This window comes from Phoenix dactylifera, unplaced genomic scaffold (assembly GCF_009389715.1).
Source record: "Phoenix dactylifera cultivar Barhee BC4 unplaced genomic scaffold, palm_55x_up_171113_PBpolish2nd_filt_p 000534F, whole genome shotgun sequence".
Taxonomy (NCBI): Eukaryota; Viridiplantae; Streptophyta; class Magnoliopsida; order Arecales; family Arecaceae; genus Phoenix; species Phoenix dactylifera.
Genome location: NW_024067943.1, coordinates 205,603 through 267,500, shown reverse-complemented (window position 1 = coordinate 267,500; position 61,898 = coordinate 205,603). Strand labels below are relative to the sequence as shown.

The 61,898-nt window shown below is 52.0% G+C and overlaps 3 protein-coding genes across 3 annotated transcripts; 2 read left to right on the top strand and 1 right to left on the bottom strand.

Annotated features, from left to right (window-relative positions):
* Nucleotides 1-1,241: 1,241 nt before the first annotated feature.
* LOC120106355 (spidroin-1-like) lies at nucleotides 1,242-12,266 on the top strand. The gene is made up of 2 exons (XM_039119355.1): nucleotides 1,242-1,850; nucleotides 12,219-12,266. The coding sequence occupies exons 1-2, from the start codon at nucleotides 1,242-1,244 to the stop codon at nucleotides 12,264-12,266; spliced, it is 657 nt and encodes a 218-aa protein (XP_038975283.1).
* Nucleotides 12,267-23,761: 11,495 nt separating this feature from the next.
* LOC120106354 lies at nucleotides 23,762-26,884 on the bottom strand. The gene is made up of 2 exons (XM_039119354.1): nucleotides 24,807-26,884; nucleotides 23,762-24,695 (listed from the first exon to the last, which is right to left on the bottom strand). Exons 1-2 carry the CDS (start codon nucleotides 26,882-26,884, stop codon nucleotides 23,762-23,764), a joined length of 3,012 nt encoding a protein of 1,003 aa, XP_038975282.1.
* A 12,772-nt stretch (nucleotides 26,885-39,656) lies between these two features.
* On the top strand, nucleotides 39,657-51,212 carry LOC120106353 (fibroin heavy chain-like). The gene is made up of 4 exons (XM_039119353.1): nucleotides 39,657-40,566; nucleotides 42,746-43,470; nucleotides 50,957-51,022; nucleotides 51,111-51,212. The coding sequence occupies exons 1-4, from the start codon at nucleotides 39,657-39,659 to the stop codon at nucleotides 51,210-51,212; spliced, it is 1,803 nt and encodes a 600-aa protein (XP_038975281.1).
* Nucleotides 51,213-61,898: the final 10,686 nt, after the last annotated feature.

Below are 61,898 nucleotides of genomic sequence, written 5' to 3'. Positions count from 1 at the left end.
AAGCGTTCCAAAGTACCGAGGAGCGTTGCAAACAGGAACGGCCCGGACACGCATCTCGGGAGGGCCGACGGATGAAGCCGAAGTGGCGCACGGCCGCCGCGCACGGACGGCCGGCGGCGGTGCCCGTGCGCGGAAAGTCGGCGGGCGCGCGCCGGCTCCGTCGGGGACGAACGGTGCCGGGCCCGACCGCCGCGCGCCCCCCCGAGCGCCCTCGCCGGGCGCCGTGCCGCGCGCGCACCAGAAAGAACGAACATGAGAGCGCCCACCCGGGCCAGGGTCTGGCGCGACGGCCGCGTGCCCGCCCGAGCGCCCCGCCGCGCGCGAGCCCCGCGCGCCGCTCGGCCGAGGGCGCCCGGCCATGCGCAGAACCGAACAACCACGCCGCGGCCGCGCGCGCGCCGAGGCGCGACAGCGGGACGGCGCGCGCGTCCGAGAGGCCGATCGGCCTAGCGCGCCCGTCCTTGCGCGGCCCGGGCAACGGCCGCCCGCCCGCACGGCCCGCCCGCCCGCGCGACGCGCCCATCCGCGTGGGCCGCATGCGCAGAACCGAGCGACCACGCCGCAGCCGCGCGCGCGCCAAGGCGCGGGAGCAGGACGAAGTGCGCGTCCGAGCGGCCGATCGGCCCAGTACGCCCGTCCTTGCGCAGCTCCGGCCAACGGCCCCGCGCACGCGTGCGCGCCGCCCGCGCGCGGCGCGACCTGATGGAGGGAGGCTTTCGGCCCTAAGCCTCCACACCACTCTTGCCACGAGCTCCGCGTGCGCTTCTTGATAAGTTGCTGATTTAGGCCGATTGGGGTAACGCCGGATAGAGTACGGACTCTTAGCACTCAAGGAAATCAAGGCAAGGGGAGGGCCTACTGGCTGCAGCTTGACCCGACCCTTGTCTTGAATGAAAGCAACTCAAGAACACAAGTGGATTTAGAGGAAAGCTTGAGATGAATTCTATTCCCAAAACAAGGTTACAAAACAATCTAGTGGAGACTATGATTGGTTTCCACTAGCCCAAGTCCAAGAGCAAGCTCAAGGACCGAATACAATAGGGCAAAGCCCTCCCAAGCCTAAGGCCGAAATACAAGAGAATTCCTATGACATAATATCTATGCCCCCAAATGTGCCTCTCCAAGGCTTATTTATAGGCATCCAAGTCCCCATATGGCTGCCCAAAGGAGTGGCCAAGACATGGCCTCATAGGGCCTTGGCATAGCCAAGGCCTAGGTGGCATGTGGCACAAGGCTGCAGCATGGCTGGCTGTGGCTGGGTTGCTGCAGTGGCTGGCAGGCCCCATGGCATGGCTGCAGGGCATGGCTGGCTGTGGCAAGGCTGTTGGCATGGCATGGCTGCTGCAGGGGCTGGCAGGGTGGAATGGCTGGGCTGCAGGCTGCTGGCAGGTGGAAGGGCTGGCTGCAGGCTGCTGGCAGGATGGCATGGTCTTTGGCAGGCAGGCCAGGGCATGGGTGTGGCTGTAGGCCCATGGACATGGCTGCAGCAGGCTGGACAGGCTGAGCAGGGTGCTGGCAGGGCAGGCATGGCCCTTGGCAGGCGGCAGGACAAGGCTGGGCATGGCTGCAGGCTGGCTGGCCATGGCCTGGCCTTGGCAGGGCGTGGCCACGGCCTGGCAGGGCTGGCAGGGGCGGGCTGGCCATGGCCTGGCGCTGGGCAGGCCAGGGCATGGCCTTGGCAGGCGCTGGGCAGATGGCCTGGCCGGCCTGGGCGCAGGGCATGGCGCTGGCAGGCTGCAGGCGGCAGGGCATGGGCGGCCAGGCTCTTGGCTGGAAGCTGGCAGGGGCCTGGCACTGGCTGGGCGCATGGTCTGCGCAGGGCGCTTGGGAGGGCGCGGCAGGCGCTGCAGGTGCGGCAGGCGGCGCGCGCAGGCGCGTGGCAGGGCGCTGGCGTGCGCAGGGCGCTTGGCAGGCGGCACGGCAGGGCGCTGGCGTGCGCAGGGGGCTTGGCAGGGCGCGGCACGCGCGTGCAGGGCACGGCAGGCCGCGCGGCAAGGCACCTGGGCGCGCGGCACGCGTGGCAGGCGCGGCAGGGCGCGGCATGGGTGCGCGCAGGCCCTCTGGCGCGCGCGGTATGGGCGCGCGGTACGGTGGCCACGTGCGCAGGCGGGCGCGCGCCGGGCGCGCGCGGGTGCGCGCGCAGGCGAGCGCGGGGCGCGCGCGGGCGGGCGCATGGCGGGCGCGCGCGGGCGGGCACCGGGTGGGCGCAAGGCACGCGGTCTGTGGCGAGGTTCGCTGGGCCGAACCTCGCCTGGCGCGCGGGCGGTCGCGGGCGCGCGCGCGGCCTGTGGCGCGCGCGGCCAGCGGGCGCCCGCGGCCGTGGCCTGGGTGTGCCCAGCCGTGGCCTGGGTGATGCTGCGGCCTGGGCTCGGCCAGCCATGGCCTGGGCGCGCCCCAGCAGTGGCCTGAGGTGTGCTTGGGCGTGCCTTGGGTGCGCTCATGCGTGGGCACGGGCGCGGGCTTGGTTGGGCACGGACACGGGTGAGCTTGGCCGAGTGGAGAAGAGCTTGGCCAAGGCTTAGCCAAGTATAAAGGAGCTTGGCCAAGGCTTGGCCAAGTGTGAAAATGCTTCGGCCAATGCTTTCCGAATAAAATAGTAAACTCATACCTTGGTTTTGCACTTGGCATGTCCTTTCGTGGTCCTCCTCCGGGCCGGTATTCCATTGGTTGAGGAATTCGATGGTGCGGCGGGCTTGGGTCCTCAACACGCCTGCCCGGCCGCCCGCGCGACGCGCCCATCCGCGCGGGCCGCATGCGCAGAACCGAGCGACCACGCCGCGGCCGCGCGCGCGCCAAGGCGCGGGAGCAGGACGAAGCGCGCGCCCGAGCGGCCGATCGGCCCAGCGCGCCCGTCCTTGCGCGGCTCCGGCCAACGGCCCCGCGCACGCGCGGCGCGCCCGCCCGCGCGGCGCGACCATCCGCGCGGGCCGACGGGCTCGGGCAGAAGGCCCGCCCAGGCCGGACACACCCCCTTACCTCCCCAGCGGGGCATCCTCCGAAGGCCCACCCCAAGGGCTCCAACGAATCGAGGGGCATTGCACACGGAAACGGCCCGGACGCGAGTCCCGGTCGCACGGGGTGCGCATCCCGAACGTCCGGCACGCGCTTCCCGGGAGGGCCGATGGAGGGAGCCGAAGTGGCGCACGGCCACCGGGCACGGACGGCCGAAGGCAGCGCCTGTGCGCCGGGAAGTCGGCAGGCGCGAGCCGGCTCCGTCGGGGACGAGATGTGCCGGGCAAGTCCGCCGCGAGGCAACGGTCCTGTGCGGAGTGGAGCGGAAGGCCCGCCGCGGCGGCAGCAGACCCCCCTCCCTACCACCCCGGCGGGGCATCCGCCCAAAGCCCACCCCAAGCGTTCCAAAGTACCGAGGAGCGTTGCAAACGGGAACGGCCCGGACACGCGACCCGGTCGCACGGGTCGCGCGTCCGGTCGCACGGGTCGCGCGTCCCGGGAGGGCCGACGGACGAAGCCGAAGTGGCGCACGGCCGCCGCGCACGGACGGCCGGCGGCGGCGCCCGTGCGCCGGAAAGTCGTCGGGAGCGCGACGGCTCCGTCGGGGACGAACGGTGCCGGGCACGACCGCCGCGGGGCAACGGACTTCTGCGGAGGGGGGCGGAAGGCCCGCCGCGGCGGCACCAGCCCCCCCTCCCTACCACCCCGACGGGGCATCCGCCCAAAGCCCACCCCAAGCGTTCCAAAGTACCGAGGAGCGTTGCAAACGGGAACCGCCCGGACACGCATCCCGGTCGCACGGGATGCGCGTCCCGGTCGCACGGGTCGCGCGTCCCGGGAGGGCCGACGGAGGAAGCCGGCGCACGGCCGCCGCGCGGACGGCCTGCGGCGGCGCCCATGCGCCGGGGCCTCGGCGGGCCGCGGGCCGGCTCCCTCGGGGACGAACGGTGCCGGGCACGCCCGCCGCGAGGCGACGGACTTGTGCGGAGTGGAGCGAAAGTCCCGCCGCGGCAGCAGCAGCCCCCCCTCCCTACCACCCCGGTGGGGCATCCGCCCAAAGCCCACCCCAAGCGTTCCAAAGTACCGAGGAGCGTTGCAAACGGGAACGGCCCGGACACGCGTCCCGGTCTCACGGGATGCACGTCCCGGTCGCACGGGTCGCGCATCCCGGGAGGGCCGACGGAGGAAGCCAGCGCACGGCCGCCACGCGGACGGCCGGCGGCGCCGCCCATGCGCCGGGGCCTCGGCGGGCGCGTGCCGGCTCCCTCGGGGACGAACGGTGCTGGGCACGCCCGCCGCGAGGCGACGGACTTGTGCGGAGTGGAGCGGAAGTCCCGCCGCGGCAGCAGCAGCCACCCCTCCCTACCACCCCGGCGGGGCATCCGCCCAAAGCCCACCCCAAGCGTTCCAAAGTACCGAGGAGCGTTGCAAATGGGAACGGCCCGGACACGCGTCCCGGTCGCACGGGTCGCGCGTCCCGGGAGGACAGACCGAGCAAGCCGAAGTACCGCTCACGGCCGCCGCGAGGGCCGTACGGCGCCGGCGCACGTGCCCCGTGGCACGGGCTAGAGCGTGCCCCCCTGCCACCCCATCGGGGCATCGGCGCAAAGCCCACCATGGGGTAGATAACCGAAGGCAACGAGGGACGGTGGATGCACATATCCGAGCAGTGGCGATAGGGCCGGAGGGAGCACCGACAGGGCCGTGAGATTTTAAAGTACCGAGGGAATTTGCAAACCGGGCCCGCCCCTCCCCCCGTCCATCGCACGCCGATCGGGGGTCCGGCGCCCCGCGGGGGGCTGCCGGCATGCGCTCCCGGTGCAGGCATCGACGAGCCGCCCGCGACCTCCACTCGGGTCCGAGCCCCCAAGCGCGGATGCCGAAATGCGCCGGCCGCGGCAGCCCCACCCCTGCCACCCCATCGGGGCATCGGCGCAAGGCCCACCCTGGGGTAGATAACCGAAGGCAACGAGGGACGGTGGATGCACATATCCGAGCAATAGCGATACGGTCGGAGCGAAGACCGAGGGGGTCGGGGGGTTTTAATGTTCCGAGGGAAGTTGGAAACGGGGCCCGCCCGGACGCCCGTCCCTCGCACGCCGATCGGGGGTCCCGCACCCCGCGTGGGGCTGCCGGCATGCGCCCCTAGTACAAGCATCGACGAGTCGCCCGCGACCTCCACTCGGATCCGGCGGCGCACGCGCGGATGGCGAAACGCGGCGGCCGCGGCTGCAGCCCCCCTACCACCCCGTTGGCGCGTCGGCGCAAAGCCCACCCCGGGGAGGATAACCGAAGGCAACGAGGGACGATGCATGCACATATCCAAGCAATACCGAGAGGGTCGGGGGAAAGACCGAGAGGCAAGGGGTGTTTAGAGTACCGAGGGAAGTTGCGAAAGGGGCCCGCTCGGACGCTCGCCGCTCGCACGCGGATCGGGGGTCCGGCGTTGCGCGCCGCCGGCCAGCGCGATCCGGCGAGGCGCACGGAGGGCGCCGCCCATCGCCGGAGCTTGCTCGGTCATCTCTGCCGCACGGACACGTGCGTGCCGCCGCGCAAGGTTCGGCCAGCGGGGCAGACGGTTCGCCGCCGCAGGCCTTTCCCGCAGCCAGAACGTGAGCCCGTCGCCGGGGCTTCGCTCGGTCATCTCGGCCGCACGGACACGTGCGTGCAGCCGTGGAAGGTTCGGCCGGCGGGGCGGACGGTTCGCCGACGCAGGCCTTTCCCGCGGCCGAAACGCGGGACCGGCGTTGCGCGCCGGCGGAAGGCGCGATCCGGCAGGGCGCACGGCGGGCGCCGCCCGGGCTTCGCTCGGTCATCCCGGCCGCACGGACACGTGCGCGCCGCCCATCGCCGGGGCTTCGCTCGGTCATCTCGGCCGCGCCGCCACGTGCGCGCCACCGTGGAAGGCTCGGGCCGGCCGGGCGGACGGTTCGCCGCCGCAGGCCTTTCCCGCAGCACGCGCCCCTTCGCCCGAACGACCGCGGGACTCCGGTACGGCCTAGCCGTCGGCCGCCCGGCGGCAAGCCGTCGGGGCCGCTCGATCCGCGTCGCGTGCCGGCCGCCGCTCGGGCCAGCCGGCCGGCGGCCGCACATAACCTCTGACCTCATCAGCGGTCGATCCGCACCGTGCTGGTTTTCGGTGCGGACCCGTCGGGGCCGTGCGGCGCCGGCCGTCGCATCCCGGTTCCGCGGGCGCCGCCCGGTTGCCTCCCGCCCTCGTGCGCTCGCGCCGGCCGGGCGACGCGGTGCCCGCGGGACTCGGGTACGGTTGAGCCGTCGGCCGCCCGGCGGCATGCCGCCGCCGCTCCGCACCGCGTGCCGGCTGCGCTCCTCCCCGGCCCGTCCGCGGGCGGGCCCGCCGCCGCTCGGCCTAGCCCCCCGGCTGCCGCACGTAACCTGCGACCTCGTCGGCGCTGGATGCGCGTCGTGACAGTTTTCGGTGGGGCGCCGCGGAGGCGCCGGGGGCCCGTGCGACGGGCCAGGGGGCGAACGGACAGCTCGGTCAGCCCGAACAGGGGACCGGCGACAAAGGAGAGCGGTCACGCAAAACTTCGTAAGGGACGGGACGACGGGCCGACCGATCCGAAGCGCCGTGCACGGCCGCCGCAAGGGCCGGCCGGAAGGCCCGCCGCCAAGGCCGCAAAACCGACAAAGGAACCCACGGGGACGCACCAGGGCGGGCAAAGCTTTCACCGAACGGGACGGGACCGAGCCCCCGCAACAGGTGAGGGCGACGGATCGGACCAAGTAAAGCCGATCCCGCTCCACGCACGCACGGGCCGCAGGAACTTCGTGAGGGACGGGACGACCGGCCGACCGAACCGAAGCGCCGCGCACGGCCGCCGCAAGGGCCGGCCGGAGGCATAGACCGAGCGCCGCGCCAGCGGAAGGAGCGTGCCGGCTCCGTCGGGGACCAACTGCGCACGGTCCGTCCGAGCGAGCCGACGGATCGGCGCGGAAGGCCCGGCGCCGAGCCCGCAAAACCGACAAAGGAACCCACAGGGACGCACCAAAGCGGCCAAAGATTTCACCGAACGGGACGGGACCGAGCCCACGCAACATGCGAGGGCGACGGATCGGACCAAGTAAGGCCGATCCAACTCCCGCGCGCGCGCGGCCGCGAGCACTTCGTGAGGGACAGGAGACCGGCCGACCGATACCGAAGCGCCGCGCACGGGCCGCCGCAAGGGCCGCTGGGAGGCGTAGACCGAGAGCCGCACCAGCGGAAGGAGCGTGCCGGCTCCGTCGTGGGCCAACTCCGCGGGCTCATCCGAGCGAGCCGACGGGCCGGCGCGGAAGGCCCGGCCGAACCCGCAAAACCGACAAAAGGAACCCACAGGGACGCACCAGAGCGGACAAAGATTTCACCGAACAGGACGGGACCGAGCCCACGGAACATGCGAGGGCGAAGGATCGGACCAAGTAAGGCCGATCCAACTCCGCGCGCGCGCGGCCGCGAACACTTCATGAGGGACGGGAAGACCGGCCGACCGATCCGAAGCACCGAGCACGCCGCACCCCCAGCGAAGGAGCGTGCCGGCTCCGTCGTGGGCCAACTCCGCGGGGCCCATCCGAGCGAGCCGACGGGCCGGCACGGAAGGCCCGGCCGAACCCGCAAAACCGACAAAGGAACCCACAGGGACGCACCAGAGCGGACAAAGATTTCACCGAACGGGACCGAGCCCACGCAACATGCGAGGGCGAAGGATCGGACCAAGTAAGGCCGATCCAACTCCGCGCGCTGCGCGGCCGCGAAAACTTCGTCAGGGACGGGACGACGGGCCGACCGATCCGAAGCGCCGTGCACGGCCGCCGCAACGGCCGGCCGGAGGCATAGACCGAGCGCCGCGCCAGCAGAAGGAGCGTGCCGGCTCCGTCGTGGGCCCGCTGCGCGTGGCCCATCCGAGCGAGCCGACGGGCCGAATCCCTCGAGGACGAACGGTGCCGGGCACGCCCGCAGCGAGTGCCCACGGCGGGCTTGTGCGGAGTGGAGCGGAAGGCCCGCCGCGGCGGCAGCAGCCCCCCCTCCCTACCACCCCAGCGGGGCATCCGCCCAAAGCCCACCCCAAGCGTTCCAAAGTACCGAGGAGCGTTGCAAACGGGAACGGCCCGGACACGCGTCCCGGTCGCACGGGTCGCGCGTCCCGAGAGGGCCGACGGAGGAAGCCGAAGTGCCGTGCGCGGCCGCCGCGACGGCCGGACGGCGGCGGCGCCCGTGCGCCGCGGCAAAGGCGGGAGCGGCCTGGCTCCGTCCGGGGCGCCGCGAGCTTCGGTCGAACCTTTGCCGTGACTCTTCGCAATAGGCCAAGCCCATTCACACTTGGCCAAGCCTAGGCCAAGCCAAGGCCTCCAATGCTTGGCCAAGTGCCTCCAAGGTCGGCCAAGACGGTGCCCAGCGTGCCAAAGCCATGGCATGCCCATGCGCGGCCCAAGCCGCGCCCATGAGCCCCAGCCGCACGCGGCCGCGCGCGCCCGCGCCCAGGCCACGGCCGCACGCGGCCGCGCGCGCCCGCGCCCAGCCCACGGTGATGGGGGCTCACGGTCCAAAGCCCCTCACCAAGCCTCTTTTCCTTGCGCTCCTCGCGTGCGCCTCCAAAATCCTTTGATGGTGGACCGATTGTAGGTAACGCCGGGGATTAACTCAATGAAAGAGATCAATAATGAAAGAAAACTTGATTTGTATTCCACTAACTTGAAGAACGAAGAACAATAAGAAAGAAAGCAAAAGAAATCTAGAAAGAGATTGAAGAGATCTCTTCCTAGCCCAATCTAGTGGAGATTGATGGATCTACCACTAGCCCAAGTCCTAGAACACAAGATCTAAGACCGAACTCGGCACAAACGCCGCCCAAGCCTTACGGCCGACATAACCATGACTCTCCAAGAACTCTTGATGCCCCCAATGGCCCCTTTACATCTCTTTTTTATACCCTAAGCCCTAGACAAAACATGGTACTATGGATCCAAGGCTTCTCCTCCGTTGATTGGCATGAGATGGATGGCTAAAGATCACCCAAGAAGGGCCCTCCCACGGCTGAACTTTGGCTTGCACTTTGGCCCTTGGATGAAAAGGGATGGAGGGTGGGATCGGCCAGGTTCCGCGGACCGGACGCACGGGACGCGAGTCCCGGTTGACCGGGTCGCGCGTCCCGGCTGGGCGTGTCCCAGTCCGGGCGGGACTGGGACTGGGCGCGCGCCAGGCGGGCGGGCCGCGCACGGGGCGCGCGCGTGGGCGCTGGCGCACGGGCGGGCGCGGTCGGCTGGCGCTGGCGCACGGGCGGGCGCGGTCGGCGGGTGCAGCGCGCGGCGGGCGCGGCGCGCGGTGCGCGGGCGGCGCGGCGCGGGCGCGCGGGCGCGCCGGCGGCCGGGTGCGGGCGATCGGCCTGCTGGGCGCTGGCGGGCAGGGGCGCGGCGGCGCGGCTGGGCGCGGGCCTGGGCGCGCAGGGGCCAGGGCGTGCGCGGGCACTGTGGGCACGGGCACGGGCACTCTACCGAACCTCGCCGCCTGTAGCTGGCTGCTGGCGGCCTGGCTGTGCGTGGGCACTGTAGCAGGCGAGGTTCTTGCCCAGAACCTCGCCGCACTGTAGCAAGCGAGGTTGGCCGCGGCAGAATTTGGCTGCGGCTTGGCTTCGGCGGGGCGGTGCGCGCGGCGGGTTCTGCCAAGGTTGGGCATGCTTCGCCAAGGCTTGGGCATACATGGGCACATGTTTGGCTCGGCCGAGGTTGGGCGTGCTCGGCCGCATGAAGAGGCTTGGCCAAGGCTTTCCAAGCAAAGTAGTTGGCCTTGGCTTGACCCTCGTTGGCCTCCTTGTGGTCCGATGGCCCTCTTTGGTTGGTGTTGCTGGAAATTGGACCCGGGGGCAATCTTCGGTCGAAGAGAGGGAGCGGATGTGAGTCCTCACGGCGGGGCGGTGGTCCGTCGGCGGGCGGCGTCCTCTGTCTGGGTGCCTGCACACGAACCGGTGGCCGGGTTTTCCGGCGCCGGCCCTCCGACGGTCAAGTCAGTGAGGGGGGCAAATAGTATGGAGAAGGAAGATAAACAGTGAATTTTTGGGGGTACCAATGTTCCTCTTCTTGAGAGGCCAAGGCTCCTTTTATATGCGGGGGTCGGTTTACCTGTGATGTAACAGGGAGAGGCCGTAGTATGGCTCGGCATGTTGTTCAGGTCGGTGCTCGGTCAGGCGAATCATTGCACTGATGTTGGCGGTATGGCCGAGATCAGAGACTTATCATAGTCGACTAGACCCTGCTGGGTCGATTTGCCGTGGAGAGCTGGGGATCCGTAGATGTCAGGAGCCACGCGCATTTATTATGGAGTAAGCCGGAGATCCGCATTAATGGTGGAGTAAGCCGGAGATCGCATTAATGGTGGAGTAAGCCGGAGATCCGCATTAATGGTGGAGTAAGCCGGAGATCCGCATTTATTGTTGAGTGTGCCGGAAGATTACAGCGGCCATGCGCAATAAATGCCGGAGGGATGTTAGAGTACGGTCCTCGGACATCGGGGTTTCTCTTAGGTCGGAGGTCTCGGGGTCGGTCGTCTCGTGGCCGAGCGTTCCGAGGTCGGACGCCGACTTCTGCTGTCCGGGGTCGGAGGTTGTACGGCTTCTCTGGGGCATTTATGTCATTTGGGGGGAAACTTTATTCCCCCCAACACTACCCCCCGACTTCCGAGTTCGAGCGGCTTGTGGGGCTCGGACGTGGGAAGTAAAATCTGTCACTAAGGTTGGGGGGAAGGTCTCGCCCGCCCCCTTGTGCTTTCCGGAGTCTTCATGGTGAGATATGCGCCCTCGTCTCGAGGCTGCTTTATTCGGTGAGCTAATGATGGGGCTCGTATCATCATGCTTCTTGAATCGCCAGGATCATTTTACGGCGGATTAATGAGGGGGGACCTCGAGCTCGTCGAGGCGATGTCTCGATTCCGTAATCGACGCTTCTGGCTCATTAATGAGTGTGCCGTTACGGGGTTTGAAACGGACACGCGGCGCGACCCGAGGTCGGACGCTTTCGATTTCATGTTACTGGATCATAATTCCGAAGAAGTGGAGGCCTCATCGGGGCTCCACGTGTCCCAGATCTTATTAAACGAGGGGAGCGGGGGTTACGTCCGCTCGTTCCTCAGGACGATTTGATTCTGTGGACCCATGATGAGGCCCCGAGATCCGATGGGACAACGCTTCGATTTCGTATCCGATTTATTAAACCGGAGTGAATACGGTGCCTCGGCTTCCGAGGTCGACACGTGGCGCAACTCGGTCGGGGGGATGAGAACCGACCCCGTCGATCTGGGCCGTCAGGGGGGTCCATATAAACCCCGAGTCTGCCCTAAAGGTCTTGCTTGGCTGCCTCTTATTTTCGTCGTCTTCCCCCCTGCTTCCTCCCTCAGCTGAATCTTGCTGGTGGTGCCCGGAGCGATTTCCGGCAATGTCCAGTAGGTTTCTTCCTGTTTTCACTAGGTTTCCTCTTTTTCCTCCTCGTCAACTTCCATTTTCTACTCTTAATTTTGCTCCACTCTTCCGTGAGAATGGGTTCCAGTCCCGAAGAGGTTGGGTCGAGTCTGTCGGAGAGGAGCTGGAGTTAATCCGCTCCCGCTTTCTTCTTCCAGCCCGGGTTTCGCCTTGAAACCGCAGGGCCGGAAGACAGGGTGACGCAGCCGCCCCCAGGTCGGATCGCGGTCTACCGCGAGACACTTTGGGCGGGCCTGCGTTTTCCTGCCCATGAGTTCGTGAGCGACTTACTGGCCGAGTACCAGCTCGTCCCGGCGCAGTTAGCTCCGAACTCATGGAGGCCCATAATCGGGTTTTTATCCCTGTGCCTCGGGCACGGGATCCCGATTTCGGTAGGCCTTTTTCGTCGGTGTTTTCTGTTAAAGAAAAACCCGGCGGACGTAGGGTGGTTGTACTTCGCCTTTCGGGGCGGTATGTCACTCTCCGGGGCGCCCCTTCCTCGATCCACGAGTGGAAGAGGAAGTTTTTCTTTCTGGCGTCTGTGGCGCCTTGGGGGTTTGAGCCGAGGTGGGGACACCCACGGCTGAAGGCCCTCAACAGACTCTCCGAGCCCACGGGGAGGGAGCTGAGGATCCTAGACTCTGTGCGAGCCCTCGGGAGGGACAACGACCTGACCGAGCTCCTGCGGGAGGACGCCCTGGCGAGCGTGGGTCTGAGCTCGGCGCCCCCGAGGGTAAGAGCGGCTACATTATTTTTCACTTTTTGTCTTTCGCCTTTACTGCCACTGGCCTGACACTTAACAAAATTTTTTGATTTCAGATATTCCCCGTATGCCGACCAGTGAACACGTCGCTTTTTCCCGCCTGAGGAGGCGGGAGGCCGAGGCCGGGGGGGCTAATCCCCAGCCTCGGAGGAGGGCGAGGACAGACGGCGCTTCCTCGTCGGCCGGGACAGAGTGGCCCCGAGGCGGGGGCCCCTGCGGCGCGACCCGAGGCGGGAGCGGGTGGTCAGTGGTGCGGGCCCCATCGGCCCTCCTTGCCCTGCCCCCCTTGCCCGGCGGGGGGAGTCGTCCGCGCGCCCGGCCGCAGCAGCCAGGACCCGGCCTGCCCGAGAGCCCCGAGGCGAGCGGCTCCGGGACCTCGGGTTCGATCGTGCCGAGCTCTTCCCGAGGCTTTCCGAGAAGAGTCGGGTTGAGCCGGACTCTTCCATTCCTGAGGGGAGCTCGGCCTTTCAGGACGCCGAGGTCGCACGCTCCAATGTTGCGGCGTGCAGTGCTTCCAGCGGACCGTGCCGTGTTCCGGGGAATTTCGTTGGAGGAGGTCGCCGGCAGTGCTTACTGCAGCACGCCGGTAAGTTTCCCTTCTTAATTTTCCGGAGTTATTAGCGTGCATACGTCCTTTGTCAACTCACCAATACCCTCGCCCTTTTTCTTTTTTTTTTTTTCAGGCATATTCTCGAGCTCGACACCATGGCGTTCCTCGCCCACGGTATCGGGAAGAAGTTCGGCAGCTCGGCCAGCAGCTGGAGCCGGCAAGAAAAGAATCGCCGAGCTAGAAGCGGTGTCGGCCGCGGCCGAGGCTCGGTGGGCGGCCAACCGAAGGCCGAGCGCCTTGCCGTGGCGGTGGGGGCGCTTGAGGAGGAGAAGGCGCTCACGCCATGACCAAGGCAACCATTGCGCGGCACGGAGGCGCGCTTGGGGGAGGTCCAGGCCAGGGTCACGGCCCTCGAGTATGAGGAGAGGGCCCTTCGCCTCCGACTCGAGCAACTTGAGGCCCGGGAGAGGAGGGCTCTCGAACGAGCCGAGCACGCCGTGGAGCTCTTCAAAGAGTCGCAAGAGTTCCGCGACATGTTGGAGGAGGAGACGGTCGACGGTTTCCTTCGAGGCTTCGAGAACTTCCGAGAGCGGGTGCGCCTGTACTGCCCTCAGTACGACTTCTCGACGGTCCGTCCGAGGGAGGACCGGGCTGGGGGTCCGACGTGCGAGCCCTTCCCACCATCCTGACATCCGAGGTGGGAATATATGAGCAAGACCCCGCCGAGCCTTCGACGGGGGTAGCCGAGGCGGACGGTGTCATGGAGGTGGCTCTGGCGGCCGAGACGGACGCTGTCCCGGAGGTGGTGCCCGAAGCTCCTGCTCCCGACCCCGAGCCTGTTCCGGAGGAAGGTCTTGAGGTCATCCAATGTGCCGGACGACCCCCCGAATGTGGCTCCCGCCGCTTAGGACTTAGCATATTTTTCTTTTCTTTTTCATTGTATCCGGGGTCGGCCCTTGAGCGGCCGACTTCCAATTTTGTAATTGGCCTTCCGGCCCTTTGTTAATGAAAAAGTATTTTTGCCATTCCGTGTTCATCTTTCCCTCTGTTGTCGTGACCGAGGCCAGGGCCTTAGCGAACCGCCTCGATGGCCTAGCTTTGCATTTTAATTTTCGGGCTGCTTAACGAAGTTGTCCTTCTTCCCGGGCTACGTCTTAGCCTTCTCGGGTTCCAGTCATCCCGACGAAGAGGAGCTCCGAGTCTTGAGTTTTTTAGAAAATTTCTCTAAGTCCTATAGCTCGGATTTGGGAGTCGTGGAGGTCATTGCGTTTAGCCTTTAGGGAAGTCCCAAGGCGTCGAGGTCGGGCCTTAGGCCTTTAACTAAGACCGGACTAGGTCTGTGCGTGCCGCTAATCGGGGAGTTTAGTCGGGTCTCCGAACTTAACTCCAAACCCCTCAGAGGGAGCGCGGGCCAATAGGCAGGTTATTACGACGGTTTTCGTAGTTATTGTTCTCGGACTCTGCCGAGGCTTCGGTGAGCAAGGCTGGGTTTCCAGAGATTGCCTTGGTACCCGCGTTTGGCTGGCACATTCGTGGCCGGGACCACTTTTTCAGCCGGACGTAGGAGTTTACGTCGAAGAGCCGAGTTGGGCACTAATTTATGAAATCCTCTGTACCAGTTTCGGAGGCTTGACGAACGGTGCATGCATAATGTAATTAGGAGGTCGATCCTAAGCCGACCCGTTAGAGAGGCCCGACTTTGGGGCGAGATAAGGCTCCAACATTAAGATTCCGCTCAGCAATATGTAAATAAAATTTGACAAGGAGGGCGTCCAGTTGAATGTACCTCTTTCATTCTCAGAGTTATGCTTCGCATGGTGGAGTAGGCTGCTTCCCTTCCACGTCGACCTGCGGAGTCATTTTTGACTTTAAGGGGGCTCGGGCTTCTCACGGACCCGACAGCACCCGCCGAGGTTGAGAGGGCTTGGGGAGACTTTATTGATTTGTAGCTCTTTGCGAGGTCGAGGGAGTTTGAGACCCTGTGGTCGGACCTCGGGGCACCTCAACTTTGGTCGAGGGGTCTTGTGTCAGGTCGGCGGGTCTGCGGACGCTTTGCTGACCTGTGGTACCTCCCGAAGTCGAGGGAGTCTGATTCTCTACGGTCGACCCTCGGGGCGTCCCGACCTTAGTCGAGGGGGCGCTACGGGGGGCCGCGAAGGTACTACCCCGTTGTTGGTGATGAGCGCCACGGGGGCCGCGAAGGTACTACCCCGTCTTCCCGAAGTGTCGAGGGGTCTGGGTACGCACTGTCGACACTCGGGGCATCTCGACCTTAGTCGAGGGATCGCTCGCTTCGGGGATCGGGGATCGTCGACCGCTCCTGGGGGTCCACTTCGTGGCGCCCCAGGTGGAGCCACCCTTTCCACCCCTCACGGCGCCTTCCCGAGGTCGAGGGAGTCTGGTTCTCTACGGTCGACCCTCGGGGCATCCCGACCTTAGTCGAGGGGGCGCTACGGGGGGCCGCGAAGGTACTACCCCGTTGTTGGTGATGAGCGCCACGGGGGGCCGCGAAGGTACTACCCCATCTTCCCGAAGTGTCGAGGGGTCTGGGTACGCACTGTCGACACTCGGGGCATCTCGACCTTAGTCGAGAGATCGCTCGCTTCGGGGATCGGGGATCGTCGACCGCTCCTGGGGGTCCACTTCGTGGCGCCCCAGGTGGAGCCACCCTTTCCACCCCTCACGGCGCCTTCCCGAGGTCGAGGAAGTCTGGTTCTCTACGGTCGACCCTCGGGGCATCCCGACCTTAGTCGAGGGGGCGCTACGGGGGGCCGCGAAGGTACTACCCCGTTGTTGGTGATGAGCGCCACGGGGGCCGCGAAGGTACTACCCCGTCTTCCCGAAGTGTCGAGGGGTCTGGGCACGCACTGTCGACACTCGGGGCATCTCGGCCTAAGTCGAGGAATCCTGCTCCATTCCACGTCTCATCGTCTTGCGATTCTTCCCGAGGTCGAGGGAGTTTGGGACTCTACGGTCGAGCCTCGAGGCATCCCGATTTTGGCCGGGGAATCTGAGGATCACAGACGACCCAATATTAAAAGAGGATTACAGTTATCAAGGTGAGAGAAATATTTGCAGAAAAAGGAGCTGAGTCCATTGTCCTGATTGTTTTGAACCCCTTAGGGTTTCATTGGTAATACATCCGTAGATTCTCGGAGTTCCAGCTTCGTGGGATCAGAGTCCCCTCCAGGGACTTCAATTTGTACGCCCCTGGTCGTTGTACCCGGGCGATTTGATACGGCCCTTCCCAATTTGGGGCGAGCTTTCCTTGCTCGGTCGGTTGAGAAGCCTCGGCTCTCCTGAGGACGAGGTCCCCTACTTTGAAGAGCTTGGGCTTGACTCTGGAGTTGTAGTATTGGGCCGTTCGCTGTTGGTATCTCGCCATGCGAACCCGGGCGATCTCTCTCGTTTCTTCGACAAGGTCCAAGTTGCTCCTTAGCTGGGAAGAGTTGGTGTCGGGGTCGTAATGCTCCACTCTGGGAGAAGGCAGGCCGATCTCCAACGGGATGACGGCCTCAGTGCCGTATGCTAGGTTGAAGGGGGTCTCTCCCGTGGGTAGTCGGAACGTGGTCCGGTACGCCCAAAGGACATTGTACAAGTCCTCGACCCACTGTCCTTTGGACCGATCAAGCCTAGCTTTAAGTCCCTGCAAAATAGTTCGGTTAGTTACCTCAGTTTCCCCGTTTGTCTGGAGGTGAGCGACCGAGGTGAAACGGTGATCAATGCCGAGTTCAGAGCAAAATTCCCTGAAATGAACATTGTCAAATTGTCGACCATTGTCAGATATAAGGATACGGGGAAGTCCGAATCTGCAGATTATGGACTTCCACACGAAGTCCCGCATCTTTTGCTCGGTGATCCGGGCAACGGGTTCGGCCTCGACCCATTTGGTGAAGTAGTCGATGGAGACGACCAGGAACTTTCTCTGTCCGGTGGCCAGGGGAAAGGGCCCCAGGATGTCGATCCCCCATTGGGCGAACGGCCAGGGGGCGATGATGGAGGTCAGCAGAGCTGAAGGTCGGCGCTGGATATTGGCGTTTCGTTGGCACCGATCGCACTTGCGGACGAAATCTGTTGCGTCCTTCTGGAGTGTGGGCCAGTAGTATCCCTGCCGCAGGATCTTATGGGCCAAGGCTCGACCCCCTAGGTGATTTCCGCAGATCCCTTCATGGACCTCTCGGAGGGCGTAGTCCGCCTCGGAGGGGCGGAGGCATCTGAGAAGGGGAGAAGTAAATGATTGTCGATAGAGTTTATTCTCGTACAAGACATACCGGGGAGCCTGGCGCTTGATTCGACGAGCCTCCGTCTCGTCATGAGGTAGGGTTCCGTCCTGAAGGTAGCAGATGAGCCCATCGATCCAACTTGGCTCGGAGTCGACGTACATGGTAGGCTCGGGTTCCTCCGTGCTGGGGGTCTGAAGATACTCGAGCGCTGTTCCCTTGGGAAGCTCGCTCATGCGGGAGGTGGCCAGTTTGGATAGCTGGTCTGCCCTGAGGTTTTCCGCTCTGGGAATGTACCGAATATTAAAAGAATTCAGGGCAGATGTGAGTTCCCGCACCTTTTGGAGATACTTTTGCATGGATGGCCCTTTAGCTTCAAAATCTCCTTGGACCTGGTTCACCACCAGCTGGGAGTCGCTGAAGGCCGTCAGATCTCCCACTTTTAGTTCTCTCGCCAGCTTGAGCCCGGCGATGAGAGCCTCATACTCGGCCTCATTGTTCGAGGCCGGGAACTCGAGGCGCAGAGCTTGCTCAGCCACCACTCCATCTGGACTGGTGAGGATAAGTCCGGCCCCGCTGCCCCCCGGGGTCGAAGACCCATCCGAGTGCAGGACCCATGGCTGCTTCGGGGTCTCCTCCACGGACTCAGATGGCAGCTCGGGGTCGTCCGGAAGGGTGCACTCCACGATGAAGTCGGCGAGTATCTGAGCTTTGATAGCCGGCCTGGGCCGATATTCGAGGTCGAATTCTCCGAGCTCGACCGCCCATTTGGCGACCCTCCCCGCACGATCCGACCTCTGCAATATTTGCTTCATGGGCTGGTCGGTCAATATAGCTATCGTGTGGGCTTGGAAGTAAGGCCTGAGTCTCCGAGCCGAGATGATGAGAGCGAAGATGGTCTTCTCAAGTTTAGAATATCGGGTCTCGGCATCCCTGAGAACCCGGCTGGTGTAATAGACCGGCTTTTGGAGCTTGTCCTCTTCCCGGATGAGAACTGAGCTCACTGCGGCTGGGGAGACGGCCAGATATAAGTAAAGGACCTCGCCTTTCCGGGGCTTGGTGAGCAGCGGGGGAGAAGCCAGAAGGCTCCGAAGCTCTTCAAAGGCCTGCTGGCATTCTTCTGTCCACCGGAAATCTTTCGGCCGTTTGAGGCTCTTGAAGAAGGGGAGGCAACGCTCGGCCGACCGAGAGACGAACCTTCCCAGGGCGGCCACCCGCCCCGCGAGCCGCTGCACCTCCTTAACTGTCTTTGGAGGCGACATCTCTTGCAGTGCCCGGATTTTCTCCGGGTTGGCCTCAATTCCGCGCTGGGTCACTATGAAACCCAGGAACTTGCCCGAGGTGACCCCAAACGCGCACTTCGCCGGATTGAGTTTCATTTGATATTTTCTGAGCTTGGCGAACGTCTCGTCGAGATCGGCTATGTGGTGTTCCGCCGCTCGGCTCTTCACCAACATGTCGTCCACGTAGACTTCCATGTTCCGGCCGATCTGGTCTTTAAAAATCTGGCTGACCAGCCTCTGATAGGTGGCCCCAGCATTTTTCAGGCCAAAGGGCATCACCTTATAGCAGTAGGTGCCCTTGTCGGTGATGAAGGCCGTCTTCTCCTCGTCTTCTGGCGCCATTCGGATTTGATTGTATCCTGAAAAGGCGTCCATAAAAGTTAGCAGTTGGTGTCCCGAGGTGGAGTCGACGAGCTGGTCGATGCTCGGGAGGGGGAAACTGTCTTTTGGGCAGGCCTTGTTCAGGTCAGTGTAGTCCACACACATACGCCATTTTCCGTTGGCCTTCTTTACGAGGACTATGTTGGCGAGCCAGTCCGGGTAGGAGACCTCCCGGATGAAGCCGGTTCCGAGGAGTTTGTCCACCTCCTCGGCCGCAGCTCGTTGTCGCTCGGGGGCGGAGCCTCTTTTCTTCTGCTTTACAGGCTTGCTGGTTGGTTTCACCTGAAGTCGGTGGACCATGACCTCAGGGTCAATTCCTGGCACGTCCGCGGGCGACCAGGCGAAGACGTCGGCATTATCCCGCAGGAAGCTGACGAGGCGATCCCTCTCATGGGCGCCGAGGCCGGAGCCGACCTGCACGGTTAGCTCGGGAAAATTTTCTCGTAGTGGGATTTGAATAAGGAGCTCACCGGGCTCTACTTGCTTCTTCTAGGGGGTGTCCCTCGCATCGAGGGTTTCTATGGGGAGTGAAGGGCGCGTCGGGCGGTCTGGCGCCTCAGCTGGTTGTTTCACTGTGTGGGCCGCCATGTAGCATTGCTTGGCGACCAGTTGGTCTCCGCGGACCTCGCCTACTCCTTGGTCGGTGGGGAACCGCATGAGTAAATGGCGAGTTGAAACCACGGCTCGAAGGGTGTTTAACCCTGGGCGCCCAAGGATGGCGTTGTAGACCGAGGGCAGACGGACCACCAGGAAGTCCATCCTCACAGTGCTCTCCCGGGGGGCGAGGCCAACTGTGACAAGGAAGCTAGCCTCACCTTCAACCGAGACCGCATCTCCGGTAAACCCGACTAGCGGGGCACTGATTCTCCGGAGATGTCCTTCTGTCAACCCCATTTTTTGGTAGGCGTGGTAGTACAAAATGTTAGCTGAACTTCCATTGTCAACTAGGACACGCTTTACATCAAACCTATTTACAATCATTGAGATGACCACAGCGTCATCGTGAGGGGTCTCGACCCCTTCTAAGTCCTCGTCCGAGAACGAGATGACTTCATCGGTACGTGGGCGCTTCGGGGGTGTTCCCTGGGCGGCCGTTCCTGCCGAGGCCCGCCCGATCCTGTTGATGGTGCCGGCGATGGGCCTGTTGTCGCCTGGATTTTCGGTTGGTGCGACATTCTCCGCCGGCCTTCTTTCCTCAGGTCGATTCCTCACGAACCGGTTGAGTACTCCCCGTCGGATGAGCGCTTCTATCTCGTCCCGGAGTTGGAAGCAGTCCTCCGTGTCGTGCCCACGGTCTCGGTGGAAGCGGCAATACTTCCTGGTATTTCGGGGAAATCCCGTGTCTCGCATAGGAGGCGGGGGTCGGAAGAAGTCCCGACCCTCAATTTCCATCAGGATCTCGGCCCGGGGAGCATTAACGGGTGTATAGTTCTCGTACCTCGCCTGGTACATCCGGGCCGTGGTGGAGACCTCGGACGAGGAGGTGTCCTCTGCTGAGGTCGCCCCTACTGACGGGGCGGACTCCTTAGTCTGGGGAGATTTTTCTCTCTGCGGGGCGACCGGCTCCTTTGTCGGCCGCGTTCCTCGCGGCGTTTCTTCTGTTTCTTCGAGGCGGGCTCAATTGCTCCCCGCCTGGAGGCGACTGCCTCCTCGGCCTTGGCGTACTTCCGGGCTCGGGCCAGCATTTCGGTGAAGTCGGCCGGGAAGCTCTTCTCGATGGAGAAGAGGAATCGGTAAGAGCGAACCCCAGTCTTCAAAGCCGACATGGCTATCGACTGGTCTAGCTCGTGAACCTCCCATGTGGCGGCGGTAAAGCGGTCCAGGTACTCTTTGAGGGACTCCCCCTCCTTCTGCTTGATGTCCAGGAGGGAGTCTGATGTCCGTCGCTGGCGCCGGCTGGCAGCAAAGTTGGTGGCGAACTGCATGCCGAGCTGCTCAAAAGAGGACACCGTGTTCGGCTTCAGTCCAGAAAACCAAAGCCGGGCGGTCCCTCGGAGGGTTGCTGGGAAGGCCTTGCAGAGTATGGCCTCCGAGGACCCTTGTAGGGCCATGAGGGCCCGATAACTCTCCAGGTGGTCAAGGGGGTCGGTGATTCCGCTGTAGGGCTCCACCTGAGGCATTTTGAACCTCGCGGGAACCGGCTCGTCCTCGATCTGGCGGGAGAAGGGGGACTTGGTAGTGAACTCAAAGTCCCCTTCCTGTCTTGCCTTCTTGCTGTGGAGTGCCGCGATCTGGCGCTCCAGATGCTCAACTTTTCGGTCAAGCTCCCCCACCCGTGGGATTGTCGCTGTGGTTTGCGCCAGCCCACGGCGGTCCGGGGCTGACTCCGCCTCAGAGAGTTGGGGTCTCCGGTCGAAACCTTCTCCCGGTGACTCTCTCTGGGGAGAAGCTCGTTCTCCATTGTTGGCTCTGGAGGAGCCATGCAAATTTTGGCTGGGGAGAACCGGGCCGTTGGGGAGACACTCCGGCGGGGCCTGGGCCTGCGGGGGAAGTGAGGGTAAAGCCTCCTCGCGCCGTAGACCTTGAACGACGGCGGCCAGGGCCTGGACTTGCTGCACCAGGGCGTTAAACTGTTCCGGCTGGACCTGAGGAACTGGATCAGCTGGAGTTGGAGAATTCTGGACGGAGTGTCCAGGACTTTGCGGGGGACGCCGGGAGATGTTAGAGGCTCCCTTACTTCTCAACTTCATGACTGCTACTCGGGCCCTTCCTCTAGCGCCAACTGTTGCTGGAAATTGGACCCGGGGGCAATCTTCGGTCGAAGAGAGGGAGCGGATGTGAGTCCTCACGGCGGGGCGGTGGTCCGTCGGCGGGCGGCGTCCTCTGTCTGGGTGCCTGCACACGAACCGGTGGCCGGGTTTTCCGGTGCCGGCCCTCCGACGGTCAAGTCAGTGAGGGGGGCAAATAGTATGGAGAAGGAAGATAAACAGTGAATTTTTGGGGGTACCAATGTTCCTCTCTTCTTGAGAGGCCAAGGCTCCCTTTTATATGCGGGGGTCGGTTTACCTGTGATGTAACAGGGAGAGGCCGTAGTATGGCTCGGCATGTTGTTCGGGTCGGTGCTCGGTCAGGCGAATCATTGCACTGATGTTGGCGGTATGGCCGAGATCAGAGACTTATCATAGTCGACTAGACCCTGCTGGGTCGATTTGCCGTGGAGAGCTGGGGATCCGTAGATGTCAGGAGCCACGCGCATTTATTATGGAGTAAGCCGGAGATCCGCATTAATGGTGGAGTAAGCCGGAGATCCGCATTAATGGTGGGGTAAGCCGGAGATCCGCATTAATGGTGGAGTAAGCCGGAGATCCGCATTTATTGTTGAGTGTGCCGGAAGATTACAGCGGCCATGCGCAATAAATGCCGGAGGGATGTTAGAGTACGGTCCTCGGACATCGGGGTTTCTCTTAGGTCGGAGGTCTCGGGGTCGGTCGTCTCGTGGCCGAGCGTTCCGAGGTCGGACGCTGACTTCTGCTGTCCGGGGTCGGAGGTTGTACGGCTTCTCTGGGGCATTTATGTCATTTGGGGGGAAACTTTATTCCCCCCAACAGTTGGCATGGCTACTTTGGCCCTCGGTTGGTGTGTGATTGTTGCTCCTCTTGCGGCGTGGCTTGCGGGGGTTCTCAACATTCCCCCTCCCTTGAAGAACATCCTTGCCCTCAAGGATGAAGTTAGGGTACCTCTGAGAGACCTCGTCATAGTCCTCCCATGTAGCATCTTCCTTGGGCAAGCCGCCCCACTGAATCAAGACTTGCCAGATTTTGCGTCGTTCTCGGCCTCGTCTCCATATGCGGTACTTGAGAGCTTCAACTGGTTGTAGAAGCAGCCGACCCTCTTCATTAAATGTGGGTAGGTCCGGTGCAATTAACGTCGGGTCACCAACCTTCTCCTTGAGCAACGACACATGGAAGACTGGATGCAGATGAGATGAGGCGGGTAACTCCAATCGGTAGGTGACCTCTCCGATGCGTTCTATGATTCTGAACGGCCCATAAAATTTTTGAGATTGCTTGTAGCTGAACTTATCTTTTAATGATTTTTGTTGGTAGGGCTTCAGCTTTAGGTAGACAAACTAGCCAGGGTTGAAGACAACTTCTCGGCGACCTTGGTCGTAGTACCTTTTCATCCTTTCTTGTGCCTTCCGAAGCTCTCTTTTTACATTTGCTAGGACTTCTTTTCTTGCCAATAATTCCTTTTCAACTTCCTCACTTCGGGCCGTGCCCCTCTCATATGTAGTCAATAGTGGAGGGGGTCTCCCATACACAAGTTCAAAAGGACTCATTTTAATGGATGAATGGTAGGAAGTATTATACCAGAATTCAGCCCAGGGTATGAAAGCTTCCCACCGTGATTGTTGCTCATGGCAGAAGCAGCGCAGGTATTGCCCCAAGGTCCTGTTGACTATCTCTGTCTGTCCGTCTGTCTGTGGGTGGTAAGAGGAACTGGCTTTTAGTTTGCTTCCTTGCAAGGTGAACAGCTCCTTCCAGAAAGTACTCATGAAGACTCGATCTCGGTCGGTGACGATGCTCCTTGGTACTCCATGGAGTCGAACAATGGTCTCCACGAATGCATGTGCAACTGACTTGGCTGTGTAAGGATGTTTAAGAGGTATGAAGTGTGCATACTTACTTAGCCGATCAACCACCACTAGGATCACCTCATAGCCCTTGCTTGTTGGTAGACCCTCGATGAAGTCCATGGTCAGATCCTCCCATATCATGTTCGAGATGGGAAGAGGTTGCAGCAGTCCGGTGGGTGCCCGTGGATCGTATTTGGTCGGGGACATAGACATTTCCCTTGTAAAAAATCAGACCATCGCGTACCTTAAATTCTGCAACACCCGTAGCCGCTGCATCTAGTTTTTCTTGGATTTCTTGTGCTCGGGCGTCAAGCTTTGATGCCTCACGAACTCGGTCCCAAATCCTCCAATCAACGCCACTGGTTGCTGAAAAATTCTGCGGCTCATTCATGTCTTCAGCCATCCACAACATCTGGTCGTTCTCCCTTCGCGATAATGCGTCAGCCACTTTGTTTTCTTTGCCGGGTTGATAGATGATGTCGTACTCAAAACCCAGCAACTTGACAAGAAATTTTTGCTGTTCGGGAGTCACGATCTTCTGTTGAAGTAGATGGCGAAGTGCTTGCTGGTCCGTGATGATGGTGAAGCGTCAGCCGAGAAGGTATGGTCTCCAAACTTTCACCGCATGTACAACTGCCAACAATTCTCTTGCGTAGGTGCTCCAAGCTTTCTTCCTTGGCCCTAATGCTTTGGAAATGAAGGCCAAGGGTCGTCGTTCCTGCACCAAAACAGCACCTATACCTTCGCCACTAGCGTCAGTGTAGACCTCGAACGGTTTGGAAAAGTCGAGCAAGGCAAGTACCGGTGTTTGTGTCATGGCTTCCTTGAGGTCTTCAAATGCCTTGCGTGCTTGAATGGTCCACATAAAACCTCCTTTCTTCAGCATGGTGGTCAGCGGCTTTGCAATCAGCCCGTAATCCTTTACGAATCGTCGGTAGTAGCCTGTTAGCCCCAAAAATCCTCTTAGGGCCGTGATATCTTTCGGCCATGGCCAATCGAGCATGGCCTGAATTTTTCGCTGATCTACACGAACTCCTTCGGCTGAAATTATGTGGCCTAAATACTCGAGCTCCGCTTGCACGAACGCACACTTTAAAGGCTTGATGTGAAAGTGGTGCTCCTCCAAGGTGCGTAGAACAATCTCCAAGTGCTCAAGGTGCTCGTCCATGGATCTGGAATATATCAAGATGTCATCAAAAAATACTAAGACAAACCTTCGCAAGTAGGGTCTGAAAATTTCGTTCATGGCCGCTTGGAATGTTGATGGCGCATTGCATAGACCGAATGGCATCACCAAGTACTCGTAGTGGCCGAAATGTGTCCTGAAGGCCGTCTTGTGTACATCCTCCTCTTTCATTCTGATTTGATAGTAGCCGGCTCGTAAGTCCAATTTGGTGAAGAACTTGGCACCATGCAATTCATCGAGCATCTCGTCCACCGTAGCGATCGGAAAACGGTCTTTGATGGTTGCTTCGTTAAGGGCTCGATAGTCGGTGCAGAATCTCCATGAGCCATCCTTCTTTCTTACCAATAGGACGGGTGAGGAGAAGGGACCCGAGCTATGTCGGATCAGCCCCTAGCTAAGCATTTCATCAACTTGGCGCTCAATTTCTCCATTTTGAAAGTGCGCGTACTTGTATGGTGGAACATTGACTGCAGCAGCTTCATCTTTCATCCGAATTGGATGATCAAAGTCTCGTTGTGGTGGGAGGGAAGTAGGCTTCTGGAGGACACTTTGATGAGCCTCTAACACCCTCCGGATTGGTGGTGGCAGCCCCTCAAGTGCTTGCTGCTGCTGCTGGATTTCTGCATCATCTTGGAGAGGTCCTTCTTGGTTCGGGCTAGCCATAACAACGGCAAAGCAGCTAGCCCCTCCTTTGCAAAGTTTTTCTATCATGTTGGCCTCGCAAGGCCGTACTTCCTTGCTGCTCAAGGCCGTCCATGTCCTCTTTCTGCCACCGAGTTTAAACTCCATGGTCATTGCGTCGAAGTCGGTCACCACCCGGCCTAGACTACGTAACCATGCATTTCCCAATACAATGTCTAAGCCGACTAATTGAAGTACATGTAGGTCGGCTTTAACTCTCACCCCTTGTACATTCATCTTTACATTATTAACAATTTCAGCACATAGCAATTTTTCACCACTAGCAATTTTGACTTCAAACGGTGAAACCGATGTACCTTTGAGTCCAACCTTTCGTACGATTGCTGAGTTGATGAAATTGTGAGAAGAATCGCTGTCCACTAACAAGGAGACCTCATGCTTGCCGATCCACGCCATGAGCCTCATTGTAGATGGTTTTGGTGCGCCACAAAGTGCATTGAGTGGCAATTCAGCATGCTGATTTTCTGCACATGGTTCGGTCTCTTCGAGGTGATCTTCCTCCTCGCTGCTGCTATCTGAATTTTCAGATGCAGCGGGCTCTTCGTCGCTTCTTGCATCAAGGACGTAGACTTGGCTGGTCTTACAACGATGCTCCCGGCTCCACTTTTCCCCGCACTTGAAATATTGACCCTTTTTTATGTAATCTTGCAGCTCATCACGTGACAATTTCTTTACCTCCCTTTGCTGATTTTTGGAACCTGTTGAAGTTATCTCTTTGGATCTGAAATTTACCTTGGATGGTTGTGGTTTGGTGGGCTTGCTGATGGCACCATCCTTGGTTGAACGTTGTTCCGGGTTGTAGCTTTGGTCTAGGATCTCCGCCATGCGCATCGCCTCTTGTAGCCGCGTCGGTTGTTTGAGTTTGATCTCCTTGGCTAGCCACGGTTTGAGGCCGTCGATGAAGGTACCAAGCAAGGCTTCGTCGGACCATCCGCTGACCATAGTTTGTAATTGCCGGAACTCATCGATGTAGGTCTGGACTTTGCCCTCTTGTTTAAGTTTTGCAAGTTGACCATGATGATTGACAACGGGGGATGGTCCCCATTGTTTCATGAATTCATCCATAAAGGCAGTCCACCCCAACCTTCTCCCTTCTTTCTCATACAAGGCCTGGATCCACCTCCACCATCGGCTAGCCCTACCCTCTAAGTAAAAACTGGCTAGGGTCACCCGATCAGCCCGTGGGATGTCATAAACGTCGAAGTACTGATCTGCCTTGTCAAGCCACTCATACGGGTCTCCTCCACCAAACTTTGGGAAGTCAATTTTGGGTTTCCTAAGCCCTTCTTCTCTAGGCCGTGGACCCCTATAGTCATCATCTCCAAAGTCATTATCCCGCATGTTTCTTCCTCTCCTTACCATGGGTTCTCTTCGGCCATGAGGCCTTTGAGCATGGAAGGGACGTTCTTCGGGTTCACTGTCGGCCTCATCATGATTGTTATGGCCATTACTAACCCGCTCATCATCAAGCCACCTCTCAAACACTAAGCCTTCGGCTTCTATCCTTCCTCCCATTCGCCCATGGTGCCTAATGCCATGATCTACATGATGTGTACCCTGAACACTCATGGCATCGCTCTCATACCTTGCCCGGCCCTGCCGTGCGGCATGCGACCTAGGCACTTCTTCTTGCACCCTCTTATGTTCCCTCTCTAGCATCCTCCTTTCCAACCTCTCCATGTTGGCATTGTTTTCTCTCCTTATTTCAGCCATATTTGCAACCATGGTATTGGACAAAGTTTCCAATGCCCGGTTAAGATTGGTCGAACTAACTTCAAGGGCTACTAACCTCCTATCTTGGTTGTTATTTTGGGGGGACTCCATCTCCTTTTAACCCTCTGTTTTAGGACTCTAAAACCCTGAGACAACAGCCCCTCTAACTCCCAAAAACCAGACCCAATCAAGCCCCAAAGACTTGCTGAACAAAAATTTTTGGATTGCAGAAAGTTGCTGCAGCAGTCTACTGACTTCAACCACCAATATCTCCCTCAAAACAGAACCAAATCAACACGTGAGGATGCCTTTTACAGTGACTAATAAACTCTGAAACTCTCCACCAAAACTCAAAATCAAAGCTTCAGAACCCTGTTCTTAACACCCCAAGCAAACACCTTGTTGCACAATTTTTCTGCAACACAGAAACTTCACAAACCAGTCCCCAAACCTCCTGCGGTTGTCACCCAATGGATGAACCAACCCACCTGACATGTACACCACTCAATCAGCCTCCGACAGGGGTTTTACAATAATAAAAACAGAAATTAAACATCCCCCAATCGAATACAAATTCAAGCCCAATATAGGATGCAAAATTTTTATGAACTTCCCCAACAACTATGATCTGAATTTTAACTTTAGATCAAACAGAATATGCAACATAAATTCAGATCTGGAAGATTGGTATTCAAGCGTTACCTCCTTGAAAGGATCTCTCAATGAAAGCACCAATTTGATGGGGGCTCACGGTCCAAAGCCCCTCACCAAGCCCCTTTCCTTGCGCTCCTTGCGTGTGCCTTTGAAAACGATGACGATGGACCGATTGTAGGCAACGCCCGGTGGAATAACTCAAGAAGAAGATCAATAATGAAAGCAAACTTGGTTTATATTCCACTAACTTGAAGAACGAAGAACAATAATAAAGAAAGCAAAAGAAATTTAGAAAGAGATTGAAGAGATCTCTCCCTAGCCCAATCTAGTGGAGATTGATGGATCTACCACTAGCCCAAGTCCTAGAACACAAGATCTAAGGACCGAATTCGGCACAAATGCCGCCCAAGCCTTACGGCCGACAAAACAACATGATGTTAGATGTATGCCCTAGAAGCCAATCTGGCAGACACATTATTTATTCTGGGACATAAATTTGTACTTGACTTTATTATTATTGAATAATAAATGGGCATCTTTTCATTCATATTGTTTATGTGTCTATGAATCGTCCAAAAAATTAATAAGATGATGATACATATTCTCAAGAGTTGAGAATTTGAGCCATGTATCATTGGTGATTAATTTCTAAATGCTCCTGATCAATAGATCATCACGAGGATGGTGATCGATCCGATCAGTGCACAGATCGCTTTCCTTATGGATGGACGAGACTCGAGTCCACAGTGTAGGGACACTGAAGTGAGAGTGCAGGTGCTTGTTAGAGAACAAGGGTACTGAGCGTGACCAAGACAAGAAGTCACTTGGATGTCTATCCACTCGTCAGTGACTTACTTGATGTTGCAGTAGCATGACTGGTCCTTTGACCTGCGGTGCTTCGGCTACTCACAGTGAGGTTATTGTAGTTTGACTGCACATATACATGGTCTCTAGTCATATGGGTCCTTGTTGCGTAGATTGGCTGCAGTAGGTTCACTGTAGGAGTAGGGTATGCACTTACATGAAATCTATCGACCTTGATAGAAGAGGAGTGATCCTATGTGATTTATTAGACAGAGTTCTAAGACCTTGGCCAGGGCAATAATATACAGTGGAGAAAGAGTTTTCCACTATCGAACTCAAGTTGAATAAATCTAGACATATGACAGACGATGGGGTTTGACGAGTTATCCATTACCTCCGGTCTGTAGGGATCCACGATAGAAGGACTGTATCATACGATAACTGCACCTAGAGGTTCATCATTCTATTCTGCTGGGTGGCCACTACATGCTGCTAGGTGTCACTGGTGGATGGTGAGACTCACAGGGATCATCTTGATGGTCGATAAACCCTGATGAGTTGAGTTGGAATTGTTTCAACCCATTGAAAGGAGTTTTCAATGATATTGTGATAGAGATCATAATATGTCTCACTACCAGTCAGAATAGAACCTATGGGGTCACACACATTAGAGGTATTGACCGAGCCGATGGTTGAATGTGATTAGAAATCACAAATAATCAATTAGATTGATAAATGAAAACCCGCTAAGAGTTAGTGGTTAGAAGAAGGAATAATTGCAATCGGATTGCAATTTAATTAATTGGATTTAATTAATTGGACTTGATCATGAGTCCTACTTGGAGTGGGATTCATGAAGTCCTAATTGGATTAGGATTTAAAATTAAATTAGAGTCCTACTTGGAATATGATTTCTAAAGTCCTAATTGTCTTAGGGCTGAAATTTGAACAAGTCCTGATTAGATTAGGATTTTTATAAGTCCTAATTAATTTTAAATTTAATCTAATTAATTTCATGACTCCTAATTGGATTAGAATTGAAGAGTTCAATAGAGTCATGGTTCAATTAAATCCTAATTGGATTAGGATTTGGAATAAAAGGAAATGCATGCACCTAATTCTATTTGGAATAGAATAGAACCCAAGTATTGAACCCAATCCTCCCCACTTAATTTGATTAAGTGGGGGCTGATTTAAATGGACTAGAGGGAGGGGCCCACGCCCCTCCCTTTGGGAAGAGCGTGGAAGAAGAAGGAGGGGCGTAAGCCCCTCCTTGCTGCCGTATTTAGATGATAAGGATGAGCTCCTTAAAAATAGGAGCTCATCCTTATCTCATGTAAAGCTAAAAGGAGGAGGGGTTCGGCCCCTCCTCTTATCCTTTCTTCTGGTGCATCACGGCAGCAACATCCCCCTCTCATTCCTCCTATCAGCCGCAAGAGAGAAGGAAAGAAAAGAAGCTTGGCGTGGCCCTCTTCCTCCTCCTCTTGGTTCTAGTGCAAGGAAAAAGAAAAGGTTGTGAAAGGCCTTGTTTTCTTCTTCCTAGATTCTTCCTTCTTCTTCATCCTCTCAAGGCAATCAAAGGTTGATTCAAAGGAGAGGATATCAGCCATCTAAAGCCATCTCTGCAAGGAAGCTAGCACCCCGGGGAGATCCAAAGGCTTCGATCGAATCATTACCTCGTGTGGATACCCGTAGAGGCCGGACGCATGTGCGGCTTCCACTGAGCCTTGATCAAATACCACGTAAATCAGATTTACGGAGACCATCTACCCGCACAAGGTGAAGATCTGATCTTCTTAATAATTTTAAAATGGTTTAAAATAATTTAATTCTAATCTATCTACAAACGAATGGTTTTAAAATACGTTCATGCGATGAACGGATCCCGCATATGTTTTTCCGCCGCAATCTGAAAATTATTTCGAAATTTTCATGGCATATGAGGGATACTAACAGTGGTATCAGAGCCATGGTTATGTAGATTAAGATTAGAATTAAATTTTTCAAGGCATTTTAGATATGAAATTTAAGGGATTATGCTTGCTGAAATTTATGTATGCAGAATTTTCAGCTTGCTGATTTTTCTGCATACTAATATTTAGATGCTTAGATTAATGATTCTAATGCTTTGATAATGTGATTACAAATGTTTAGAGTCAAATCTAGCATGATCAGCAAGTCATGAGATGGAATAATCAATTAAATTACAGATCTGAAAATAATTTTTATGCATGTGATGCATATGGTGATGATCATGGATGGACCCTTTGAATGTGCTGAAATGTTCTGCGATGTTCTGTGATGCATGTAATTTTAATTTTCAGATGCCTGCATGCATCTTAAATTCATGTATTAGAGACCTGCGTGTCTCATGAAAAGGGTTGTAATTTTATTTTTATTTTTATTTAATTTTTAAAGCAATCTGGGATGTAATCTTTGATGTGTGTTGCACGTCGATGGTTGATCGATATGTACATCAACAAGCTCAACATGCGCGGATCGAGATCAAGGGTTGATTGAAGATGGATCAAGGAGTTGATCACAATTGGACCTAGAGAATGCAAGATCGAGTCAAGAGTTGAAGACGATCAAACCAATTGACGTGCATGTGCTTGTAAAATAACCCCATCCTGGATCCATGATCATCACCATTATATTTATTTTTGATAAATGCCTGGATGTTTAATATTTATGTCTATGCGGGTAGACTTATATTTGCATGAGATGTGAATACGCGATCGAGTGAGACCTAAATCGAAACCTCCCTAATCAGTCTAGGGTGAACCAACATGAGTTAGTCATATTTGATTAATTGATCTAATTGGTGTCTAGGCAAGCCTATAAGGTGGTTACTTAATTAGGACCTTGCTCTCTGAGTAAGGGGAGCCTCCCACCTGCTTACCTGGCCAATTGTTCGATTACCTCTTATGAAGAACTCAAGTTGCAAACACTAAAACTTGATTATGCAATATTAAGTCCATAGGTCTTCCACCGTAGTAGAGCTGCTAAGGTCTTTTCGGTGTTGATTTGTCTCGGCTGGACACAGTGGGCAAGTTGCATCGGGGGACTGGACCTCTCTATTAGACATGAGATGTTGTGGGGTAAAGGTGGGGTTGGGCACCAATAACTATTAGGTGAGGACCCAATGACGACTTTATTTCTGCGGTTATACGGTGGGTCTGACTTAACTAAGTAATGAGGCCAATAACTGTTAGGTGAGGTCTTCATGACTTAGAGATCAAGTACCACTGCAATTTGCTTGAGAAGCATTGTACAAGAGTTGTACACTCATCCATTTATATGTCACCAATAACTGTTAGGTGAGGCGGCATGTAAATCGGTGAGACCGCAGTACCCACTAGAAATCCTAGTTGCGTAGGATTTTCGTTTCTCCATCAGGGAAGTATGAGGGATTCGAGAAAATAGTGGAAGCACATTTATTCTAAAAGTCCCTAGAATAAATTAAGTTCAAGTATAAAGTCTAACTAGAATCTTTACTCTCTACAGATCACAATATCAGCTTCAAACCTTTTGACCCGAATCCTTGAGACCAACAGACTGACCGGAACCAACTATAAAGACTGGCTTAGAAACCTGAAAATTGTTCTGAATTGTGAGAAACTAGGGTATGTGCTCGAGAATGATATCCCTAGGCTACCAGCACGTCCTACTGATGATCAGCGTGAGACGCATCAGAAGTGGACTGATGACGACATTAGGGTCAAGTGCTATATCATGGCATCCATGACTAACGAACTTCAATGCCAGCATGAGAACATGAAGACTGCTAGGAAAATACTGGCTCACCTGCAAGAGTTGTATGGTGAGCAGAGCCGCACTGCACGCTTTGAAGTGTCCAAGAGGCTCTTCAAGGCAAAGATGCGCGAGGGGCAGTCTGTCCACGATCACTGTTTGACTATGATCAAGGACCTCGAGGAGCTTGAGAAGCTCGGTATGTCCATGCATAAGGAACTGCAGATAGATCTAATCCTGCAATCCCTTCCTGATTCATTTGGTCAGTTTATAGTAAACTACTATATGAATAAAATTGAATGCACTAAGACCGAATTGTTGAATATGTTGATAACTGCTGAAGGGGCCTTGAAAGGTTCAAGGGGCTCTGTTCTAGCTGCTGAGCTGACTTCTGGTTCCAAGAGAAAGTCTACTTGGAAGAAAAAGAAGCCTACAAAGAAGCACAAGAAAGACAAAAAGCCTAAGAAGGAAGTTCATAAGAAAAAGGCTGATGACAAAGGAAAATGTTTCCACTGCAACGTCGACGGCCACTGGAAAAGGAACTGCCCTTCATACCTCGAGAGCCTGAAGAACAAAATGGACACACCTTCTGAAGGTATGCTAGACTTGCTCGTGATTGAAACTAACCTTACGGTTTCTTCTACTTCTAGTTGGGTTATAGATTCTGGTTCTAGTGCTCATTTGTGCACTACTATGCAGGGTCTAAAGGAAAGTAGGAGGCTGGCGGAAGGTGCAGTAACCCTTCGGGTTGGCAACGGGGCAAGAGTTGTTGCTGTAGCTGTGGGCACCTACCCTCTGCGATGACCGTCTGGATTTAGTTTATTGCTTAGAGACTGTTATTATGTCCCTACTGTTAGCAGGAATTTGATTTCTGTTTCGTGTTTAGCACAGGATGGTCATGTTTTGACTTTTGACAAAGGCTGCTGTTCTATTTATTTCAGAAATAAATTAGTTGCACGTGGTTTCATGATTGACAGTCTCTATCACTTGCATATTGATGTGTCTGAGCAAGTAGTGAGTGCCATAGGATCTAAAAGATCCAGAGATGAGATAAACCAGAAGTATTTGTGGCACCTCAGGCTTGGCCATATTGGAGAGGACAGAATGAACAAAATGGAGAAAGATGGGCTTCTTGGCCCATTGACTTCCGAGTCATATCCAGTTTGTGAGTCCTGTCTTCAAGAAAAAATGGCTAGATTACCTTTTGTAGGACATGGGGAGAGGACCACTGAAATACTTACCCTGGTACACACTGATGTATGTGGCCCATTCGATGTGCTAGCCAGGGGTCGTTATTCATACTTCATTACCTTTACCGATGACTATTCACGATATGGGTATGTGTATCTTATGAGATACAAATCTGAGTCTTTTGAAAAGTTCAAAGAGTTCAGAAATGAAGTAGAAAAACAGACTGAAAAAACTCTTAAGGTTCTTCGATCAGATCGAGGAGGAGAATACCTTAGTGGGGAATTCCGGGACTATCTCAAGAAGAATGGCATAGTCTCACAATGGATGCCTCCGGGTACACCTCAACTCAACAGGGTGTCAGAGAGGAGGAATCAGACTCTATTGGATATGGTCCGATCCATGATGAGCTTTACTGATCTATCTATGTTTCTTTGGAGAGATGCCTTATTATCCGCGATTTATTTATTGAATAGAGTTCCCTCTAAATCCGTTCCTACCACATCGTATGAGATATGGCATGGTAAGAAGCCGAGTCTTGGTCATCTCTTGGTGATGTCCGGCCCACGTCAAGCGACTACAGGCAGACAAGTTAGAGCCTAGGACCATAAGTGCTCGTTTCATTGGATATCCTAAAGAGTCATTAGGATACAATTTTTACATCTCAGAGGATCATAATGTGTTTGTGAGCCGACATGCCGTCTTCCTGGAAAAACAGTTTATCCTTGATAGAGGCAGTGGGAGGAAAATTGAGCTTGAAGAGAGAGTCTCTGAAAAGCAACGAGTTATGGATCCTATAGAACCTATTCATATAGAGCCAGCACACGTTGTACCTCCTCCACCTCGTAGATCTAGTAGGGTCTCCCATTCTCCCGATAGATACTTAGGTACACTAGTAGAGGATACCGAGGAAATGTTCCTCATGGGAGATAGGGAACATGTATAGGATCCCAATATCTACAACGAGGCGATATCAGATATCGATTCCGAGAAATGGCTGGAAGCCATAAGTCAGAGATAGACTCCATGTATTCCAACCAAATCTGGACCTTAGTAGATCCACCAGAAGGTATAGTACCTATTGGATGCAAATGGATCTATAAAAGGAAGATAGGTTCGGATGGAAAGGTAGAGACCTATAAGGCTAGGCTAGTGGCGAAAAGGTATAGTCAGCGCGAAGGCATTGACTATCAGAAAACTTTTTCACCTGTAGCCATGCTAAAATCCATTCGAACATTGCTTGCCATCGCAGCGTTTCATGATTATGAAATATGGCAGATGGATGTGAAAACTGCTTTCCTAAATGGATATCTTGATGAAGATATCTATATGGAGCAGCCTTTGAGTTTCACTTCCAGTGATGGAGATCACAAGGTCTGCAAGTTGCAAAGGTCCATCTATGGACTAAAGCAAGCATCTCGGAGCTGGAATACTCGTTTCAATGATACAATCAAATCGTTTGATTTCGTCAAGAACGAAGAGGAACCGTGTGTTTATAAGAAGGTTAGTGGGAGTGCTGTCGTGTTCCTCGTACTGTACATGGATGACATCCTCTTGATTGGGAATGATGTTCCCATGCTAACCTCGGTCAAGGTCTGGTTGTCAAAAGAGTTCTCCATGAAAGACCTTGGGGAAGCATCCTACATTTTGGGGATTAAGGTCTATAGAGATAGATCTAAGAGGTTGCTTGGCCTATCACAGAAGATGTACATAGAGGAAGTACTGAAGAGGTTCAGTATGGAAAACTCCAAAAGGGGTCTATTACCTCTTAGGCATGGGATTCATCTCTCCAAAAAGATGTGCCCCAACACATCTGAAGAGATTCAACGCATGAGCAGGATCCCTTATGCTTCTGCAATAGGAAGCCTCATGTATGCCATGCTGTGTACACGACCTGATATAGCCCTTGCTGTGAGTGTCACTAGCAGATATCAGTCGAATCCAGGCGAAGAGCACTGGACAGCTGTGAAGAACATTATTAAGTACTTAAGAAGAACTAACGATTTGTTCTTAATCTTTGGGGGATCATCAGAGTTAAAGGTAGAAGGATACACAGATTCAGATTTTATGACTGATATTGATGATAGAAAGTCTACATCTGGATATGTGTTCTTGTGCAATGGTGGTACGGTAAATTGGAAGAGTTCCAAACAACCGATCATTGCTGATTCTACCATGGAAGCTGAGTATATCGTCGCCTCTGAAGCTGCAAAGGAAGCCTTCTGGTTCAAGAAATTCATTGCAGAGCTAGATGTAATGCCATCAGATGCCATCATACTCTACTGCGATAATAATGGCGCTATAGCTTTCGCTAAGGAGCCAAGGTCTCATCAGAAGTCCAAGCACATAGAGCGGCGTTTCCACCTCATACGCGACTATCTCGAGAAGAAATATGTCGAGGTACAAAGAGTAAACTCCGCGGACAACGTGGCAGACCCGCTCACTAAACAGCTAAGTCAGCAGAAGACTGAAGCCCACCTTGAGAAGATGGGACTTAGATATATGGCTGATTGGCTTTAGTGCAAGTGGGAGATTGTTAGATGTATGCCCTAAAAGCCAATCTGGCAGACACATTATTTATTCTGGGACATAAATTTGTACTTGACTTTATTATTATTGAATAATAAATGGGCATCTTTTCATTCATATTGTTTATGTGTCTATGAATCGTCCAAGAAATTAATAAGATGATGATACATATTCTCAAGAGTTGAGAATTTGAGCCATGTATCATTGGTGATTAATTTCTAAATGCTCCTGATCAATGGATCATCACGAGGATGGTGATCGATCCGATCAGTGCACAGATCGCTTTCCTTATGGATGGACGAGACTCGAGTCCACAGTGTAGGGACACTGAAGTGAGAGTGCAGGTGCTTGTTAGAGAACAAGGGTACTGAGCGTGACCAAGATAAGAAGTCACTTGGATGTCTATCCACTCGTCAGTGACTTACTTGATGTTGTAGTAGTGTGACTAGTTCTTTGACCTGCGGTGCTTCGGCTACTCACAGTGAGGTTATTGTAGTTTGACTGCACATATACATGGTCTCTAGTCATATGGGTCCTTGTTGTGTAGATTGGCTGCAGTAGGTTCACTTTAGGAGTAGGATATGCACTTACATGGAATCTATCGACCTTGATAGAAGAGGAGTGATCCTATGTGATTTATTAGACAGAGTTCTAAGACCTTGGCCAGGGCAATAATATACAGTGGAGAAAGAGTTTTCCACTATCGAACTCAAGTCGAATAAATCTAGACATATGACAGACGACGGGGTTTGACGAGTTATCCATGACCTCCGGTCTGTAGGGATCCACGATAGAAGGACTGTATCATACGATAACTGCACCTAGAGGTTCATCATTCTATTCTGCTGGGTGGCCACTACATACTGCTAGGTGTCACTGGTGGATGGTGAGACTCACAGGGATCATCTTGATGGTCGATAAACCCTGATGAGTTGAGTTGGAATTGTTTCAACCCATTGAAAGGAGTTTTCAATGATATTGTGATAGAGATCATAATATATCTCACTACCAGTCAGAATAGAACCTATGGGGTCACACACATTAGAGGTATTGACCGATCCGATGGTTGAATGTGATTAGAAATCACAAATAATCAATTAGATTGATAAATGAAAACCCGCTAAGAGTTAGTGGTTAGAAGAAGGAATAATTGCAATCAGATTGTAATTTAATTAATTGGATTTAATTAATTGGACTTGATCATGAGTCCTACTTAGAGTGGAATTCATGAAGTCCTAATTGGATTAGGATTTCAAATTAAATTAGAGTCCTACTTGGAATAGGATTTCTAACGTCCTAATTGTCTTAGGGCTGAAATTTGAACAAGTCCTGATTAGATTAGGATTTTCTTAAGTCCTAATTAATTTTAAATTTAATCTAATTAATTTCATGACTCCTAATTGGATTAGAATTGAAGAGTTCAACAGAGTCATGGTTCAATTAAATCCTAATTGGATTAGGATTTGGAATAAAAGGAAATGCATGCACCTAATTCTATTTGGAATAGAATTGAACCCAAGTATTGAACCCAATCCTCCCCACTTAATTTGATTAAGTGGGGGCTGATTTAAATGGACTAGAGGGAGGGGCCCACGCCCCTCCCTTTGGGAAGAGTGTGGAAGAAAAAGGAGGGGCGTAAGCCCCTCCTTGCTGCCGTATTTAGATGATAAGGATGAGCTCCTTAAAAATAGGAGCTCATCCTTATCTCATGTAAAGCTAAAAGGAGGAGGGGTTCGGCCCCTCCTCTTATCCTTTCTTCTGGTGCATCATGGCAGCAACATCCCCCTCTCATTCCTCCTATCAGCCGCAAGAGAGAAGGAAAGAAAAGAAGCTTGGCGTGGCCCTCTTCCTCCTCCTCTTGGTTCTAGTGCAAGGAAAAAGAAAAGGTTGTGAAAGGCCTTGTTTTCTTCTTCCTAGATTCTTCCTTCTTCTTCATCCTCTCAAGGCAATCAAAGGTTGATTCAAAGGAGAGGATATCAGCCATCTAAAGCCATCTCTGCAAGGGAGCTAGCACCCCGGAAAGATCCAAAGGCTTCGATCGAATCATTACCTCATGTGGATACCCGTAGAGGCCGGACGCGTGTGCGGCTTCCACTGAGCCTTGATCAAATACCACGTAAATCAGATTTGTGGAGACCAACTATCCGCACAAGGTGAAGATCTGATCTTCTTAATGATTTTAAAATGGTTTAAAATAATTTAATTCTAATCTATCTACAAACGAATGGTTTTAAAATACGTTCATGCGATGAACGGATCCCGCATATGTTTTTCCGCCGCAATCTGAAAATTATTTTGAAATTTTTATGGCATATGAGGGATACTAACACATGACTCTAGAATAACTCCTCATGCCTCTCAATGGACCTTTACATCTCTTTTTATAGCCTAAGCCCTAGACAAAACATGGCAATTTGTCTTCACATGGATCCAAGGCTTTTCCACCGTTGATTGGCATGAGATGGATGACTAAAGATCACCCAAGAAGGGCCCTCCCACGGCTGAACTTTGGCTTGCCTTTTGGCCATTGGATGGAAGAGGATGGAGGGTGGGATCTGCATGGGTTCCGCAGACCGGGCGCACGGGACGCGCGTCCCGGTAACCGGGCGCGTCCCGGTTAGGCGTGTCCCAGTCCGGGAGGGACTGGGATTGGGCACGCGCCAGGCTGGCGGGCGCGCACAGGCGCGCGCGTGGGCGCTGGCGCACGGGCGGGCGCGGTCGGCTGGGCGCGGGCGCGCGGGCGGGCGCAGGCGGGCGCACGGGCGGGCGCAGGCGGGCGCGCGGGCGGGCACGGGCGCGCGGTCGGGCGCGCGGGCGGTCGGCCTGCTGGGCGCGCTGGCGGGCAGGGGCGCGCGCGTGGCTGGGCGCGGGCCTGGGCGCGCAGGGGCCTGGGCGTGCGCGGGCCGGGGCGCGCGGGCACTGTGGGCGCGGGCACTGTAGCAGGCGAGGTTCGTTCTGCCGAACCTCGCCGCACTGTAGCTGGCTGCTGGCGGCCTGGCTGTGCGTGGGCACTGTAGCAGGCGAGGTTCTTGCCCCAGAACCTTGCCGCACTATAGCAAGCGAGGTTGGCCGCGGCAGGATTTGGCTGCGGCTTGGCTTCGGCGGGGCGGTGCGCGCGGCGGGTTCGGCCAAGGTTGGGCATGCTTGGCCAAGGCTTGGGCATGCATCGGCACATGTTTGGCTCGGCCGAGGTTGGGCGTGCTCGGCCGCATGAAGGGGCTTGGCCAAGGCTTTCCAAGCAAAGTAGTTGGCCTTGGCTTGACCCCCCGTTGGCCTCCTTGTGGTCCGATGGCCCTCTTTGGTTGGCATGGCTACTTTGGCCCTCGGTTGGTGTGTGATTGTTGCTCCTCATGCGGCGTGGCTTGCGGGGGTCCTCAACACACGGCCGCGCGCGCCCGCGCCCGCGCCCCGGTGTTGGAGGGAGGCTTTCGGCCCTAAGCTTCCACACCACTCTTGCCGCGAGCTCCGCGTGCGCTCCTTGATAAGTTGCTGATTTAGGCCGATTGGGGTAACGCCGGGTAGAGTACGGACTCTTGACACTCAAGAGAATCAAGGCAAGGGGCGGGTCTACTGGCTGCAGCTTGGCCCGACCCTTGTCTTGAATGAAAACAACTCAAGAACACAAGTATATTTAGAGGAACGCTTGAGGTGGTTTCTATTCCCAAAATGAAGCTACAAGCATAAATCTAGAGGAAACTATGATTGGCCTCCCCTAGCCCAAGTCCAAGAGCAAGCTCAAGGACCGAATACAATAGGGCAAAGCCCTCCCAAGCCTAAGGCCGAAATACAAGAGAATTCATATGACATAATATCTAAGCTCCCAAATGTGCCTCTCCAAGGCTTATTTATAGGCATCCAAGTCCCCATATGGCTGCCCAAAGGAGTGGCCAAGACATGGCCTCATAGGGCCTTGGCATAGCCAAGGCCTAGGTGGCATGTGGCACAAGGCTGCAGCATGGCTGGCTGTGGCTGGGTTGCTGCAGTGGCTGGCAGGCCCCATGGCATGGCTGCAGGGCATGGCTGGCTGTGGCAAGGCTGTTGGCATGGCATGGCTGCTGCAGGGGCTGGCAGGGTGGAATGGCTGGGCTGCAGGCTGCTGGCAGGTGGAATGGCTGGCTGCAGGCTGCTGGCAGGATGGCATGGTCTTTGGCAGGCAGGCCAGGGCATGGGTGTGGCTGTAGGGCCATGGACATGGCTGCAGCAGGCTGGACAGGCTGAGCAGGGTGCTGGCAGGGCAGGCATGGCCCTTGGCAGGCGGCAGGACAAGGCTGGGCATGGCTGCAGGCTGGCTGGCCATGGCCTGGCCTTGGCAGGGCATGGCCACGGCCTGGCAGGGCTAGCAGGGGCTGGCTGGCCATGGCCTGGCGCTGGGCAGGCCAGGGCATGGCCTTGGCAGGCGCTGGGCAGATGGCCTGGCCGGCCTGGGCGCAGGGCATGGCGCTGGCAGGCTGCAGGCAGCAGGGCATGGGCGGCCAGGCTCTTGGCTGGGCGCTGGCAGGGGCCTGGCACTGGCTGGGCGCATGGTCTGGCAGGGGCTCCAGCATGGGCGCTGCAGGCTGGAATGGGCGTGCACAGGGTCTGGCAGGCTGGGCGCATGGCCTGGCAGGCTTGGCAGGCGGCCAGGCGGGCGGCATGGCCTTGGCCGGGCTGGCTGGCCATGGCCTGGCACTGGGCAGGCCAGGGCATGGCCTTGGCAGGGCATGGCCACGGTCTGGCAGGGCTGTGGCGTGCGGCAGGGGCGCGGCAGGACGCCAGGGGGCGCGGCAGGGCGCCAGGGGGCGCGGCAGGGTGCGGCACGGGCGCCGAGGCGCGGCGCGCGCAGGGGGCGCGGCAGGCGCTGCAGGTGCGGCAGGCGGCGTGCGCAGGCGCATGGCAGGGCGCTGGCGTGCGCAGGGCGCTTGGCAGGCGGCACGGCAGGGCGCTTGGCAGGGCGCGGCAGGCGCGTGCAGGGCGCGGCAGGGCGCCTGGGCGCACGGCAGGACGCCTGGGCGCGCGGCAGGCGCGGCAGGGCGCGTGCAGGGCACGGCAGGCCGCGCGGCAGGGCGCCTGGGCGCGCGGCACGCGTGGCAGGCGCGGCAGGGAGCGGCATGGGCGCGCGCAGGCCCTCTGGCGCGCGCGGTATGGGCGCGCGGTATGGTGGCCACGTGCGCAGGCGGGCGCGCGCCGGGCGCGCGCGGGTGCGCGCGCCGGGCGGCGCGCGCGGGTGCGCGCGCCGGGCGCGCGCGGGGCGCGCGCGTGCGGGCGCATGGCGGGCGCGCGCGGGCGGGCGCCGGGCGGGCGCAAGGCGCGCGGTCTGTGGCGAGGTTCGCTGGGCCGAACCTCGCCTGGCGCGCGGGCGGTCGCGGGCGCGCGCGCGGCCTGTGGCGCGCGCGGCCAGCGGTCGCCCGCGGCCGTGGCCTGGGCGTGCCCAGCCGTGGCCTGGGTGATGCTGCGGCCTGGGCTCGGCCAGCCATGGCCTGGGCGCGCCCAGCAGTGGCCTGAGGTGTGCTTGGGCGTGCCTTGGGTGCGCTCATGCGTGGGCACGGGCGCGGGCTTGGTTGGGCACGGACACGGGTGAGCTTGGCCGAGTGGAGAAGAGCTTGGCCAAGGCTTAGCCAAGTATAAAGGAGCTTGGCCAAGGCTTGGCCAAGTGTGAACATGCTTCGGCCAATGCTTTCCGAATAAAATAGTAAACTCATACCTTGGTTTTGCACTTGGCATGTCCTTTCGTGGTCCTCCTCCGGGCCGGTATTCCATTGGTTGAGGAATTCGATTGTGCGGCGGGCTTGGGTCCTCAACATTCCCCCTCCCTTAAAAATTATCCTTGTCCTCAAGGATAAAGTGTGGATACCGCCGGGGAACTTAGGCATAGTCTTCTCATGCATCCTTCCTCCCCAATGGATGAACACAACCTCCAAATTTTTAGTCTTGGTGGCTTCATCTTTGCTTCCCACTTGTCTCATCTTGTTTTCCTCGGATTGGGCCTCAAGCTTTTGAGCATGGGAAAGCTCCTTCTTGGGTTGTCTCATATGATCATGGCTTGCCCCAAGCTTCATACACTCCCGGGCCTTCTCTAACTCCCTTCTTATTATCGTCAATTGGCCCTCTCTCCACCTACTTTCCCCATAGCCATGCTCCCCATGGTGGCTAGCATAGCTACTTCCTCCTTGAGTACTCCTATACTCCCCATTCCTTATCTTTTCTTCTCTTCTTTTTTCTTCATCTCTCTTCACTTCTTTCGCCCTTCTTCTCTCATCTTTTCTTCTTTCTTCTCTTTTCCTCATGTACTCATTTTTCCACTCTCTTTCTTCCCTCTCCCTTAAATTCATTCTAATTTTTGCTAGGGTCTCATTTGCCCTCATCAAACAAGCCTCACTCTCCTCCATGATGTTTACCATATTAACCCAAAATAAAATTTGAAATTTTCTTAGGGTTGTAGGCGTTACCTCTTAGGAAGAGATCTTCCTAATGAAACCTCTCAATGAAAGCACCATTGTTGGAGGGAGGCTTTCGGCCCTAAGCTTCCACACCACTCTTGCCGCGAGCTCCGCGTGCGCTCCTTGATAAGTTGCTGATTTAGGCCGATTGGGGTAACGCCGGGTAGAGTACGGACTCTTGACACTCAAGGAAATCAAGGCAAGGGGCGGGTCTACTGGCTGCAGCTTGGCCCGACCCTTGTCTTGAATGAAAACAACTCAAGAACACAAGTATATTTAGAGGAACGCTTGAGGTGGTTTCTATTCCAAAAATGAAGCTACAAGCATAAATCTAGAGGAAACTATGATTGGCCTCCCCTAGCCCAAGTCCAAGAGCAAGCTCAAGGACCGAATACAATAGGGCAAAGCCCTCCCAAGCCTAAGGCCGAAATACAAGAGAATTCATATGACATAATATCTAAGCTCCCAAATGTGCCTCTCCAAGGCTTATTTATAGGCATCCAAGTCCCCATATGGCTGCCCAAAGGAGTGGCCAAGACATGGCCTCATAGGGCCTTGGCATAGCCAAGGCCTAGGTGGCATGTGGCACAAGGCTGCAGCATGGCTGGCTGTGGCTGGGTTGCTGCAGTGGCTGGCAGGCCCCATGGCATGGCTGCAGGGCATGGCTGGCTGTGGCAAGGCTGTTGGCATGGCATGGCTGCTGCAGGGGCTGGCAGGGTGGAATGGCTGGGCTGCAGGCTGCTGGCAGGTGGAATGGCTGGCTGCAGGCTGCTGGCAGGATGGCATGGTCTTTGGCAGGCAGGCCAGGGCATGGGTGTGGCTGTAGGGCCATGGACATGGCTGCAGCAGGCTGGACAGGCTGAGCAGGGTGCTGGCAGGGCAGGCATGGCCCTTGGCAGGCGGCAGGACAAGGCTGGGCATGGCTGCAGGCTGGCTGGCCATGGTCTGGCCTTGGCAGGGCATGGCCACGGCCTGGCAGGGCTGGCAGGGGCTGGCTGGCCATGGCCTGGCGCTGGGCAGGCCAGGGCATGGCCTTGGCAGGCGCTGGGCAGATGGCCTGGCCGGCCTGGGCGCAGGGCATGGCGCTGGCAGGCTGCAGGCGGCAGGGCATGGGCGGCCAGGCTCTTGGCTGGGCGCTGGCAGGGGCCTGGCACTGGCGGGGCGCATGGTCTGGCAGGGGCTCCAGCATGGGCGCTGCAGGCTGGAATGGGCGTGCACAGGGTCTGGCAGGCTGGGCGCATGGCCGGCAGGCTTGGCAGGCGGCCAGGCGGGCGGCATGGCCTTGGCCGGGCTGGCTGGCCATGGCCTGGCACTGGGCAGGCCAGGGCATGGCCTTGGCAGGGCATGGCCACGGTCTGGCAGGGCTGTGGCGTGCGGCAGGGGCGCGGCAGGACGCCAGGGGGCGCGGCAAGGCGCCAGGGGGCGCGGCAGGGCGCGGCAGGCGCGCTGGCAGGGCGCGGCACGGGCGCCGAGGCGCGGCACGGGCGCCGAGGCGCGGCGCGCGCAGGGGGCGCGGCAGGCGCTGCAGGTGCGGCAAGCGGCGCGCGCAGGCGCGTGGCAGGGCGCTGGCGTGCGCAGGGCGCTTGGCAGGCGGCACGGCAGGGCGCTGGCGTGCGCAGGGCGCTTGGCAGGGCGTGGCAGGCGCGTGCAGGGCGCGGCAGGCCGCGCGGCAGGGCGCCTGGGCGCGCGGCAGCACGCCTGGGCGCGCGGCACGCGCGGCAGGCGGGGCAGGGCGCGGCAGGCGTGTGCAGGGCACGGCAGGCCGCGCGGCAGGGCGCCTGGGCGCGCGGCACGCGTGGCAGGCGCGGCAGGCCGCGGCATGGGCGCGCGCAGGCCCTCTGGCGCGCGCGGTATGGTGGCCACGTGCGCGCGGGGCGCGCGCGGGGCGCGCGCGGGCGAGCGCATGGCGGGCGCGCGCGGGCGGGCGCCGGGCGGGCGCAAGGCGCGCGGTCTGTGGCGAGGTTCGCTGGGCCGAACCTCGCCTGGCGCGCGGGCGGTCACGGGCGCGCGCGGCCAGCGGGCGCGCGTGCGGCCTGTGGCGCGCGCGGCCAGCGGGCGCCCGCGGCCGTGGCCTGGGCGTGCGCAGCCGTGGCCTTGGTGATGCTGCGGCCTGGGCTCGGCCAGCCATGGCCTGGGCGCGCCCAGCAGCGGCCTGAGGTGTGCTTGGGCGTGCCTTGGGTGCGCTCATGCGTGGGCACGGGCGCGGGCTTGGTTGGGCACGGACGCGGGTGAGCTTGGCCGAGTGGAGAAGAGCTTGGCCCCGGCTTAGCCAAGTATAAAGGAGCTTGGCCAAGGCTTGGCCAAGTGTGAACATGCTTCGGCCAATGCTTTCCGAATAAAATAGTAAACTCATACCTTGGTTTTGCACTTGGCATGTCCTTTCGTGGTCCTCCTCTGGGCCGGTATTCCATTGGTTGAGGAATTCGATGGTGCGGCGGGCTTGGGTCCTCAACACCCGGCCGCGCGCGCCCGCGCCCCGGCCGCGCGCGCCCCGTCCACGGCCGCGCTGCGCGCCTACCGCGCGCGCCCGCGCCCAGGCCACGGCCGCACGCGCCCGCGCCCGGCCGCCCCCGCATGCGCTCCCAACGCGGCCTGCCGCGGCCGCCCACGCACGCCCAACGCGGCCTGCCGCGGCCGCCCACGCGTGCCCAACGCGGCCTGCCGCGGCCGCCCACGCGCGCCGGCGCCCTGCCGGGCGGCCTGCCGCACGCGGCGCGCGCCAGGCGTCTGCTGCCGTGAGCCAGCCCCCCGCCGGCGCCCCCTGCCGCGCCCAGGCCGCCCAGCCAGCCCTGCTGCCGCGCCCCAGCACCCGGCCCAGCCTTCGGCCGACCAGCCCTGCTGCCGGCCGCGCACAGGATACTGCCAGCCGCCCAGCCAAGGCCATCCAGCCACCCCCGCAGGCCAGCCAAGGGCCTGCCCAGCCACCAGCAACCTTGGCCGGCCTATAACACAATCCAAATATTTTACCTTCAGCCGCCACTTTGGAGCTACAACCAATGCTCAATTATTCAGGAGACTTCAGCTGTCTGAGTGCCTGAGAAGCTGCTACCGGTGTCTTCCCAGCTAGAAGACCTTCATGATCTGTTTCTATGCGATGCTTAAATTCTGAGTCAATATTCCCACTGTTGTGATGAGAAAACTCAGAATGGTTGTCGAAAACATCCATTGTATGAGTTCGGTTGCCACGTAGAAAGCTCCATCTAGAGGAGCATCCAGCATTCTTATGAGCAGAATGACTGCCGCTCATCTTGTAACAGGAAAACAAAGGTTTCTTCCTTGGAGCAGCCACACAACAGATGGCCCCCATAATCTTGATGTTCAAACTAGAAACCACAAAAAGAACGACTAGAACCCTCCAGAGTGAAAGGAACATCAAATAATTTCAAGTAATCCTGATATTTAGAGCCAACATTATTTGCACCTGTTCTTGGAGAAGAAACTACATTAAATCTCCAGCTGTTCCTGTATGCATTAGATGGAAATCAGTCAATCATAACAACATGAAGGTCAATACATGGAGCTAGAATTCCAAAAAGTTATATTCATGCAGACTCAAATAATAAACAATCATAGAGTGGTACCACAGGCAGAGAAGCGCAGAAATTCACTCAATTCAAACGGCAAATGAAAGAAAACAAAAAGGACCAATTCATCTAAAGAAACTTGATGAGAAAGATCATCTTAACACAGCCTACATATGTAGAAACAGATTCTCTATCCAAAATAACCAAAATCATATATGCCTCCACAATGTAAAAAGAGGTTGTGAAAGAAATTCTCATCAAACTCCTAGAAGAACATCAGTACCAGGAAAAAAAAGAACTTCAAGAAGAACATGGAAAATTCTGGTCTAGTTTACTATTTTATTATTTATGCCATAATAGACCATCTCATACCTTTAACAAATTTGGTGAGCTACTGATTCTGGACCAGCGTGCCACAAAAGAAGGCAATCGCCAAATTTCATGTATAGTATCAAAAGAATGAACATAATAAGAACTGGCACAAAATATTACATCAAAATATCAAAAGAGATTTTAAGTAGAAAGGGAATCTAGATATTAAAATGGCACAAAATGTGGAGTGATTGATTATACCCCTATTTGATTTTGATGAACTCAAAGCATTTGAGTATATTTCATGTTGTACTAATGAATTCAATCTAGTGTTTCAGGCGAATATATGTGAATTTATATTTAAGTGCGTCGAGCCTTGGTTCAAAGTAATTTGGCTAAGTGTTGAACTCAATTGAACCAAAGTCTGAAGCTCGAGTCGACTCTGGAAGATTGCGAGTCGACTCTAAGTGTTTCAGAGCTTCTAGCACAAGCTCGAGTCGACTCCGGTACACTACGAGTCGACTCTGACTGAGAACAGACAGAAGGACAGAAAGATGAATTTCAAACCCTGTCACCGAGTCGACTCCGAAGATTTCGAGTCGACTCCGATGCTTGCCGAAGCGACTCCCGACGGTTCCGAGTCGACTCCAAAAGGTAACAGACAGAAAGACAGAACGATGGTTTTTAGACCCTGTTACCGAGTCGACTCCAGAAGGTTACAAGTCGACTCCGATGTTTGGCGACTCGACTCCTAGTTATGTCCGAGTCGACTTCCAGAGAAAAGCATGTCCAAAAGACAGAGAACCATTTTCGGAGACCCTGTGAACGAGTCGACTCCAAGTGTTCCAGAGTCGACTCTCAAGTCAGCCGAGTCGACTCCAACAAAGTGCAGTCGACTCCGAGGCAGTTCAGATCAACAGACAGAGGATCGGCTTTTCGGACTCTGAGAGCCGAGTCGACTCCAAGAGAACCCGAGTCGACTCGAGAGAGAAAAGCAGAGAAGTGGATTTCTGGAACCCTGAGAACGAGATGTCTCCAAAAGTGTCGAGTCATCTCCAGATATTGGCGAGTCGACTCCAGGTTTGGTCCAAGTCGACTCCAGGACGGGACAGCACTTTAATTCAAATTCTGAACAGTGGGCGAGTCGTCTCCAGTGAAGCATGAGTCGACTCCAACAACAGCCGAGTCGACTCCAGATCGAGCGAGTCGACTCCGACCCCAACGGATACATTGTCAGGATGTGCAGACTGTACAGAACGGCCACAAATCAGTATCTAACGGCTATTTTCCATAGGGAACAGTTTAAATAGCCAGAGAAAACAGTAGTAGACAGGGATTGAGCTATTCCATTGTGTGCATTAAAGCTTTTCAACTACCAAGATCCTCTAGAGTGAAAATACAAGCAAAAGAAGGAAAAAGTGCATTCAACTCAACCCAACAAGTACTTCCTTCTCAATCAAGGCTCTACTACTGTCATTCAATCTTTTGTGCATTCAAGAGGAGACTCAGAAATCGAGAAGCCCCTACTTCCTCTTCCAAAATCTGTTTGAGGGCTTCTAACCCTTCTCTATTAATATTGTTCACATTTGCTTTTTAGAAGCTTTCCTTGTGATTTTCCCAAACTGTTTTTCTTACTTGATTCAATCAGGGGATTGAATCAAGAGTGGTAAGGTTTGTTGGTGAGCCAAAGTCAAAACCAATGGTGTAAGGGTTTGATTGTGATCCCGGAAAAACAATCGGGCGGTTCTACTCGGTGAGCCTGTGAAAACCGACCGAGTTCGTTGTGATCTCGCGAAAACAACAAGTTGGGTTGTGAACTTGTAAAACAACCGGCTGTAATCCTAGGAATTATAGTAAACTCCCAAGTGCGGCTTGGGGAGTGGACGTAGGAGCAAGAGTTGGCTCCGAACCACTATAAAGTCTCTTGTGTTTGTATTGATTAATTGTCTCTTCCACTCTCTCCATTCACTACATCTAGTAATCTATTTAACTTGCTTCCAATAGATTTAAATAATTACTCATTAAGTTTTAATTTGTCAACAATTAATTAAAACCCAATTCACCCCCCCTCTTGGGTAGTCTCCTTGGGCAACAAGTGGTATCAGAGCAGGTGCTCTCATATTGATTGGTGTTCCAATCCGTAAATAGAGTCAAAGATTAAGATGACAACTCCTTTTGGTTCTTTCTTTAGTGAAGGGCAATACACCAATAGACCTCCATTGTTTAATGGAGCTAATTATACCTATTGGAAGGCTAGAATAAGGATATTTATCCAAGCTCAAGATTATGATGTTTGGGACATCATAATTAATGGACCACATATCCCTTCTATATATGTTGATAACATTGCTATACCCAAGCTTGAGAAAGATTGGGATGATAATGATAGAAGGAAGGCACAACTAAATGCTAAAGCAATGAATGTTCTTTATTGTGCCTTAGACCATAATGAATTCAATAGAATCTCTACTTGCAATTCTGCAAAAGAGATATGGGATAGACTTGAAGTGACCCACGAGGGCACAAATCAAGTTAAAGAAACTAAAATTAACATGCTAGTTCATAAATATGAACTATTTAAAATGGACTCTAGTGAAACCATCTCTTGCATGTTTACTTGATTTACTGATATTGTCAACGGCCTAAAAAGCCTTGGCAAAAGTTATACTAACACTACAACAAAACCTTGTTTTAACGACTCTTTTTTGCCGACGCTTTATTCAAGCGTCGGCGATTTTCCGACTTGCGCCCAAATCTGCCGACGCTTTTAAAAAGCGTCGGCCATAGACGACGCTAATTAGCGTCGTCGTAGACTTTGGCCTAAGACGACGCTTATACGCATCGGCAGAAGTAAAATTGACATCAAAATCTAGCGGCCGTTCCCCTCCTCCTCATTCTGCATCCCGATCAAGGCTAGCCCCTCCTCCCTCCTCTCCGACGACGAGCGGCCGACCCTTGTCTTCTCCGGCGCCAAGCGACGTCCGACGGCAAGCTCCTCTCCTCCTCCCTCCTCTCCGACGACGAGCGGCCGATCCTTGTCCACTCCGGCGTCGAGCGACGTCCGACGGCGAGCTCCTCTCCTCCTCCCTCCTCTCCGACGACGAGCGGCCGATCCTTGTCCACTCCGGCGCCGAGCGACGTCCGACGGCGAGCTCCTCTCCTCCTCCCTCCTCTCCGGCATTTAATAGCAGGTGAGTTTTTTCCCCAACCCTCTCCGGCATTTCAAATTTTAGAATTAACCAAATATTAGTAACTCGTGGATTGGTCCATAGAAACAATGCCTATATGAAGTCCTTATTTATATGCATGATGTATTGTCTGTTACTTCTGATCTTATTTGCGGTGATTCGTGGTGCTTATTTCCCTAGAGACAAAATCCCTGTCCTACTAGAGATAATATTGGGATAAACAAGTAGGACAGCCCTAAAATGATAACCGGGAATAAAGAAATGTCCACATTGATCTGGTTCAATTTGAAGGATCATCTAAAATAACTGAAGAGATTGAATTAAGCAGCAAATGGTTACACCACTCCTACGCAACCATTTCCTGAAAGGGGGAAGTCATGGTATTTCCTGAAAGAAACTAGCAATTTGATATATTGATTCCCATTGTTGACAGGTATTTGTTTGTCCACTCTATGCTAATGCTCATTGGATCAATTGGAGACCAAGTTCCCCCTAAGAATGACTGGCTAATAGCTCTACTTGGTAATAAAATCAGTAGTCTTCAGGATCAACAAGCAATATCAGCAACTAAAATTGCAAGCTCTTTGGAAGAAAATTATTCAATTCAAAAACTATCCAGGTTCTAATTGCTGGCTTCTGTGCAACACATCCTATATAGCACAAAGAGTTTTCTACACCCCAAACAACAAACAGCAATAAAACAAAGAAACAGAGACCAAACAGCCATAACCAATAGTAGTACCAGCCAGTAATCCAGGAAGCAAAGGGTGCCCACTCGTTCCCCGAGAGCTTAGCACTCCAGTAGTACAGACCGCCAGATGTCGGGTATGATGAGCATAATAACAGGAGCAATGATTTCCAATACACTTATGCCTCCCACAGGCTGGGTTATTTGAATGTCAAGCTCAACACTATCATTGTTCAGACCAGCAGATCAAGTATGGTTCTTAATTGAGATCCATGCTTCAACTATTTTGAGTGTAGATCTTATAAAAGTTGATTTGGCATGTCCAACGGTTAAGTGTGTGGTCATCTCCTGTTTGACTTTATAGATACAAAGCTAGTTCAGCTTGACTATAAGTTAGGGTGAGATAGTCCCAAGTAGATCCGGATCCAATCCGAACCCAAACCTTCTAAGATATCATGCGTAGATGTCAGTCCCAAACATGTAATGTTGTTGGATTTAGATCTCCTAAAGTTGGACTTGACTTGGCCAGATCATCCAAACCAAATAAATCTTATTTGACTGTAAAGCTCTAGGTTTGTCCAATTGTCCTTACAAACTTGTATCTATTGTGACCCATTTGCAGCATACGATGCAAATAGAAATAAACTGGATATCAACTGAGTCACCATGACTATTTTTTTAGGAACAATTCCTATCATAGCATGGCTTTACATGCTGCTTTAGCGAGATAAAGGCATATATGTGAGACATAATGGTGCAGTAGCACAGGTGGTGGTTATGATAACAGCAACCCGGATTTGGGCAGCAATCATGAGTTTGATGGCCATGCCACCAAGCAAGCCTGATTAAAGCACCAAGCTCACCTACCACACCCAAGTGAGAATAGAACAGCTAGGATGACACAAACTAAGCATTGAGCCTAAACTTGGGGGACAATATATCCTGTGTTACATCTCTTTGTTATCTTTTCCTTGATCTTTGTTTCAAAATTTTGGACACGAGGAGGTATGGGATTGGACTTTTTTGTTCTTAATCAGTAGAAAAGTAATTTTTGATAAATTGTTTCAAATTAATGGGAAAGATGCAATGGGTTTTGCTTTTGAGAATGACTGTCTTTCTCTGTACAGGTTGATATGGCCTTTCCCCCTTATATAAATTTTACAAGGCTTTACAAATTATTGTCCTATCTGCAGGTGAACCACCAAAAATCCGAATCAGGATTTCTTATTGCAATATATGATTCAGCTTTTATAAATGGGCAGTTGTTGAATGGTTCTACAGACTAGGTCCTCAGATTCAGGCTTGGATTATTCTATGGCTGATGCTCTGCACGGTCTGAGGACCATTGGTTCAGCAAAATACAATGTGGATCTAGAGTGCTAGCAAGGATTTACGTTCTGTTTCAGTTTTCTATACTACAATGTTGTTTGTCATGAGAGCTTTTATTCTTTAGCTCACGGCATAAGATTCTTATTCAATAATAATTGCGTGCAGTACGTAACCAGTTGCGATTTCAGGGCAGGTGATGTGGTTAGTCTCTTAATCTGGCAATTCCAAGTATTATTTTCAGATTGTAATCATGAGCCTAGTTGATTCAAGATGCTTAATGGTTTGCTCATGGAAACGAGCAACCTTTCTCAAGCTGAAGCAAAAACAAACCTTCCTCCTTATTTACTCATCCAATGAAAAGAGCATTCTTTGAGCATCTAACACTACAGGTGACCCTTGCCTTGTCCTCTCTACAATCTGTTGGATCAATTCATCATCAACAACATCATCATCATCATCATCATCATCAGATTCATCTTCATTATCTCCATGGCTCTCATGAGCATCATTTGCTTCCTTGCTTTGTTTACACTGCTCCTGGTAAATTCTGCACATCTTGGTAACTTCGTTGGATTGAAATTGCAGTAATTATAAACCAATCTCTCTTTGTGCCATTTGCCGTATGCCATGTTGGCAATAGAAAGGTTCTTTGTGATTATAGGATTGCTATGATCTCTTTGCAAGATAATTGTTGACAAGGTCAATTTCAATTGCTCAGCTGATCACATTGAATTAATTAGCAATTCATTTAGATTTTATTTATTATTTAACTAATATTGCTTCTTTTTGTGCATACTAGGTAACAACATGCCGCGAAGAAAACGATTCAGAGATGTTGAGTTTCAATACACGTCCGTGGGATCTTCTTCCGATCAATCCCTGTTGCCCAAGGTGACAAGCCAAGAGGGGGGGGGGGTGAATTGGTTTCTTTTAATTTTAACTATCTTACTTATGTTAAATGATGAGTTAGTGAACTTAAACAAATCACAATACAAACAACAAGAAGTATAGTGGTTCGGTGCTCTCCTTAGCACCTACGTCCACTCCCCAAGCGACCCCTTGGGAATTCACTATAATCCCGCGGATTACAGTTGGATTGTTTTCCGGGCTCACAATCCAAAAACCTTTACACTTTAGTTTTTCGGGTTCACCAAAAACCTATGTTGGTTTTACGGGCTCACCAACGAACCTATACAATTGGTTTTACGGGTTCACCAACAACCTACGTTGGTTTTACGGGCTTACCAACAACCTATATTGGTTTTACGGGCTCACCAACGACCTTTACAATTGGTTTTCCGGGTTCACCAATCAACCTATTCCGTTGGTTTTGCGGGCTAACCAACCAACCTTTACAAGTAGTTTAATAAACAAAGAAAGAAGATTTAAACTCCTAGATGAGCAAATATAACAATATAATCTACAAAGAAGAGTTTAGAAAGTATTTATCGCTTGAAGTGACTTCTCTCTTCTTTGTCAAGGATGCTTCACTCTTCAAGGGAGGATGGAGCTCTTGATGACTCTTTGAATCTGCTCAACCACTTTCTTTTGACTCTTGAATGAAGCACTTGGATGAAGCTTGCCTTGCTAGGATTCACTCTTGAATGCACTTGATGTATTTTCCCAAAGCTTGCTTCCTCTGATGAATACTCCCTCTTAAATACTTCTCCAACCTCTAAATAGTCCTTCTTGACCGTTGGATTGAAGAAACTAGCCGTTTATAGCCGTTGGGAGTCCAAAAAGCACTTCTGCACAACTAGCCGTTATGCTTCTGCCCGTGCTTGGGTCGACTCAACCTATCCTTGGGTCGACCCAACTTTCACTTGGGTCGACTCAAACATTCCTTGGGTCGACCCTCTCAGAAACACAGAAACTTGCAATTCAGCCTTCCTTCACTTGGGTCGACCCAACCTTTCTTTGGGTCGACTCAAGGTTCAGTTGGGTCGACTCAACTTCTTCTTGGGTCGACCCTAACAGGATTTCCAGAGAACCTTTTCTGTCTTCTTTTCTGTCTTGCCTTTGGGTCGACCCTCTCAGGGTTTGGGTCGACTCAAGCTTGGGTCGACTCAACTATATCTTGGGTCGACCCTCTCAGTAAATCCAGAGAACCATTTTCTGAGTTGTTTTGAGTATCTTGATGTCTGGGTCGACTCATGCTTTCCTTGGGTCGACCCAACTCACTGTTCATCTGTGCCATTTTTGCAGAAGTGTGCCAAATGCTTTCTTGATGTGCCGGGGTCGACCCAATCATCCTTTGGGTCGACTCAATCCACACTTTGCTGCATCTCAAGGTTAGATTCATTCAAATAAACAATGAAATGTATCTATATCAATTTATACAAATATACTGAGAGTAATAGACTTATAAATGTAGTATCGATTTAACTTATAACATACTCTAGATAATTGCTTGTTAATCATCAAAATAACACTATCATCCTCAATCTCCCCCTTTTTGATGATTACAAAATAAAGAGTATGAGCCTATTGATACTTATCTTAAATTTAGTTTTTGAAAGGGCTTAACTTGCTGAATTTCAGCTTTTCAAAATATAAGAGTGAAGTCTCCCCCTATATCATTCAAATGTTGCCAATTTGACTTTTTGAATTACTCCCCCTTTCATTTATAATTCATTAAAGATGAAACTCCAAAAATTTGAGATAAAACATGAGTTTCAGGTTATGTATCGAGGTGTGAAAGGTGCGTGCCAAATTCTGAAATTGTATGTCCAAATTCTGAAATTTGATAGAAATATTTAATTTGATCATTTTCATTGTTACAAATTGTTCCCCCTTGGATGTATATGCTTTCCTATATGATTTTCAATTTGTTTTACAAATTATTTCTCTTTCTTTCTTTACTTCTTCTCTTATTTCTCTTTCTTTACTTTTCCCCCTTTTTGTTACTCTTTTTGTTACTCTATTTACTTTATCTTTACTTCTCCCCTATTACTCTTTCTTTACTTCTCCCCCTTTTTGTTATCATCAAATAGGTACATGGGAAAAGATGCAATAAATAACAAACATTCAAACTTCATTGATCAAAATAGGAACATTTTAGTACATTCATGCCCAAAACGAAAACAAATACAATGTTTCTTAATCAAAGTTTAAGATACATGATAAACACAAAATACATATGAGAACTAGATACATATCCTAGGCTCTAAACAAGATCGTGAGACTCTCCCGGATCGCTTGGCTACGGCTCTCTTGGGTTCCATTTCTCCAAGATCTTGAAGTAATCTACTGTTTGGAGATGATTGGAGAAGATTTGAGAGTGGGGAATAGGGTTTTCGGAAGAGGACAAAGGGTAAACAGTGCCCTAGATAGCTCACGGGTCCCCCTTTTAACAGTGGGGTCCCGACGTTGGGTCGACTCAAGAATTTTCTTGGGTCGACTCAACGTTGGGTCGACCCTATTCTAGGTTGGGTCGACCCAAGTTCAGAAATTTTTCCTTTCTCTTCCTTTTCGCTTCAAATAATTTTCCTTGCTTCCAATCCTTACAAATTCTTTCTGGGACAATGATACATGAGTAAGGAATCTATAGATTACAAGTTTGACTTATGTTTCATGGGTTTTTAGAAATGGGAGGAATGTATCATGAGACTGCTTGCTCTCTTTTACATCTCTTCAATAAAAAAAGGATCACATATGCCTAATTTCCTCCTTAGCGTGCAGACTCTATCTTCACTCAAGGGTTTTGTGAATATGTGAGCTAATTGTTTTTCAGTACATATATGCTCAATACATATGTTTCCATTTTGCACATGATCCCTAATAAAATGATATCTTATTTCTATGTGTTTGGCTTTAGAAATGAGACATTTAAGATGTGAGCCAAAAGAAATCTCTAACTGTAAATTCCAAAGATATTTTTCAAATCAAGTGTAGATGGAATCTTTTTCAAGTTATTTCAAAAAATAAAGGAGTATCAAGAATAATATTCAAAGAAGGCACGAATGAAAATTCAACAGCTTTATATATATATATATATATATTAAGTATATAGCAAGATAAGAGCAATCTAATTAATTTTCAGAGTATAGTATAAGAGCAAATAAAGATCAAAACTTATATACTCGAAAAACATAAGATTATGTTGAATCCTTAATTCTTAATGACTTCAAAGTTCTTTCATGATATAAAAGTATTGGGGCATAGATACCAAAACATGAATTTATGCAGTGTAGGATACATAAAATTCAAGGCTTTGAAAGTTCTTTTAGAGCTCTCTTAAAAACTTTCTTTTACTCCTTTAAAGATCATAGCATCAAAATCAATTAAAATGAATTGGCTCAGGATTGAAACACTAAAGTGCAAGCCAATAAGAACTCATAAGTAGATTCCAAGATAAATTTTCGAAACTAAGACAGATGGAATCCTTTTCAATTAAATTTTCAGAAATAAATGATTTACCGATGAATACAGATGGAAATCCAACTTTCAAAAGATATTCAATGAAGCACAAAGTTTAATACCACTTTACATTTAATATTCTTTGTCTCATCTTTAGATGCGAATTTATACGATTAAGTTCTATATGATCTCTCACTCTGAAATTTTCTTTCTCCCCCTTAATTAATCATTCCATTTGAGAGTTTAGAGTTTGAAGATAATTTTCAATAAAGAGATTGAGTATTTAAAGCTCCCCCTCAAAAGATGCATTTTCTTTCAAACCCTTTTTTTTTTTGTTCTTCTATAATATCAAGAATGCAGAGTGATCTAGAATTTTTCAAAATTTATAGCAATCACTCTTTTTAATCTTTCAAGAATAAATTATATTTTGATGACCTAAAGATTGATTTAAAGATTGATTTTGATGATCACAAAACCTTGAAGTATAAATACTAATGTTTGTGTTGCAAGGAGAAAGATATTTATCTTGCAAGGAACATAGCAAGTTGGAAGAACACAAGAAGGCCTCCAAAGCTCTCAAGAAAAGTTGGAAGAAAGCTACAATTTATTGGCCCAAGTTTCAAGTTCAAAGGACTCAAATTGGAGGAGCAAATTCAAAAAAAAATTCAAAAGAATAGTCTTCGAGTCGACTCCAGAGTAGAACGAGTCGACTCCAATAACTGGCAAGTCAATTCCTAAGGAAAACAAGGCAAAAGTCAGAGAGCGATTTTCGACCCTGAGATTCGAGTCGACTCCTGTGGAATGCGAGTCGACTTCGATGGTTGGCTGGTCGACTCCAAAGAAAGTGAGAGTCGACTCTCAGTGGTACACAAAGAAAAAAAGTTAGAGAGCAGTTTTTCGGACTCTGAGATCCGAGTCGACTCCCAGACAGCTCGAGTCGACTTCAAGGCAGCGCTACACCAAAATGGCAGAAGGCTGTATTTCGGAAACTGAGAGCCGAGTCGACTCCGAAACAGTTCGAGTCGACTCCAAGACCAGACGAGCCAAAATACAGAGGATCAGTTTGCGGGCTCTGAGAGCCGAGTCGACTCGAAGAGAATCCGAGTCGACTCGAGGAAGAAAATCAGAAAGTATGTCCTCTGGATTCCTGAGAATGAGCCGACCCCCAAGTGGCCGAGTCGTCTTCAGCCATTGGCGAGTCGACTCCAGTTTGGTCCGAGTCGACCCGAGAAAAAGGCATGCACTTTAATTCAAATTTGGAACAGTGGCCGAGTCGTCTCCAGTGAAGCACGAGTCGACTCCTGCAACAGGCGAGTCAACTCCTGATCGCGCGAGTCGACTCCGATCCCAACGGTAATATTGTCAGGAGGTGCAGACTGTGTCCAACGGCTCTATTTTTGTCTCTAACGGCTAGATTCTTGTTTCCACGTCATCTAAAGCTATAAAAACAAGAGGAGAGCTATGGGAGAAGGTATGGAAGTGGGAGAGAACATTTAGGAAAGAGATTTCAAAGAGATTACAAGGGAAATCTCCCATAAGCACAAAAGGGCCACTCAAAGTGAAATAGAGAGAAGAAGAGCATCCAAGTGAATCCCAAAGCTTCCTCTCCATCCGTGTGCTGCCTCGGTGATCCTCTACTTCGTGCCAAATCAGAAGAGGGTCAAGTAAAGAAGAAGCCGAGCTCCTTCATCTTCAAAACTCGTTTGAGGGCTTCTCTTTACTCTATTTGTTTATATTGTTATATTTGCTTGTTTAAGAAGCTTTGATTTGTTTTAAACTTTGTTTTTAATATCTTGTAACTTGATTCAATCAAGGGATTGAATCAAGGGTTAAGGTTTGTTGGTGAGCCAAAGGGAAAACCAACGGTGAGAGGTTTGTTGGTGAGCCTAGGTCGAAACCAACGGTGTAAGGGTTTGATTGTGATCCCGGGAAAACAATCGGGGTGGTTCTAGTCGGTGAGCCTGGGAAAACCGACCGAGTTCGTTGTGCGCTCGTAAAACAACAAGTTGGGTTGTGAGCTTGTAAAACAACCGGCTGTAATCTGTAGGATTATAGTGAAATTTTCAAGAGGTCTTGGGGAGTGGATGTAGGTGCTGGGGTGCACCGAACCACTATATGTTTGTTGTGTTTGTAATGCCTCTTGTCATTGTCTAACTAACACACTTACTTACTTAGATAAATTGCTTGCTTTACTGTTATCCGCGCATCCTTTAGTTGCAAGCATATTCAATCAAGTCACATTCTATACATCAAACTGTTGCTAAGTTTGACTTTCACTGTGCATCCATACAACTTAGAATAATTAATCAAAAACTTTCAGAAGTAGGTTAAAAGTTTTAAAAGACCCAATTCACCCCCCCCTCTTGGGTTGTATCTACTGGGCAACAAGTGGTATCAGAGCAGGTGCTCAAATATTATTTGTAGTCTTAACCGACTAGAGCCAAAGATCATGACAACCCCAGATAACGTATTACTTGCTAAGGGACTTTCCACAAACAGACCTCCACTGTTTGATGGATCTAACTATATTCAATGGAAAGCCAGAATGAAAATCTTTACTCAATCACAAAACTATGAGTTATGGAATGTCATAACAAATGGCCTACACACACCCACGAAATTAATTGAAAGTATGTTCGATAAAAATTTGGCTGAACTAAATGCTAAGGCTATGAACCTTCTCTACTGTGCATTTAATAAAAATATTTTCAACCAAATTTGTATATGTTCATCTGCCAAACAAATATGGGATACTCTTGAAGCAACTTATGATATTTCCGAAGAACCCCATGTTAGTTTACTTGAGGATAATTGCAAGACTAATATTGAGCATGCAGGAAACACTCTAAATCAGGAAGAAAGATTCAAAAGCTTCCTAAAGACAAAGAAGAAGAGGAAGCTAGAAGAAAGGAAGAAAGAGATAAAAAGGAAGAAAGCCTTGACCAAGAAAGAGTCAAGCAAGAAATTAAAAGTTAGGAGCAACAATGATGATATTCGCTCCAAGGAACTACAAGAGGTAACTAACTCGTGCTTTATGGCACAAGAAGACAAGGTAAAATCTGAATCTACTCTTACCTCAAATGATTTTCAAGAAGAATTCTCTTATGATGAATTATTAAATGCTTTTCATGATTTGTATGGTGAATGTAGAAAATTAGCTGTGAAGAATAAAAATCTTAAGAAACTAAATCTGAAAATTTCAAAAGAAAGAAATTCTAATGATGAAATACAAGATAAACTAAATTCTGAAAATAAAATTTTAAGGTTAAATTCAGAACAATTAATTCAGAAAAATCAGAATTTAATTAAAGAAAATCAAAACTTAAGTAAAGAAATTAACCAATTGAAGTCTTTTATTAACAAATTTACTGTAAGTTCAGAAAGATTAAAAATGATGTTTGAAAGCCAACATGCTGATTTTGATAAATCAAAATTTGGCTTAACTCCTTCACTTAGCAATGAATCCCTAAAGAAAAAGGTTATCAATTCACCAAGCAAACCATTAAATAAGATAACTTATTTCAAACATGAAAAGAATGGGCATAACAACTTTTTCCATCGTTCTAACACAATTAAATCAAATGGTAAAGTTATTACTATTAAACAGATTTGGGTTCCAAAAGGAACCATATGTCCTAACTCTCAAGGACCCAAGCAAGCTTGGGTACCCAAAATGAAAATATGAGGATGTAGACATAGGTATGCCAAGATACCCATGGAACAAAAGAAACTTATAATATACTTATGAAAAGTTATTAACAAAAATAATAATAATGAAATCAGTAATCCTTGCATCTCATCATTATTTTTGCTTTAGTATTTGATATGAATTGCTAGTATTGATCAATTTTGTGATATAGAAAATACTTTTAGAAATATAATCAAATCATTTCATTTTATAGTATACTTTACTCACTATTGGATAAGTTGCTAAATGATTAATCAATTTATTAAGATTAACTCTATGAATTCTCTATATGCTTGATTGAGAGTTTTTATCCATGGTATTATTGTTTATTGATCATAGATATGATAATGTGTACTTGGTGTGCTTTTGAATATATGCACTATGAATACCAAGATTAAAGAAACCATCCTTGGCATATAAAATCAACTCATGCTAGTATGTACTTAATCTCAAAAGACCTTGTCATTGACTTACTTAGATTATCTTCTGAAAGGTCAAAATTTGCTATGCATGCTAACCAAGGAAACAAACAAGAATCAATTTCTAAATCTAAAGATGTTATTTCCATCACTAAGTTTTCAAAAGCTTATATTGGATTTGTTCTTGGCAAATAAAATTAAAGTATTTTCTGTATTTGCTAAATCTTGTAAAAGTATTTCAAATGAAAAAGGTTTCCAAACTGTGAAGATAAAGATCAGGCACAGTGTTGAAAACCAAAATCCTGATAAAGTTTATACAAAAAATAATATTAAATCCAATTATTTCAGCACTAAGGACACCATAAGTAAAATAGTGTTAATGAAACTCTTGAAGAAATGAAAAAGACAATGGTGTATGATAGTCTACTTAAATGATTTCTGTTAAAAGCTATCATCACTGCTTGTCATACATATGATTTCTATTATATCTATTTTTGATGAAAACTCCTTTTGATCTTCTGAAAAATAGAAAATAAACTATTGCATATCTTTCATATTTTTCAGTCGTACATGTTATGCTTGATATGTTCTTATGAAAATAATGCCAAATCTGATAGAGATATGTCTATCCTTGGATATCATTCATCAAGCAATGCATATAGAATATTCAATGAAAAGATTTTAGTTGCAGAAATATCAAGTCATTTTATTCTTTATGAGACTAATGATTTATTATCAAGATACTAAAATCAAATTATATATGTATATGGTTAATCTTTTACATATAACAATCTGAAAACATGTTAATAATTAGAACCAAATTGAGTTTTTCAGAAATGCACTTAATGAAGAAAAATTGATGACCACTAAAAGACTAAATCAAGAAAAGATGAAATAAATCTTGATGAAATTCTTGCATGATTAGAAGTAAAGATCACCATTATCATCTGCTTGCTTTATGAGCTTTATATTCTGTCAAATGAATGTGTAGAATACACTCCTATATGGTTATTTCATTAAAAAGGGATCTATGTAAAATAACCACCTTATTTGAAAACATTCATTACAAATATGATAAAGCAATTTGTGATTTGGAACAAGCATCAAAAGCATGATAGAACAATTATTTTATCATATACCTAATAGACCAGATTGTGTGATCATTATGTGCCCTTGTGCAAGACTTCAATCTAACTCTAATGAATCATAATTTATTGATAACAAATGAATCATAATCTGAATTTTGATAGAAACAATTGTTTAAGGCAATTTGATCAAAACTTAGCTAGCATGCCTTATTGATAATTATCTTAAGCAAATAGAATCTAAGCTAAATTGATGTTGAAAATAAAAAATTAATTTGACCTTGATGAATCTTCCTATTGCTTCACATGCTTGTCCTTGAACAGTCTTGGTTAATGAAACTATCTCTTTAGTTCAAGTGACATATGTTTGCTTATATTTAGGCAATCTCTTGAGTAAAGTGACTCAACATTCAATTATCATCATATCTTAGGTTGAGTTACCTAGTTAAGAAATATGCTATATGAATGTTTTGTATCTTGAAGAAACTAATAACTTCTTTCAAGAAAGAAAAAAATTTTGTTAATAATGCAGGATCCTTGAGCAAGAAAATGAGAGATTTCAACTTGAAGGATATCTCCACGTAAGATACAATAAACATTCTCATGCAAACAAGAGAGAGGACCTTCTTCAGCCAAAAGTTCATACATAAGAAATCTAGTAGGTATTTGACTGAAGAATGCAGAATGGATTGGTAATTCTAGATACCTCTCTCATAAATTAATTGAGCAAAGTCAATAACTTAAATCTTAGTATGGCATGGTTAAAATCTTTAATTATTAATTCCTTGATATCATGTCTATATATGTATTCATTGACTTATGCTTTCAGAAATTGATTCATGGTATGCTTAAATTAAAATGCTCCTTTGCCTATATCATAACCATGAAATACACAAGTATATACTTAAAATGCTGATTTAAATTAACTTGTGAGAAGCTATGAATCCTTGAGTAAAATGAAAATGTTATTTGCATGATATACCTCTATATAATACATGAGATTATTTTTTTTATTCTGATCCTTCATCTTAAGAAAAAGCAAAACAAGCATAATATATTCGGCACATTTGGAAGGGATAAAATCCATAATTAATTACACTTAAACAGGGAGAGTTTGAAGTGAACATTTTAACCTTTCTATATTGCTCATCATAGGGATGGTGCCAATAGGGAGGCTAGTGGTAGTACC

Excerpts from the sequence above, each read along its gene's own strand:
- LOC120106355 (XM_039119355.1), top strand. The coding sequence starts at position 1,242 with ATGGCTGGCTGTGGCTGGGTTGCTGCAGTGGCTGGCAGGCCCCATGGC. Across the intron at positions 1,851-12,218 it reads GGGCGCGGCAGGCGCTGCAG|ATATTCCCCGTATGCCGACC; the intron begins GTGCGGCAGGCG and ends TTTTGATTTCAG.
- LOC120106354 (XM_039119354.1), bottom strand. The coding sequence starts at position 26,884 with ATGGAGTCCCCCCAAAATAACAACCAAGATAGGAGGTTAGTAGCCCTT. Across the intron at positions 24,696-24,806 it reads GTCAATGTTCCACCATACAA|AAAGAAGGATGGCTCATGGA; the intron begins GTACGCGCACTT and ends CCTATTGGTAAG.
- LOC120106353 (XM_039119353.1), top strand. The coding sequence starts at position 39,657 with ATGGCTGGCTGTGGCTGGGTTGCTGCAGTGGCTGGCAGGCCCCATGGC. Across the intron at positions 40,567-42,745 it reads GCGGCAGGCGGCGTGCGCAG|TGGCTGGCAGGCCCCATGGC; the intron begins GCGCATGGCAGG and ends GGGTTGCTGCAG. Across the intron at positions 43,471-50,956 it reads CTTGGCAGGGCATGGCCACG|GTTGATATGGCCTTTCCCCC; the intron begins GTCTGGCAGGGC and ends TTCTCTGTACAG.